The 72,089-nt window shown below is 37.4% G+C and overlaps 4 protein-coding genes and 1 long non-coding RNA gene across 11 annotated transcripts in view; 2 read left to right on the top strand and 3 right to left on the bottom strand.

Annotated features, from left to right (window-relative positions):
• Positions 1-702: 702 nt before the first annotated feature.
• LOC110881309 lies at positions 703-3,795 on the bottom strand. The gene is made up of 2 exons (XM_022129607.1): positions 2,136-3,795; positions 703-929 (listed from the first exon to the last, which is right to left on the bottom strand). Exons 1-2 carry the CDS (start codon positions 3,793-3,795, stop codon positions 703-705), a joined length of 1,887 nt encoding a protein of 628 aa, XP_021985299.1.
• A 15,034-nt stretch (positions 3,796-18,829) lies between these two features.
• Positions 18,830-20,415, bottom strand: LOC110881307 (protein NYNRIN-like). Its single transcript, XM_022129604.1, has 2 exons — positions 20,039-20,415; positions 18,830-19,919 (listed from the first exon to the last, which is right to left on the bottom strand). The coding sequence occupies exons 1-2, from the start codon at positions 20,413-20,415 to the stop codon at positions 18,830-18,832; spliced, it is 1,467 nt and encodes a 488-aa protein (XP_021985296.1).
• Positions 20,416-39,334: 18,919 nt separating this feature from the next.
• On the top strand, positions 39,335-46,767 carry LOC110884703 (glutathione S-transferase U19). The gene is made up of 3 exons (XM_022132419.2): positions 39,335-39,805; positions 39,880-40,015; positions 46,299-46,767. Exons 1-3 carry the CDS (start codon positions 39,473-39,475, stop codon positions 46,508-46,510), a joined length of 681 nt encoding a protein of 226 aa, XP_021988111.1. The 5' UTR covers positions 39,335-39,472; the 3' UTR covers positions 46,511-46,767.
• On the top strand, positions 42,541-45,798 carry LOC110884704. 3 transcript variants are annotated; one of them, XR_004869154.1, is made up of 9 exons: positions 42,549-42,781; positions 43,116-43,152; positions 43,791-43,860; positions 43,971-44,080; positions 44,152-44,250; positions 44,508-44,891; positions 44,974-45,365; positions 45,431-45,526; positions 45,615-45,798. It is a non-coding gene; the product is annotated as an uncharacterized LOC110884704 (long non-coding RNA). The 3 variants fall into 3 exon arrangements; XR_004869153.1 differs by having other exon boundaries at positions 42,543-42,781; positions 44,152-44,891; XR_004869152.1 differs by having other exon boundaries at positions 42,541-42,781; positions 44,152-45,365.
• A 23,648-nt stretch (positions 46,768-70,415) lies between the features above and the next one.
• The window catches only part of LOC110884702, a 2,374-nt gene continuing 700 nt past the window's right edge, over positions 70,416-72,089 (bottom strand). The window contains exons 2-4 of one of the 5 annotated variants that reach the window (XR_004869150.1): positions 71,815-72,001; positions 71,048-71,122; positions 70,416-70,608 (exon numbers count right to left, since the gene is read on the bottom strand). Coding sequence is in view for 1 of the 5 variants with exons in the window: in XM_035978521.1 (XP_035834414.1) it covers positions 71,068-71,187; positions 71,838-72,001 (284 nt within the window). In the remaining 4 variants the exon portion in view is untranslated. Of the gene's footprint in view, positions 70,609-70,983; positions 72,002-72,089 lie in introns of those variants that run through there. The other 4 variants (XR_004869149.1, XR_002561487.2, XM_035978521.1 and 1 more) reach the window with 4 other exon arrangements.

The following is a 72,089-nucleotide window of genomic DNA, read 5'->3' as shown; positions in this document are numbered from 1 at the left end:
CAGCACCTTCTTCCGTATAAAGCTTCATAAGGTGCAGCTTTGATGCTGGCGTGATAGCTATTATTGTAGGCGAATTCGATGAGTGGTAGATGAGTGTCCCAACTTCCACCAAAATCAATTACACAAGCCCGAAGCATATCTTCTAATGTCTGAATAGTCCGTTCACTCTTCCCATCCATCTGAGGATGATATGCAGTGCTTAGATTAAGCTTGGTTCCCAACTCTTGTTGGAAACTTTGCCAGAATTTAGATGTGAAACGACTATCTCTGTCTGATATGATCGATACAGGCACCCCATGTTGTGAGACTATTTCTTTGATGTAAATTTGAGCTAGCTTATTCATCTTATAGTCCTCACAAATTGGCACGAAGTGTGCAGTCTTGGTCAGCCTGTCCACTATTACCCAAATAGTATCATAACCATGACTTGACCTTGGGAGCTTCGTGATAAAATCCATGGTGATTTTCTCCCATTTCCATTCTGGGATCTCTGGTTGTTGCAAGTATCCAGAGGGTTTTTGATGTTCTGCCTTCACCTTAAGGCATGTAAGGCATTTTTCCACATAATGGGCAACAGATCGCTTCATTCCTGGCCACCAATAATCTCTCCTTAAATCCTTATACATCTTGTCACTGCCAGGGTGAATGGAATACTTAGACTTATGAGCTTCCTCTAAGATTGTATCCTACAGTCCTCCAAAATTAGGAACCCATGTTGAACCTAAGGATATTATCATTTCCCATTGTCAGTAGCTTCAGTCTCCCAATCATTCTTTCTTTTACAATATGATTCTCTTTTAAGGCTTCTTGTTGTATATTCTTAACTTGATCTAAGAGACTAGTTTTAACTTCTATTCTGGTTGCACGAATTCTTATTGGTTGAGGTTTCTCTTTTCTACTTAGAGCATCTGCTACTATGTTTGCCTTACCTGGATGGTATTGGATCTCACAGTCGTAATCACTTAATAACTCCATCCATCGTCTCTGATGCATATTGAGCTCCTTCTGCTCAAATATGTGTTTTAAACTTTTATGGTCACTATAGATAGTGCACTTTGTATCGTAAAGATAGTGCCTCCAAATTTTCAATGCGAACACTATGGCACCAAGTTCTAAATCATGGGTTGTGTAGTTCCGTTCATGAATCTTCAACTGTCTAGAGGCGTAGGCAATCACTGTGCCTCTTTGCATGAGTACACATCCCATACCATAGTGAGATGCATCACAGTAGACGGCAAAATCTTTTATTCCCTCAGGAAGTGACAGTATTGGGGCGCTACATAACTTATGCTTTAACGTGTTAAAGGCTTCTTCTTGTTTAGGTCCCCAATTAAACTTAGAGGCTTTCTGGGTTAGTGTGGTTAATGGTGTTGCAATCTTTGAGAAGTCTTGAATAAACCTTCTATAGTATCCTGCTAACCCCAGAAATCTTCTGATTTCAGTGGGATTCTTCGGTACTTCCCATTTCTTGATGGCCTCGATCTTTGCAGGGTCAACTTGTATTCCACATTCATTTATCACGTGGCCTAGGAATTGCACCTCACGTATCCAAAATTCACACTTAGAGAACTTTGCATAGAGTTTCTCTTTCTTGAGCAATTCAAGGACTGCTCTCAGGTGTTGTTCATGTTCTACCTCGTTCTTAGAGTAGATAAGGATATCATCAATGAAAACGATCACAAACTTATCGAGGTAAGGTTTACAAACCCTGTTCATGAGGTCCATGAACACTGCAGGTGCGTTTGTCAATCCAAATGGCATTACCAAAAATTCATAATGACCATACCTAGTCCTGAAGGCAGTCTTAGGTATGTCTTCTGGTGCAACTTTCACTTGGTGGTATCCAGACCTCAAGTCTATTTTAGAGAAATAGCTTGCCCCTTGTAATTGATCAAACAAGTCGTCGATCCTGGGCAAAGGGTATTTATTCTTTATAGTGGCTTTATTCAAGTCTCTATAATCGATGCACATGCGCATCGTCCCATCTTTCTTCTTGACATACAAGATGGGTGCTCCCCATGGTGACGAACTAGGTTGGATAAACCCCTTGTCAAGCAACTCTTGTAGTTGCTTCTTGAGTTCTTGCATTTCTGTCGGGGCTAGTCTGTACGGCGACTTAGCAATCGGTGATGTACCTGGAACTAGGTCAATGCGAAACTCAACCTGTCTATCCGATGGTAGTCCCGGGAGCTCATCGGGAAACACTTCGGGGTATTCTCGTACTACTGGCACGTCCTCGACCTTCTGTTTTTCTGTAGTGTTTACGACATATGCTAAAAAGGCAACATACCCTTTCCTTAGGCATTTATGTGCTTGTGCTATCGTGATGAGGTTCTTAGTCTTGTCAGTGCGGTCTCCCGATACAGTTAGTTGTTTACCGTTGGGTAATCGGAGTCGGACGATCCTTTTGTCACATATAACTTCCGCATGATATGGTGTCAACCAGTCCATTCCTATGACTATGTCGAATTCTCCAAGTTCCATAGGCATTAGGTTTATAGGGATAACATGGTTGTTTAAGCTTATTTTACAATTCTTAATTATGTCAACTATCTCTCTTTGACTTCCATCAGCCTTTTCTACTGTAAAGGCATGATCTAGGGTTTGGGACGCCTGGTTCAAGTAAGGTCTAAAGGTAGTCGACACTAGACTTCTATTTGCACCGGTATCAAATAACACACGCGCATATACATCATTTATGAGATACGTACCCGTGATAACGTCTGTATTGGTCTTGGCTTCTTCTGTGGTGAGTACAAATGCCCGCCCTTTTGGCTGATTTGGTTGTGTCCTATCATTTCTTTTAAGTTCGGTACATTCAGATCTCATGTGGTTAGGGTCTCCACATTTGAAACACTTCTTCTTTTCCTTGCATTCTTGAAGAGCATGACCCGTCTTTTTACAATTTGGACAAGGAAAACGACATTCCCCCGTATGAAAACGTTTGCAAATTTGACATTGAGGAAATGTTTTAGGCCTTTTAAAGTTGTTATTCCGGGTGTCCCCCTTTCTTTCTTCCCACTTTCTTTTTGGTGCGGGAGATTCAGCCTGCCGCATAATCATCTCGGCAGCCATGACGGCGCCAGCCTCAACAGTTTCTGCAAAAGTCTTGGGGGATTTGGATTTGATAAACACCCTCATTTCAGAGGGTAGACCCCAAATAAACCTATTGATCAGTTGTTCCTCGGTCAATGCTAAATAAGAAACCAGTCGAGATATGTCGTTGAAACGAGAAACATATTCTCGATAGGTTTTATTTCCCATTTTTAACTGAAAGAATTCTACTTCCAGTTGCTCGGTCTCACTAGGAGGACAATACTTAGCAAGAAACTTATGAATAAACTCCTCCCACTTCATCTCCTTAACCTTTTCTTTTCCCTCTGTTCGGACCACAATGTTCCACCAGTGAAGGGCTTCAGGTTCAAACATATGTACGGCGAACCGTACTTTGTTGCGGTCATCATACTCACATATGTCTAAGACTGACTCCATTCTATTGAGCCAGTCTTGAGCTTCTAGTGCTCCCTTTCTTTCGTCAAAGGATTGAGGTTTACAGGACATGAAGTGCTTATAAGTACATTCCTTTGCTTTGGAATATTCACCTTTTCCTTCTAGTGGCGTGGTTGCAATAGTGTTTTTCCTTTCGCCCATTCCTTCCCTTTGTACTGGCGTGGAGGTTGCTGAGCTTTCTTCATGTTGTTCTCCAGATTGGTTAACATTACCGGTTTGTGCATTCTTCATTACCTTAGCCACTTCCACAGCTATATTGTGGATATCCTCAGTATTCAGACGCATGCTTGTACTAGACCGGGACCTGACACTATGAGAGGGAGTTCGAGTCCTATAAGAATCTTCCTCTCTCCTTCTGTTATTCTGATTATTTCTAGTGTCACACCCCAACCAATGGCGGAAACATCGGGATGAGACGAAGTGTGAAGATTGCTAGAGTCATCATAACGCTATTTGTGACAATATTTAATAAACCGATTTCATTTCATAATTCTTTTGTCAGCATTACAAAGAAATCAAATAACATCAAGTTCAAAGGAAATACAATACAACATAATCAACATTGATACAACGATTAAACCTAAACGTCTATATGTGTATCTAGGCATCAACGCTACTTCATTTCATAGCATCATCGTCCTCAACCTGTAACATGTTTAAAATAAAGTTCAATGCAAAAGCAAAGGCGAGTATACAAGTTTGATACGTACATAGCAAAAGATAAGTTTGAACAATTCCTCATAGCAAGCATGTGATTCAAGATAAACATTTAAACATGGCATGTGTCTAACATATCAAACCAAGAAAACGCAATATGCTCATGACATAACCGATGATAAAGGGCGGGTCGTTAATCCTATAGCGCTACATATGTCACGGTTTGGCTCGTATGAAGTTAATGATAAGTTCAACAGATAAGAATCACCCAAGTTTAGAGTATCAAGCCATCACGTATACAAGCATGTTATAGGAATGTTCATGTGTTTAAGCAAAATGTTCATGTGTAAGTTTGTTGATAGATAAAACATGTTACACCCCAAAAGTGATAAAAGTAAAAGGGGAATACGAGTATACTCACAAAGTTTGCATATGTTTTCCGATTATCCAATGTGACAAAGTTGCCGAGGTTGGAAGGTTGAATGCGTAAGGGTTTAAGTTCAAGCATGTTTAGAGTCGAGATTTGGAATGAAAGTGACATGAAAATATTATATCAAAATATTCATCTTCACACATAACACTTGTATGACACTTGGTAACCTCATGGGTTATAATGATTTTATGAGTTGAACACCCATAAGAATCATAACAAGGTTTAGGTCCTTAGATGATAACCTACTACTTTGACAAATGAATATGATTTCAACATCAAAGATTCGAGTGTACATAGATAGTATGTAGGTCGTATATTATACACATATTATTAAGTCCAAATGTTCAAGTATTCAAGTAAGAGGTAGAAGATTACATCTTCATTTAGGTACCTCAAGTTGAGTCATGGGTGTCATGGATGGGGTAGGAAGACAAGGCTTCCATTTAGGTACCCCTTTGATGTTCACCACTACACTTGATGTAAAAACAACCAAGGAGGGTCATGAACTAAGGTCTTTACATGTATGTAAAGTAAACTAACTAATAGAAATCATCAAATCATGTGAGGATTGTATGTTTGGACAACCCAAGTTGTTCCATAATCACTCATGTATCAAAGACTATGTTTGACATGATTTGTGGGTTGAAACCCTAGACAAAACACCAAGTTTATGAGGTTTAATCCTCTGATTTCAAATGTCTCAACCTTGTTTTAAGCTTAACCAACCATGGGATAAGTTGTAAACATTAGGACATAGGCATGAGATGTGTTAGACAGAAGTTGCATAGGTTTAAACAAGTTTTGAAGAACATAAAAATCAAACAGAAAGTTTATGGACTATTTCGGGGCATTTCCAGGTCTGATTTCTCTAAGGAGAAGTCTAGGAATGGAACCCCATGATTATCCAAGCAAGTAGGAAAAAGAATCAAGTGAATCGGATAAGAATTGAGTGAGTTATGCTCATTTTCGTGAAGGGGTGTCAATCTGCTCGAACCTTTGCTTTCAGCTACGGTTTCGAGGATGTTTTGAGAGTTTTTAGTGTTGCAAAAGTGGTAGGGAGGCTGGTTATAAGTGGTATTTATAGGGGGAACGATTAGGGTTTCAATGGGTTGGGCTTTGGAAGTGTTTAGAAGGGGTTACACCTTGAAACTAGCCCACAAAACCCAACTATATGGGGCTGAATTTTGCTGAATTGGGGCTGCCATATTTCTTTATTTTTTTTTTATTTTTTTAAAACATTATAATGAGTAATTTTGTTAATTAAGTTGTGTAATAATATGCAACAATGTTTCCCCTAACTTGTAACAAGGTGAAATATGAAATAAAACATGATTTAACTAGGTAAAAAGTGTAATGTACAAGTATGTAACATGTTTGTAAGTGACAAGTATATGTCACATATTAGATGATTAACCGTTGTATAAATAAGCATATTATTAGGGGTTTTTAGGTATCAACAATATAAGGACAAGCATGGACATGCATCGTGAATAAGTATAAGTATGAATTACAAATAAGGATTCGATGTACAATGAATTCGAACGTATGAACATGTATGAATATGTAGATGGTGAATTTAAAGAAATACGAATTTTATTTATGATCCAAGTCTCGGATTTTACAACGAAAAGACGACTACAATAATACAAGATTTCCAAAAATAGCATTACAAGGCGAGCTTTCTAATTATGGAAAGTATGAAAAAGCAGGGCGTTACATCTAGACCCTTGTTCATCTCTATGTTCAGACATTGTCTCCTACCTATAGGAATATGAGTATAAAGAGTTTCTAGTATGTATGATACATCATTATAATATAACAACTATATACATCACATATATATATATATATACGTGTATATATATATAGCACATAGAAAGGCACAACATAGTTTACTTCTTCTAGCGTCACTCAACTGACTATGCAAGTACTTTTCCTGAGAACATGTTATTTGGCCTAGTATGAGTGTGCTATTTAATCTTTAGAGAACTACTGGTTAAAGCTTAGGCATTCCTGCAATACCTAATTCGCTAAAACCTCGGGCTCTGATACCAACTGTGACACCCACCCCGTAACCCTGGTGATTGTGCACAATTGATACACTTACAGCGGAAACAAACTAAACTTTCATTAAAACTTATAATAGTCTGAGTAAAACACTTTATTTATTTACAAACTTTTGGCAACTAAGAACTCCTTGATCTTCTAAAACTCCACAACTGTCAAGTAGTTCCTATAGCTTTCCTCATGACTCACCTGAGATAAGTATACTCAAAACGACGTCAGATATATACTGGTGAGCTCATACTATACAATTTTTATAAAGACAGACCCCAGTTTACATTATATGCATACACAATATGGGCATGTGACCACATTATAGTCAGGTTGGGCCTCATTGAACCTTATAGGTCACATTTGACTTGTCACAAACCACCGTACAAGAGACATACTGGTCCTCCAGCTGTGTCCCCATACGGCCGTCACATAGGTATGAGTGTGTGTCGCTGGACCTTATAAGCACGAAGTGCCTGTGGGTACAACACCTTATTACCCTTCCCAGAGTGACACACCTCATTAAGCATAATAGGATCCCATATACCCCTACTGACACATGCATACTGCAGCATTCTCATTATTACCAGTTATGGACGAGTATACTATCACAGTTTAAAAGACAAGTATGATGACTCACCTGATTAGCAATTGCTTAACAGCCGCTAGAAATACTGGGTTATGTCTCAAGGTCCTGACACAATTACATAATCCTAGGTTAGGTAATGGTACACCTAACTAGTCATTATAATGGTTGGATATTGGTTAACCCTACCTTGTTTAAGCATGGGTGATCAGTCCATGTCTAACTAAGGCTAGGCTACCCAATACCCGCCCCTGACAGTAACCCTAGTACCTAAAAATAATACTAACACTACTACTACTAATATATTATTACTAATAATAAAACTAATATTAACTACTAAAAATAAATAATAAATAACTAAACATAAACTTAAACGAGAGTATACCTCAAAACTATCTACGGCACGTTGATATAGAGTTTCCCTACTCCTGCTCCTACTCGCGCTCCAAAAACGACTATTAACAACACCCAACGGGGTATCGTATACTCAGGATTCTCTATACTAGAGCATTTCCGTTAAAAAAACTGGTACCTAAACAAACTACTGAGACTCTTATTTAAAGCAAGCAAGCAGGCACCTCAAATCCTTTTCTGGCCGATGTGGGTTTTAATTGACGTGCCTACCTACCTGTTTGACCTGCTAGCTTGCTTGCTTATATATATTAATTCAGCTGCTTAACTCGTTTTTCTTGTATAACTTTTAAAATATGACGTTTTATAAAACGACGAATATGTCATTAGAACGAGCATATTTTTATCTACGTTTTAACCTAAGTTTCATTAAAAACGGAGTAAGGTAAATAAAATAATATATTTAATTATTAATATTAACGGTCTCCTATATTAGCCAAGGTTTGTCAAGATATTTCACCTTTCACACAATTATCTTACTCGTTTAACAATATATGAAATATAAATTACATATTTCACACGTTTATAACCAGCACATTAAGATTCGGGGTATTACACCTACACACCTCATAATTTATCCTACACTTTAAATTAATTTTTTTCTTCTTTGAAAAAATATATATATTTTTTTTTAAATAAGCTACAAATTTAATTTAGTGAGCTATTAAAAAGGAAGACTAAGAATTAATGATTTATCTAATTTTACCAATATACCCTTACACCCATATTAAATACAAATATTAAATGAAGTAAAATGAAGCATTATTATTGGTTGAAGTTTGTTCTTTTTTATTCTTACAAAAAAATTAGGTACTTTGAAAAATATTTACCTATTTGGGTACTTTTCTATATCTCTTTAATTTTTTACCTAATTTATACATTTCTTTTTATTTTTCTACCCAAAGTAAAATTAGATTACTCACAGAATTAGAATCAATATGATTAGTTATTTTTTGAAAAAAAATAAAAAATTATGCAAATATTAAAAAAAAATCTGCAAAAATTCTACAAAAAAATCTGCGAAAAATCCACCAAAAATATGCAAAAATATATTAAAAAAAATTCTACAATAAAAAATTATGCAAAGTTAAAAAAAATCTGCAAAAAATTATTATAAAAAAACCATATAATCTATAGGGTAATAGTTGGTGGATTTGATGGTCCACATTGTGTAGTTCGTTTGGGGTTAATATATATAAAAAAAAACAAACAAACTACTTATACGTACAAAATATTGAAGAAATAATCACTATTAATAAAATTGAAATAATTAAAATACTTAGGATCTTTTCTCAAAACTCAAATTTCAAGAAACTCGAAATTTGTAACTTTATTTTATAAATTGCTTGAATTTAAATAAACTTGTTTGAAATATCAAGGTTTCCACCAGATTACTATCACTTAATCAATATAACTTAGGGGAGTAAATTTGTGAATTTATTGTTTTATTTTTTTTATGAGCTTAGTTAAAGTGGGGCCTAGACAAATTCAGGTTATGAAAATAAAATAAAACGGAAAAAGAAATCGAGTTTTTTCCCAAACTAGTGTAGATTATATGGTTTTTTTATAATATTTTTTGCAGATTTTTTTTAACTTTGCAGAATTATTGTAGAATTTTTAATATATTTTTGCAGATTTGTAGATTTTTTATGGATTTTTCGCAGATTTTTTTGTAGAATTTTTGTAGATTTTTTTTGAATATTTGCAGAATTTTTTATTTTATTACAAAAAATAATTACTCATATTTTTGTTAATTCTAATTCTGTGAGTAATCTAATTTAACTTTGGGTAGAAAAATAAAAGAAATGTATAAATTAGGTAAAAAATTAAAGGGATATAGAAAAGTACCCAAATAGGTAAATATTTTTCAAAGTACCCAAATAGGTAAATATTTTTTGTATTTACACTAGTTTGGGAAAAAACTACAAAAAAATTCTTCTCATTTGAACCCTCCACTATAGTATTATATTAATTATCTTATAAGTAATATAATTATCCCTTTTATATATTGTTTATCTAATAAATAATATACATTAATATTATTTACCTTTTATTTAATTAGTTTATTTATTTAATTCACATTTAATTAGATTAACAAATAAATAATAATTAATCATTTTGCAAAGGAATATTGGGTTTTAATAATATCAACTATCCATTGTTGGCCGCTAACAGTCAACTTCAAAAATAACCATTGGCAGTCCCAACTTTTAATATGTTGGCCTCCAATGGACCCTAACTAACAGAACCCTAACGCCATCGGTCTCTGGTCGCAAGAAAAACGTTTTGGGCCGAAAAACACCTTATTGGCCGGAAAACTCAACCTTTTTGTCCAAAACCTCTTTGTAACTTTATCACGGACCTTTAGGAACATTTTTCTAGTAAAAACCACAATTATTGAGGTTGCCGGGAAACTTTTTTTAGCTAGAAAACTTCTTTTCCTAGAAAACTCAACTCTTTGTCGAAAAACTCAACATTTTCGTAACCAACCTCTTTGTAACATTAGATCGGACCTTTAGAAACCTTTTTCTGGCCAAAACTTTTTTCGGCGACCGGAGACTGACGGCATTAGGGTTCTGCTAGTCATGGTCCATTGGAGGCCAATATGTTAATAGTTGGGATTTCTAGTGGTTATTTTTTAAGTTGGAACTATTTACGGCCAACGCCGAATAGTTAAAATTATTAAAATCCAATATTTCTTTTGCAAACAATTAATTTACTAAACGTTCTAACCGCATTACCGTTGCAAAATGCGCACATGTGAACAATAATATTTATCTTATAAATAATATTCCTGGTTCGTTATACAAAGTGTGACTTTTTGAATCGTACCTTGTTAGTAACATTAAAAAATCGTGAGTCGAACATCTTATATCCAACAGAAACGTACGAAAGCTATGATACCACTTATTAGGTATCAAGCAGCGTAACGGAACCAACACACACGCACAAACCCTATAAACACGCGATGAACATAAAATAATCCCAAAACTTTTACGTGATTTAGTCGCAGGAGGAACCTATGTCCAGGAGATGCAACTAGATTATTTCATTAAGCTTAAACAAATTAAATTTTGCAATATAGAACATGATATATACACAGGACGATTAGGGTTTATGCTTGGTGAAGAAAAACCTAAATTGGGCCTTCTAAACATTCATTTAGAACAAGCTAATAACAAGGACTTCAACCAAAAAGGAGGTCCAATAGGCAACACATTAATGCTAGATTAAGTATCGTGCATTGGCCCATATTACTCTTTAGGTTCGATCCATGCATTGATCTTCTGTGTTACATGAGTTACGTATAGCTCATATTTTCAATATCACACATATTACTCAAATAGGAGAAAAATTTACATCGAAATAGTTGGTAAACGGGCAACAAGCTGCGCCGCTACCCCTTTTTAAATAGCAAAACTAAGCCTTTTAAAAACTACGTTCATAGATCTCGGGGTCATAACATTAATGTATCACAACATTTTATCTACATTTCTTACAACAAATTTTCGTGTTTCATGAACACATGAAACATGTGGAATTAATAATATCACTTAGACTAAGACATTGTGTTGCATCAGATTCTTTGGGTTTGTTTTGCTTCTACGGTTGATTAAATTTATCTTCTCTTGTGAAACAAATTGGTTTTGATCATTTTTGGTTATGGTAGTTCAAGCTTCATGTCGCTTCGTTAGTCTTATTTGCAAGGGATTCGGAAGTGTTTACCTAAGCTAGGCTTGTCATAACCATCCCTTTAACCAACACCAACTCATGGTTATGAGTTCTGATTACAACTTTGAGAACTATTATTTACATTATCTTAACCCATGTTTCCATGCATAAAAGTCCTAAATTCTTGAGTGAGCGATATTTACATTATATTTTTATTTTGATACAAGAACTTTTATGTGTTGAAAGAGCTAGGAAATTGTTATTGTACTTTCCCAATAACGGTGACTAGCAATATCACGAGTGACAATGTGACATATGTTGTAAAAGCAAAACAAATGAAATGGAGAAGTGGGGACTAATTTTATGGACCATACCCTTCTTATCTCTAAATAAAAAGGAATTAATGCCTTTTGAATAGATACTTCTAAGATGTGGATTTGATAATGAGATGAATATAAAATGACAAAAACTGGTAAAAAAACAGGTTCATATATTTGTACAAATAAATAGTGAAAACGAGTGGTTACGTGTTTAACATGTTAATGATTAGTGGGAGTAAAATTATAAGAATTTGATATATTCTTTAAAATAAAAAAAATCCTTTAGATGATATGTAAAATACGTACCTTATCGCTTTTTTCCTGATTAATCGATTGGCTCAAGATCTAAATAAAGAAATGTACTATAACTAGTTTTTTCCCCGGTCCGTATTGTCGGGCACTAAGCCGAATATTTCTCTCTCATAATAATATGTACGTTTGTGTTTCGATTACTTATACATACTACTCATAACATAATCTTAAAAGAAATTATATCGAGTCAACCAATAAAAACAAAAACTATCATATTTTTGCTAAAAAAAACTAAAACGATGGAAAGAATACAATTGTTAACTTGGGCAAAATTATAACTTTTCAGGAGAAGCCTGACACGAAAAAAAATGAAAATTAGTCAACCAATTAAAACAAAACATTACCATAGTTTTGTCAAAAAAAAAAAAAAAAAAAAAAAAAAAAAAAACTAAAACGATGGCATGACTGCAATTTTACACAGGGGCAAAACCGTAATTTGACAGTGAAAAAGAAACAAAAACGATGGCAAAACTGTAAATTTGAAACGAGGCAAAATCGTAATTTGGCTAGGAGAGAAAAAACAAAATCAATGGTAAAACTGTAAATTTAAACAGGGCCAATGGAAAAGTGTCAAGCAGCTGTCCGGCACTAGTCCCCTCCATGACTATTGTATATATATATATAATATATTATTTACACAAAAAGATTAAAGATATTAGAGCATTCATATCCACGTTCTTATCCATACCCATATAATTTAACAAAAAAACGAATATATATATATATATATATATATATATATATATATATATATATATATATATATATATATATATATATATGGTAGAGTTCATTTGAGAACCACTCTTATTACGATAACCAATGTGAACACAACAAAATAAACTCATTCCACTACCACCCAAAACCTAAGCACTCACCCCCACCCCCTAAAAAAAGAACTATACCTCACAAAAAAACCTACCCCCCCCCCCCAAGAGGTGATTACGAAAGGACATTGAGAGATCCTTTAGGGTTCTTCACTAGCATTGGCATTATTTGAGAAATCCTTATTGTGCATGGACCAAAGAAAAAAATGAGAGATACTATGTATGCTTGTATAATCATGCATTATATGATATTAAAAGACGAAGGAAAAGCAATATGTGAAAATTATATACCGATCGTTGTTAACGAATATTCGCAAGCAACAATGGCTAAAAGAGTGAATGATGCGAATCAAATGCGTTTCGAAATAGCACATTGCACGTTAGCATATTCCAAATGAGGGTGAAAAGAGGGAGATGAAGACGAACGCAAAGATGACGAGGAAGGATAAGATGAAGACGAGTATGGCGAAAGCAAAGATGAAAATTAAGACGAATAGTATTGGTTGTGTGTTTTTTTTAATATTAATGTACTTTTTATTTAATATAATATTATTTGATGTATTTTACTAAAAAGAAGAAAAAATAAAAAATCTATAATTGGGTAATCATTGCAAAAGATATTATGGGACATTATACTACTAAATCACTTTTAGACTTCATCTCCCATAATGTCCCATATGCCACATATCTTGTCATGCTTAAGGGAGGGGTATTATGATAACGCCCCACTATACATGATCTTACAATTAAACTTTAAATATCAAATTCTTAACAATTCACTAAGACGAGACGTTATGGGCTAATGGTCCTGTCCGTGTCGGCTATAACGCCGTAGAACACCACAACACAGGCGTTAAAATGCCTCATGGACTATTCCTAAACAACTTGGAAAATGAAATGAATGGAAGCATAGCGGTCACAGTCTCCGGGTAGGTTTATTTCATGAAATGAATTCTGATAAGAGTTTTAGAGCTATGTTTCATAGCGCGACACTATGGGATAAGAAGGCGAAACCATTGAAAATTAACCAACACACAAATCTGAAAGAAGAAGCTCACAAATCTAGAAGAAAAAAAAGGGTAGGGAGAAGGAGAGGCACTGGCTTGAGACAAAGGTGCTAGGGCATGGAGTGCAACGTCAATGGTGGTGCCATGTGTTGGTTGATTGACTCATCGTTCATGCCTTCTTGTGATTTTTTGGGAGTACAAACTGCAAAGTTAAATTCTCCAGTTAGTTTGTTTGAAATGGTAGACAAAGAGTTACACTGTGTTCCTGAGTTTAATAAACGGAAGACAAGAAGAGAAAATGAATTAATGAGAGAAAAGAAAATTAGTGGTGAAGAAACATTGACCTGAACGGTAGGCTCCGACTAGGACTTCAACTCTTGGCGATCCGAATAGCTGACTGCAAAACAGAACACCGTTAAGACTTGTTACAGGAATGGGGTTATTCCTGTAACCACCCTCCGGCGTGAGAATAAGTCTCGGTTTGGGAGTAAAAGAATATGTGTAGAGAGAGAGAGAGAGTAAACGAGAGTAGAATGTCCATACCTTTGATGTTTACCCGTATTTATAGTTTACCATTAGGGTTTCCTCTAACTTAGGATGGGCTCCGATAAGTTAAGGATTTTGCATTATCTTCCCAAAAGATTGGGGATTTGGTTACGTGGTTATCCATGCAGAATGCAACATTCTAGAATAAACATGTGTAATTATATATTTATAATAAAATATGTAATGACCGGGTCGGGTTAGCCGTTCTGGGTCATACCTCGTCATATCCCCCCAGTCCGAAGTTATGAAATGAATTTCATGGGATCGGACTAAAAAAGGAAAAAGTCAAAATACCCCCTTTGAGTGCAAGTTCCTCGAGTGGGAGTACCGTTACTTTTTTTGAAAAATGGTGGCGATGTGAAAGGGTGTGACAATTAGGTCATCATTAGGATGACAGTTGTAGCTCCCCTGTCTTGACATGCGTTCCCATCTGTTTGCCTTTTTGAATTCGAAAGGTTGTTATCCCTTTCTTACAAATAGGTTTCCCGTTTAGGGTTTTCCCATTTCGATCTTTGCTCTTAACTTCTTCACTTTCTTGATTGCAAAAATGGCCACCAAAACTTGCGAATCTTCTTCTGCCCAAACAAGCTCCGATGCATTGCTTTGCAAATGGGGGGGGGGGTGATATCGTTCAACAATCTCGTGCAAGAGTATGATATCAAACCGGAATAGAATCCGGTGTTGCCCTCGAAGACAGACACGACCTTCCCATTGAAAAAGGGAAAAATCACTTTGTTCAGTGATTTTTTCAAATTCTGCTATTTCCGGTTGCCAATTACCAAGTTTTGTAAATCCGTTCTTGACGAATATCCCATTCACATCTCCCAACCGCATCCTTTAGGGTTAGTTAAACTTCGTCACTTTGAGTTTGCTTGCATAGCCCTGGGTCATATCCCTGAAATTACAGTGGTTAGGGCTTTTTTCATCCTTGTGTGGAAATCCCCCTTCTTTACTTTTGATCGACGGGACATTGGTGTATCTTGTCTGAGGGATATCCCTGCTAGTTCCAGGGATAAGGACTGGAAGAAAAAGTTTTTCTATGTTGACGCTGGTGTTATCCTCGGGGAGATGCACTGGAAGGAAATGGGGGCCAAGGAGAAATTCAAGGATGACGGTACCCCTGCTGATGCCTATGTTGAGAATGCTCTTTTTAAGAAATTAAGCCAACACCCCTCCGAGTGCACAGTGATCCCGGAGGGGGCCTTGGTGATGGCGGGGATGAGTCTGCTATGGCGTGATAGCCGGTTATACCCTTCCTTTCAAAGGCTCGATGAAGGTATGTGTCCGTTTGCTTTTAAGTTGATTTGCGAATTGTGCATATTTTAATGTGTCTGGACTTCAAATAGGTAAATGGAGTCAGTTCGATTTTGTTGATCCCCCCCGTAACGCTGCTTTGATACCTGCAGATCGTGTGATTGGGGAGCAAGAGCCTGGTGTGTTGGGGATCCACCTTGAACAATTTATACTTCCCGCTGTACCAGCGGATCTAAGTGCTTACGTGTCTCAGCCTCACCCCGGCGGGGGGAGCAGTGTTTCTGTTGCAGAAACAAAGAAGCCAACCAGGGTGAAGATCATCGGGTGGAAAGTTATGACCGCGGGGGCAACTACTTCACCTGTGGCGGTTAGCATTTCTGTGGCCCCAGGGGGTGCTACTGCTGTTTCTTCCCTTACTAGTTTGGTGAGTCCACAACGCGCGCAGAAAAAACGTAGGATAATGCCTCCGTTGACTTCTTTTCAAGCAATTAAGGCTGCTCATGCCTTACCCCTTGGTGAGTGATTTTACTTGTCCATGTAGGCGTTAAATTTCTATATTCTTGTTCTGAATATCTGATTTGATGCAGATTCCTTTGCTGAGGCCCAAGTTGAGGATTAGTCCTCTATGCCTTTATCTTCTAGTGGAATTGTTCCTTCCACAGCTGGCAGGGCCAAGCCTTTCAGACCTTATATCCCAAGCGAGTGCTGTCGCTGTTAGTTCTTGAATGCTACCGCCTGTGTTTACAACTACTGTGGTTGTGACACCCAGCCCTGTTTCTACACCGCTTTCTTCCAGCACTACCCCCGTATCCCTGCTCGACTCTCCTACAACTTTTGTTGCTGGTGAGTCAACAAGTACCAGGGATGCTACTGTAAGTGACGTTGGGGGATCTAGCAGTGGTTTTGTTGACGATGGGGCGCGTTTGGGCGATGATCTTTATCTGCCCAACATTTGCTGGGATTCGAATGCTCAGGACAAACGCTATTCAGTGGAAGATAGTGGAGTCTTCCAGGTTGGTTTCCCCCCCCCCCAGTGGTACATCACTGGGTTGAACGAGTGAACCCCCCTGCTGAATCAGCCTATGTATAAGGGTTGGATAATGAGAACTTGATGACTGCCACGATGGTGGATGCTGTCAGTCAACCTCGGAGGTTGGCAGAAATCCGGCGCCGGTGGACGCATGATAACAATGAGCTCCACCAGGCGCGGATTGCCATTCAGGAGCTGATGGATGAAAAGTATCGCTTGGAAAGCCAACTCCAAGCTGCTGGTCTCAGGGAAAGTCGGTTTGTCTCCGAGAAAAACAAAGCAGAGGAGGATCTGAAGCGTGTAACAGCCAACCTTGCTGAGGAAAGGATATTATGGGTCCGCGATATAGCGGAAAAGGATCGGGTCCTTTCTCACGCCAAGGCTGTTCAGGAAGAGCTGGAAGGTTAAGTCGTCACTGAGGCTCAAAAGGTGAGGTCTGAGCTATCTGCTGAAATGGAAAAGTTCCGTATTGACACCGATTTTGTGTCTCACGTGCAGGAGAGGTACCAAGGTCTCGACGTGGAGTTGGAGGCGTCTAATGCCAAAGCTCAAGCCAAACAGGTTGAGTTGGAAGAGCCGGAGGAGCAGCTTAGGAAACTGCAGCAGGTGTGTGACTCTCTTGTTTCAGAGAAAAATCAACTGTTTCAAACTTCAACCGCCCAACAGGCATGCCTTAAAGAGGCGGAGAGTGCCTTGGATCAATCCAATGCCGAAATCGATAGCCTGACCAACCGCCTGGCTGGTTTACAGGGTGATAGGAACTGGTTGATAACCAATGGCTTCGTTGGGGCTTTTGAGTATCTCCATCAATCGGAGTCCTTTGTTACTCTTCTGGACCGCATGTCTACTGCCGCTTATAAGTCAGGGCACCATGATGGCCTCTACGAGGGTTATTTTAGGTGCCAACAAACGGACAGGATCATTCCCGAGTTCCAGGAGAATAGAGGCAAACTGACAGCAGAGATGGTGGATGCTCTTGAGGCAGCTTACAAGGTGGCCGAAGATGGCGTGGACTCCCTACGCCAGATGCTGGATGTGGCGGAGGAGTCTGGAGAGGAATTAGTGTTTTTTATTTGTTATTTCCACTGTTCCTTTAGATATTTTCTAAAAACAATATTTGGTTTTGTTTGGAGTGCGTGTAGGCACTCTATTTTTGTTAGACAATTAATACAAATATCATCATGATAACGCCGCCGTTTTACTTAAGTGTGGCGATTTGACATGAAATGATGTCTTGTTATTAATTTTGCTGTCGTCACGGTTGTCAGCCTTCTTAATCTTCTATAAATTATGCCATGCTTTTTCCAAATTTGGTAAATGAAAAAATGGAGCGAAAATGCCGTAATCGGAAAATGTCTAACATACTTTGAAATTTGGACGCAGCGGACGCTTTGGTCCGTCTCCAGGATCCGGTGACGGAGAAGATGATCCGGGGTAAGGAGGCTAACTCCGGTGATACCATGCCCTAGATAAACAGGTCTTGCAAGAGCATCGGAGATGACGGCCCTTCTAAGGCCGAAGCAGGTGTGGTTCTCTCGGCCGACACCTTGATGCAAGCATTTCCTTCCGAGTATGTCCAACGTTGTAGAGCGGTATATGAATGACACTGGATTGGCCATCGATGTGCAGGCTCAGTTGGTGATCGGAGGACGTAAGCTTCTCCGGTTGACGAGGTGAATATTAATGACCTAATCGTCGATCCTCATCCATTGGAGTATTATGGTGAGGCATTGCATACCCCTGCAGAGGTGTTAGCAATGTTCCCCGATATGTAGATAAGTAGAACATGTTCGATTTTTGGTATTCCCATATGTTGGTGTTTAACAACAGACACGAGTACTTGGTTTTGTAAGATAGTTGTATATATTTATTACCAAAATACCTATCTTTTGTAGTGGTTAATGCATCTATTACCAAGATACCCACTCTTAGCGCTGTATAGTTTTGGTCATCTGACTTATGTATGAAAAATATTTCGTGTCAGAGACGTTTTTTACCGTTATATGCAGTTTGAATGCGATGGTAATTTTTTGTACCGTAATATGCAGTAAAATGCGATAGTAATTGTTATTGTATATGTAGGTAAAAAAGAGAATAAAGAATAACTTTTATTAACTTAATAACTGAAGAGAAAAAGAGACATGGTTCCTCATGAATTACACTTGTTCATAAAAAGAAAACAGTCAAACCCGCCGTTAGGGGCGGGAGTCTACATGTAACATTTCTTCAACTGAGCAACGTTCCAGCTACGTGGAATCGCTGTGCCATCGAGCTTGGATAGGCGGTACGCCCATTTACCTAAGTCTTCTTGGATTATGTAAGGGCCTTCCCAGTTGGGTCCCAGCTTGCTTGAAGGTTCGACTCTACTGGACTCGTTATCTCGCATGACATACTCTCCCTCCTTGAAAGTTTGCTGAGCCACGCGTTGGTTATAGTACCTTTCTAAGGTTTTCTTGTATTTTGCCTCGCTGATGGCGGCTGCTTCGCGTCGTTCTTCAAGGAGGTCCAGGCCTTCCCATAGGAGCCTGTCATTATCATCCTCAGTTGTTAGGCGTCTTAGCGAAGGTAGCCCAACTTCCGTTAGTATCGTGGCCTCTGTGCCATAGGTTAGGCTGAAGGGGGTTTCATTGTTGCTTGTCTTGGGCATGGTTCGATGTGCCCAAAGGACGTTTGGCCATTCTTCTACCCAAGAGCTTCCCTCGTAGCCTAACCTTCTTTTGATTCCATCCAGCAGACTCCTATTTGCACGCTCCACTTGGCCGTTTCCTTGGGGATGCGCGACCGATGTAAAGATTTGTTGAATCTGAAGTTCTGCACACCAATCTTGTAGGACCCTCTCTATGAATTGTGTTCCATTGTCGCTCACAAGATACAGCGGCAATCCAAATCGGCATTCTATGTGTTCCCACAGGAATTTCTTGGCATTTTCAGCAGTTATCTTGGCAAGAGGCTTTGCTTCGACCCACTTGGTGAAATAGTCGATTGCCACAATTAAGTACTTTAGCTTCCCTGGGGCTAGCGAGATTGGTCCCACAATATCAACTGCCCATTTTTGAAAAGGCCAGGCCGCCGTAACGGGAATCAAGTTGTTTTTAGGGCGGAGTGGTTGTGGGGCAAATTTTTGAAAGCTGCGGCACTTTCTGAGTTCGTCTACCGCGTCTTCATGCATCCCAGGCCAATAGTATCCAGCGTTTTGGATTTTGTCGACAATTGCCCGGGGTCCGGCGTGTATTTCTTGGATTAAGTACATGGCTTCCGCGGGGGATACACACCGTAATAGTGGTCCCAAATATGACTTCCTGTATAAGACGTCGTTGTTTACCTCATATTGTAACGCCTTTTTTTTTGTATTTTCTGAGCGTCTCCTCTGGCGGAAGGTAATTCCCCTTGTGTGAGGAATTTTAAGATGTGAGTGTACCAGTAGGGTTCTTCCGCTGTAACAGCGAATACTTCCCGGAACTCTATGGAAGGTGACTGGAGCGTTTCCACCTTCACCTCTTTTTCCATGCCAGAAGTAGCTAGCTTGCTTAGGGCATCAGCTATTTGGTTTCTTCCCCGATGGATGTGATTGAGTGTAACGTTGTCGAATGAAGCAATGAGTTCCTTGGTTTTAGCCAAGTATTTTGCCATTGTCTCGTCCTTGGCTTCACAGGTCTCATTCACCTGATTATTGACCAGCAGAGAGTCAACGTATGCGTCGACCCGTGTTGCTCCCATGGACTGGGCCATTCTCAGGCCCGCTAATAGCGCTTCGTACTCTGCTTCATTGTTGGAGCACTCAAAATCAAACCGCATGGCGTACATCAATTTTATTTCATCCGGGCTTATTAGCATGAGGCCCGCCCTGGATCCTTTTCCACTAGAAGACCCGTCTGTGTATAACTTCCATGTCTGCCTGGCTGTGCTAGATTCGGGTATGTCATTAACCACGGGGTCTTGTATCACTTCTCCATCAGGAATTTCGGCTAAGAAATCGGCGATGATTTGCCCTTTGATTGCTGTTCATTTTCGATACTCGATGTCTAGGGCTCCCAGCTCGATCACCCATTTAGCCAATCTCCTAGAGATTTTAGGTTTGTGTAAGATTTGCTGCAGGGGATAGTTTGTTAAGATTTGCACGCGGTGCCCTTGGAAGTATCTTCGAAGACGCCGGGTAGCGTGGACTAATGCAAGTACCGGTTTTTCAAGTGTTGGATACCACGTTTCAAGTCCCGCTAGCACACGGCTAATGTAGAATATGGGCGTTTGTTTGCCATCCCTTCAACCATGAGTATCGCGCTTACAGCGTTGTGGGCTGCCGCCAGGTACATCTTCAAAAGTTCCTCTGGGTATGGCACCGTCAATATAGGTAGCTTTTCAATGAACCGCTTCATGTCTTGCAAAGCTTCTTTTGCTTCACTGGTCCATTTGAAGTTTTTCTTGTTGAGACAGTCTTTCAACGTCTTTATAAATGGCAAAGATCTCTCGGCGTGTCTTGCCAAGAACCTGTTTATGGCCACTAAACGCTCATTCAGTGCTTGTGCCTCTTTTAAAGTTCTGGGGGAGGGCATTCGCGTTATAGCGGCTATCTTTTCCGAATTGGCTTTAAAGCCGTCCCGGGTGACCACCACCCCCAAGAACTTACCTTCTTCTACCCCGAATAAACACTTCTTGGGGTTGAGTTTAATGTTGTATTCTCTCGGCTTTTGAAAGGTTTCCTCGATGTCTTCGAGCATTTGTTTTTCCTCCCTGCTCTTGATCACTAGGTCATCGACATATACCTCCAAATTTCTGCCGATTTGCTTCTCAAAGGCCTTGTCCATGAGGCGTTGATAAATAGCCCCGGCATTGCGTAGACCAAAAAGCATTTTGGTGTAGCAACAGATTCCTATATCGGTATGAAACGCCGTTTTTTCTTCATCTTCTATTGACATCTTGATCTGGTGGTAACCCTTATAGGCGTCTAAGAAACATTTGTACCTAAAAGGGACCAAAGAGTCAACCTTGAAATCCATCTCGGGCAGTGGATAAGCGTCTTTAGGGTAGGCCTTGTTTAAATCTTTAAAGTCAATGCACATCCACCATGTGCCATCTGGTTTTTTTGACCATAACGGGGTTTGATACACATGTGTGATATTTAGTCTCCCAGAGAATTCCAACTTTGACCAATTTTCGTACTTCTTATATCACTGCGTCTTTTCGATCAGGGGCCATGCTACGCTTTCCATGGGCTACTGGCTTGATGCCTGGGAGCATAGCTAACCTGTGTTCTGCCTTATCCCGGGGTATCCCAGTCATATCAGAGTGTTCAAAAGCAAAGATATCTGCGTTCCTCCTTAGCAGTTGTTTCAAGTTGTTTTTAACTTCAGGAGAGAGGCCGTCTCCTATTGTAACTGTTTGCTCGGGGTGGCGTGTACTCAGAACACATCTTTCTGGACCGGTTGCACCCATAGGTCCTTGCCGACATCTTTTGGTATCCAATACTTCCCCGATCTTGTCCCGGAAGACTGTTGCAATCCCCCGCGGTGTGGGGAACTTCATGAATCCGCGTGCCGTGGAGACAATCGCGTCTAGTTTTCCCAGGGTAAACCTTCCAATTATTACATTGTGGTATGATTCAGCACGTACCACAAGAAATGTGAGGAGTATGGTCCTTTCACGAGGGGCAAGCCCGAATGTTACCAGAAAGGTGGATATGATAAGGGGGTCAGTGGTGAGGTGTAAATCCTCAACATGTGGTTCGACCTTCATGGTTGCCAGCATCCAGGGCTCGAGCGTGTAGAAACTCCGTTTTGGGGTCCCTTTCCTTTATCGGCGTAAACCATATTCAACTCCCACTGTCTCTTGCCCGCCCCTTTGTCAGCATCTTCCTTGTTAGGGAGCGGACCCTGCTTTATATCTCGAACCAGGTGAGCCAAATTACCCGTCTTCACGTAGTATTCGATTTGCTTCTTCAACTGATAGCAATCGTTAGTATCATGACCACTGCCCTTGTGAGATTCACAGTACTTGCTGGTGTCTTTGTTGGGCGCGTCTTTCAATGGCTTGGGAAGGTTGAGTTTCAGGTTCTTAGAAGCCAGGATTTCTGCCGGCGTTTTACTTAGGTTAGGGTATTCAGACCTTGACTTGGAGGAGGATTCGTTTCTTGAATATGAGCTCCTGGACCTGTCGTATCGTGAGTCTGACCTTGTCACTTTTCTGGAACCTATCTCCTCTGTTTTTGCCCTTAGAGTTTCGCTGCTCTCCGTCATCTTGGCTTTTTTGTGCTTCCTTTTTCCTGTTAGCAGTGTGACTGGCCGCCACAGTCTTTTCTTGTATGACATAAACTTTAGCTATTCTCAGGATTTCATCTATGGTGGAGGGCACGCCATCCCTTCCGTATAGTGTACTTAATAGCTCGTCATCGTTCACTCCTTGTAGGAAAGCACCGCAGGCCAGATCATTTGTTATACCTGGGATCGCCAGGCTTTCTTTGTTGAATCAGACGATGAAACTCTCCACCGTCTCATTGTCTCGCCGACGAATGTGGAGGAGTTTGTTTCGATCTTTTGTGTGTCGCCTTTGTTCACTGAATTGTAGCTGGAACTTGGCCACCAAATCTTCAAAACTGTCAATTTCCCCTACGGGCAGACTATCCTACCATACTCGCGCCGTACCAGCGTTTGAACAAACATCTTGCACTAGAGAGGCATGGGCCAGCAGGCTACCTCCCCCGCGCTTTTGAACAAGTTGAGGTTGTCACACCCCCAAAATCCACACGCGGAGTACTACCGCTTGGAGGCGTGACATGACCAAGATCAAGCCATCAATCATATTGAACATAGTATATAACAATCAAAGAAGTTCGTAAAACCCAATTCAATACAATTGATGTTCAAACCAAACATAGTTAAGTAGCGGAAGCGTAATAACGAAAACCCAATGTATAACATAAGTGCAAATGTTTAAGTGATTAACATAGCATTCACGATCCATTGCCCACAAGGACCCGCTCCTCCTTGTGCAAGCTCCATAAGTACCTAAGGTCCTGCAAGGCATGCAGTAGAGAGCGAGTTCACAGTTAATAGTTCAGTAACAATATAGTGTGAGTAGTAGTATGTTCGTTTGTTATGTCAGGTATCGTATCAGTTTCCATCGCGGCCTCCCAGGCAGGTATGCGAAGATATTAAGGGAATGTTTTTCCCAAGTGTTCTAGACTAGGTTTATTTGTATCGCGGCCTCCCAGGCAGGTGTGCGAAGTTTAGTAAATTTAGTTCGCGGCCTTCCTAAGGCAGGTATGCGAAGTCAGTCATAATATCGCGGCCAACCCTTGGCAGGTGTGCAAAGATCAGTTCAATAAGTGTTACTAGTCTAGTCGTATCTTGTCGTTAGGTTCTATCATCCGAGTATATACAATAAGTCATCTAATCCCATTCCCACCCGGGAACCCCATGCCTTGGCTGTGTGAACTCACCTTGGTTTGCTCGGTATGCTAAGTATGTGCTCGAGGTAACTCAATCACGTCCTAGAGTATGCACGTATACACAATCAGTTTGTATCCATTTTGTTCACGTATAAACATATCACTGAGTAGCACATTGCACGTATTCAAGATTATCCAAGTCATGTTCAACAATTAACAGCAGTTAGTCAATACAGTTAACTTCTAACAGAGTCTAACTAGGTTACTGTGTAAGTTATCCAATTCGGCGAAACACAACATTGGCGAATCACAGGTTTGGCGAAACACATTCTGTTTCGTCAAACATCCTTTGGCGAAACACATTCTAATTCGTCGATGATCCTTGGCGAAACACAAATCCTGTTTCGTCGATTACTCTTGGCGAAACACAATCTTGTTTCGTCAAGAATTCCATTTCGTCAACATTCAAATTCACCAAACATTCTATTTCGTCAAGGCATCAGTTACGTCAACATGTCAGTTACAAAAATCATGCAGTCGATTATGGAAACCCTAATCATTCTAGCAGCCGCCTAGAACACCATCAAGAACAATCATCATACTATCATCATCAGATCAACGTACAACTATCGTAACCCAGAAATCGTAATCAACAAAGTTTAACAACATTAAACCGACATGAGCATCGTTAGTTCTAGATCTACCCATCACGTAATCACATCAATCCGGTCAGTTTATTGATATCCCTAAATCAACACCATATTTCACATTGCATACCGAAAACAAGATCACAACATTCATAATCAACCCTAGTTCATCCTAACGGTTAACAATAAATCATACAATTCATGCATTCACAGATCAACATGATATTCATCAACAATACGTAGACCAATAAACATTAGCAATGACTAACCGGAGAATTAAACGATTAATACGAACGGAACGGGTGAATTCTCGGATAACAGGGGCTGCCGACGTGCACAGGAAAGCTTCTAGGGTTTCAGTTTTGTCAAAGTTGTGAAACAGGAGGTCGTTTCATGTTTTAAACACATTCAGACGGTTTGGGCCCGTAACGGGCTTGGCGAATTAGTGGGCCGGCGAATCACATTGTGTTTCGTCGAGATTGGGTTGACGAAACAGGCTTCTGTTTCGTTGAGTGGTCCTTGGCGAATCACAACTCTGATTCGTCGAGATGGTTTGATGGTGAATAAATCTAAGTGTTTTATAATAATCCATGTTACGTATTTACAACAACCATAGCCACATAAGTGTACGTATCACGTTTCATCAAAACATAACATGTATGGTTCCAAGTCAAACAGTCAAACAATTACACAGTCAAAGTCAACGTGCATTAAATGCGAAAGTGAAAGTCGAAAGTTCGAGTTGTTACATTATCCCCAACTTGAAAGAAATTCCGTCCCGAAATTTAGCATGCGTTTACTGAGGAAGCTAGGTAAATTGTATCGTTCACTAGTTTTCCTGGGGTGTCACATCCTCCCCCCGTTGATCTGGAATTTCATCCCGAAATTCCGTGGTAGTAGCTTCAGCCTCAGTAGTGGTTGCATTGGTTCCGAATAACTGGGGATACTTTTCTGTCATCTGGTCTTCGCGTTCCCAGGTGTACTCTGGGCCACGACGGGAGTTCCAACGAACTCGAACAAGAGGGATTCTCTTGTTTTTGAGGACCTTTACATCCCGGTCTGTGATTTCAACTGGTTCCTCGACGAACTGCAACCGCTCATCGATAGTGAGTTCCTTAAAAGGAACTATGAGGGTCTCATCTGACAGGCACTTCTTCAGATTCGACACGTGAAATACATTGTGAACTGCACCGAGTTCAGCTGGTAGGTTTAGCTTGTAGGCCACTTTGCCTATTTTCTCAATGATCTCGAACGGTCCGACATACCGCGGATTTAGTTTGCCCCGTTTGCCAAAACGTACCACACCCTTCCATGGTGAGACTTTTAGTAAAACCCGGTCCCCGACCTGAAATTCCAACGGTTTCCTACGCTTATCCGCGTAGGCTTTCTGACGGTCGCGTGCTGCCGCCATGCGTTGTCGTATTTGTGCAATCTTTTCTGTGGCGTCCACCACAATTTCTGGCCCCGTGATCTGACTATCCCCCGCCTCTGCCCAACAGAGAGGTGACCGACATTTACGCCCGTACAATGCCTCGAATGGTGCGGCTTGTATGCTGGTGTGATAGCTGTTATTGTATGAGAACTCCACCAAAGGGAGATGTTTTTTCTCAGCCGTTGCCGAAATCAATGACACATGCCCGAAGCATGTCTTCAAGAGTTTGGATCGTTCGCTCAGACTGCCCATCCGTCTGAGGATGATACGCTGTGCTCATGTCTAACCGTGAGCCGAAAGATTTATGCATCGCTTGCCATAGCTCTGACGTGAATCGTGCATCCCGATCCGAAATGATGGAGGTGGGCACCCCGTGCCTCGAAACAACTTCCTTAAGATAGACGTCTGCGAGAGTGGAGAACTTATACGTTTCCTTAATAGCCAGGAAGTGTGCAGACTTGGTGAGTCGATCCACAATCACCCATATAGTGTCATTCCCATGCTGGGATCTGGGTAGGCCTGTAACGAAATCCATGGAAATTTCTTCCCATTTCCTTTGCGGTATCTTGGGTTGCTGAAGTAGACCCGCTGGTTTCTGATATTCCACTTTGACTTTTGCACATGTCAAACACTTGCCGACGTAAGTAGCGATGTGGGCCTTCATGCTAGGCCACCAGTATGTTGTTTTGAGATCGTGGTACATTTTATCCGACCCTGGATGTACCGAGTAGCGAGACTTGTGAGCTTCGTCCATTACCAGCTCGCGTAGACCGCCAAAAAGTGGGACCCAAATACGCCCCGTTACATAGTAGGCGCCGTCTTCCTTTTGTTCCATTCGTTGCCGTGAGCCGCGTAAGGCTTCAGCCTTGACGTTTTCGGGCTTTAATGCTTCCATCTAAGCAGTTCGTATCTGTGCAGGAAGACTGGACTGAATAGTGAGCTGCAAAGCTCGTACGCGCCTAGGTAGAGTGTCTTTCCGACTGAGAGCGTCAGCCACAACATTGGCTTTGCCTGGATGATACTTGATGGCGCATTCGTAATCGTTCAGTAGTTCGACCCATCTTCGTTGACGCATGTTCAAATCCTTTTGCTTAAGGATATGCTCGAGACTCCTGTGATCGGTGTAAATCGTGCACCTGGTACCGTACAGGTAGTGTCGCCATATCTTAAGCGCGAAAACAACAGCTCCCAGCTCTAGATCGTGCGTCGTGTAGTTCCGTTCATGAATCTTGAGTTGCCGCAAAGCGTAAGCAATAACTTTATCCCGTTGCATCAATACACACCCAAGACCCTGTATCGACGCGTCACAATAAACCACAAAGTCGTCCGTGCCCTCTGGCAATGAGAGAATAGGTGCGCTGCAAAGCCTATCCTTTAGGTACTGAAAAGCGGTTTCCTGGGGACCTCCCCATCGGTAGGTGACACCCTTCTGTGTTAGTAGTGTGAGCGGCTGCGCGATCTTCGAAAAGTCTTTGATAAATCGTCTGTAAGACCCCGCCAAACCCAAGAATTGGCGTATTTCCGTTGGTGTACGCGGTGCAGGCCAGTTCCTGATCGAATCTACCTTGGATGGATCAACATGAATCCCATCCTTGTTCACCACGTGGCCTAGAAAGTGGACTTCACGAAGCCAGAAGTCGCATTTTGATAACTTGGCATACAGTTGTTCCTTTCGAAGAAGTTCCAAAATCAATCGTAGGTGATGTTCGTGCTCCTCTTGACTCTTCGAGTAAATCAGAATGTCGTCGATGAAAACGATGACGAACTTGTCTAGATAGGGTTTGCACACCCTGTTCATAAGATCCATGAAGACTGCAGGCGCGTTCGTAAGCCCAAATGGCATAACTAGAAACTCGTAATGACCGTAGCGAGTTCTGAAAGCGGCCTTAGAGACGTCCTCATCCCGGACTCTCAGCTGATGATACCCTGACCTCAAGTCTATCTTGGAGTAGTAACTCGACCCTTGCAACTGGTCGAATAAGTCGTCTATGCACGGAAGAGGATAACGGTTCTTCACCGTCACCTTGTTCAGTTCACGGTAGTCGATGCACATCCTGAAAGTGCCATCCTTCTTTTTCACGAAAAGTACTGGAGCTCCCCAAGGCGATGAGCTCGGACGAATAAAGCCCTTTTCCAAGAGCTCTTGTAGCTGCTTCGACAGTTCTTCCAGTTCAGTTGGAGCTAAACGATACGGTGCGTGGGCTATCGGTGCTGCTCCAGGAGCTAACTCAATCTGAAACTCGACTTGGCGGTGAGGCGGTAAACCGGGTAAATCTTCAGGAAACTCCTGAGGAAAGTCACGTACAACTGGAATATCCTCCAGCTTCTTTTCCTTTGCTGATGCGTCAGTGACAAGTGCCAAAATTACAGTGTGCCCCTTTCGTAAACATTTCTGCGCCTTTAAGAAAGAGATGATGCCAACCACAGCACCACTCTTGTCGCCTTGAACTTCGAGAGGTTCCTGACTAGAACGAGGAATACGAATGATCTTTTCCTTGCATAAAATCCCTGCGTGATGTTGGGATAACCAATCCATACCGATGACGACATCGAAACTACCCAAAACTATGGGTATAAGATCAATCGAGAAGGTCTGACCAGCTAAGCCGATGCTACAACCCTTGATTACATGTGCGGCTTCTACACTTTTACCATTTGCTAACTCTACGACATGTTTGGTGTTTAGGGGTGTTGGTGTACGTTTCAATAATTTACTCATTTTCAAGGACATATAACTTGTATCAGCACCCGAATCAAATAAGACAGTAACATAAATATCGTCGAGAAGAAACTTACCCATAACCACATTGGGATCATTCATTGCGTCGCCCCGACCCAGCACAAAAGCACGACCCCGAGCTTCGTTGCCATTGTTGTTGTTGTTGTTTCCCCCGTTATTGTTGTTCCCGTTGCCCTGGTTATTGTTGTTGTTGCGATTCTGGTTCTGGTTCAATTGAGGGCAATCACGTTTGTAGTGGCCTTCAGCCCTACACTGGAAACATCCCCGGTTTCCACGCTGTGGCTGCTGCTGCTGGTTCTGTGGAGCTGGCGGTGGGAGTTGCTGGTTCTGGTTTGCTGGCCGTGAGCTTCTACAATCCTTAGCCTCATGACCCATCTTGAGGCATCTTTGACAACGTTCCCTGCGACATCTTCCACTGTGGTGTTTGTTGCACCTGCTACACCATGGGTGAGTTCCCCAATATCCACTCTGCCCCTAACTGCCTGATGATTGCTGATTCGGACTCTGGTAGTCATTAGTCTTGCGCTGCTGTGCTTGAGACTGAACAGAAACTGATCCCTTGCTGGAATCCCCCTCCCATTTTCTCTTGTTGTCACTGGGAGTAGCAGAAGTAGTGACAGCAGTAGTGGTAGCACTGATGCGTTTTGGCAACTTGTTCTGTTCCACTGCCTGATCGGTGAGTCGATGAGCAAGACGTTGAATGTCTTGGATGTTGTTGAGGTTAGCCGACGTCACGTGGCTCTGAATCTCTGGCGCAAGCCCCTTGAGATACAACTCAATGCGCTTAACTGGAGGGTCCACCATCGTTGGACACAAGATGGCCAGTTCGTTTGATCGTTTCGTGTAAGCCTCAATCTCTGACCCCGTCATCTTCAAGTGGTATAACTCATCCTCCAACTTGTGGATGTCGTCTCGCGTGCAGTATTCTCGTTTGATCAGTTCTTTGAAATCTTCCCAGGGTGTGGCGTTAGCAGCTGCCAACCCTAGGATCTGAACCTGCGCGTTCCACCAGGTTAGCGCAATCCCTTCCAACGTGCCAGTGGCGTACTTAACCCTGCGAGCCCCAGGGCATTCACACATCTCAAATACCGACTCGAGCTTTTCAAACCAATGGAGGAGTCCCACTGCCCCCTCGGTGCCACTGAAAGTGCTTGGACGACAGTCAATGAAGTTCTTGAAAGTGCAGACAGGTTGCGGAGCGTTTTGACCTATTGTGCATAGAATAGGACAATGTTAAATACAAGGGTTGATTTAGGAATGTAGGATTCAAAGATCCTAGTGTGTACCCCAACTGCAGGGTATACTACCTGCTGGTGCAGCTGCAAGTGCTGCAGCTACTCGTTCATTGATAAGTGCCGTCAACTGGGCTTGAGTCATGTTCACACGTCCAGACATGATCTTCATAGTAAAAGTAGAGTAAGTAAGAAAGGTTCGCGAGTAGTGCGATGACAGAAGAGTGTAAGCACATAGGTATTCTCATGTAGTGACGTATAGTAGGCAATGAAATCTAGGCATACTACGAGCAAAGTTCTATATAGTTCTAGCAAGCAGGTAATAAACATAAACCTTATTACCTAGGATGTCGAGTCTTGCACGTGGAGCGAAGCGTCGTTGTGGATCGTTGAGAGCACTGTTCTGGTTATAGTCTGGTTTTAATAAAAACGTTTTTCCCATATTAAAACCAAGTTCTCTATAACCAATGGCTCTGATACCAATCTGTCACACCCCCAAAATCCACACGCGGAGTACTACCGCTTGGAGGCGTGACATGACCAGGATCAAGCCATCAATCATATTGAACATAGTATATAACAATCAAAGAAGTTCGTAAAACCCAATTCAATACAATTGATGTTCAAACCAAACATAGTTAAGTAGCGGAAGCGTAATAACGAAAACCCAATGTATAACATAAGTGCAAATGTTTAAGTGATTAACATAGCATTCACGATCCATTGCCCACAACGACCCGCTCCTCCTTGTGCAAGCTCCATAAGTACCTAAGGTCCTGCAAGGCATGCAACAGAGAGTCAACAACTAGTTGAGCGAGTTCACAGTTAATAGTTCAGTAATAATATAGTGTGAGTAGTAGTATGTTCGTTTGTTATGTCAGGTATCGTATCAGTTTCCATCGCGGCCTCCCAGGCAGGTATGCAAAGATATTAGGGGAATGTTTTTCCCAAGTGTTCTAGACTAGGTTTATTTGTATCGCGGCCTCCCAGGCAGGTGTGCGAAGTTTAGTAAATTTAGTTCGCGGCCTTCCTAAGGCAGGTATGCGAAGTCAGTCATAATATCGCGGCCAACCCTTGGCAGGTGTGCGAAGATCAGTTCAATAAGTGTTACTAGTCTAGTCGTATCTTGTCGTTAGGTTCTATCATCCGAGTATATACAATAAGTCATCTAATCCCATTCCCACCCGGGAACCCCATGCCTTGGCTGTGTGAACTCACCTTGGTTTGCTCGGTATGCTAAGTATGTGCTCGAGGTAACTCAATCACGTCTTAGAGTATGCACGTATACACAATCAGTTTGTATCCATTTTGTTCACGTATAAACATATCACTGAGTAGCACATTGCACGTATTCAAGATTATCCAAGTCATGTTCAACAATTAACAGCAGTTAGTCAATACAGTTAACTTCTAACAGAGTCTAACTAGGTTACTTTGTAAGTTATCCAATTCGGCGAAACACAACATTGGCGAATCACAGGTTTGGCGAAACACATTCTGTTTCGTCAAACATCCTTTGGCGAAACACATTCTAATTCGTCGATGATCCTTGGCGAAACACAAATCCTGTTTCGTCGATTACTCTTGGCGAAACACAATCTTGTTTCGTCAAGAATTCCATTTCGTCAACATTCAAATTCACCAAACATTCTATTTCGTCAAGGCATCAGTTACGTCAACATGTCAGTTACAAAAATCATGCAGTCGATTATGGAAACCCTAATCATTCTAGCAGCCGCCTAGAACACCATCAAGAACAATCATCATACTATCATCATCAGATCAACGTACAACTATCGTAACCCAGAAATCATAATCAACAAAGTTTAACAACATTAAACCGACATGAGCATCGTTAGTTCTAGATCTACCCATCACGTAATCACATCAATCCGGTCAGTTTATTGATATCCCTAAATCAACACCATATTTCACATTGCATACCGAAAACAAGATCACAACATTCATAATCAACCCTAGTTCATCCTAACGGTTAACAATAAATCATACAATTCATGCATTCACAGATCAACATGATATTCATCAACAATACGTAGACCAATAAACATTAGCAATGACTAACCGGAGAATTAAACGATTAATACGAACGGAACGGGTGAATTCTCGGATAACAGGGGCTGCCGACGTGCACAGGAAAGCTTCTAGGGTTTCAGTTTTGTCAAAGTTGTGAAACAGGAGGTCGTTTCACGTTTTAAACACATTCAGACGGTTTGGGCCCGTAACGGGCTTGGCGAATTAATGGGCCGGCGAATCACATTGTGTTTCGTCGAGATTGGGTTGACGAAACAGGCTTCTGTTTCGTTGAGTGGTCCTTGGCGAATCACAACTCTGATTCGTCGAGATGGTTTGATGGTGAATAAATCTAAGTGTTTTATAATAATCCATGTTACGTATTTACAACAACCATAGCCGCATAAGTGTACGTATCACGTTTCATCAAAACATAACATGTATGGTTCCAAGTCAAACAGTCAAACAATTACACAGTCAAAGTCAACGTGCATTAAATGCGAAAGTCGAAAGTCGAAAGTCGAAATCTTGGTCATCGGGGTCGCTCAAACCATCATATTTGCCCACTGTCTGGGCATCTTAGGTTTCTCCTTGATTGGGGCTTCAGCGATTCTCCTTGTAAATTTGGACCTAAAAGTAGCGTCCACAGGCTTGTAAGGCCTGGTAAGGTTGTCATCTTCCACGTTGGTGGGCTCTACTTGTTGAGTCGCCCCGCCCTGGCTTGTTCCCTGGGTGACAGGGGGTTGGGGTATGGTGATGTTGAGCGTGGAGCTAGGACCCCCGTTTGGAGTGATACGAGGTCTTGATGTGTTTCCCCTTTCGTAAACAGGCTCCGTCGTAGGCGGGGATTGGCCGTAAGTTGGTTGTGACATTGGAAAAGACCACCAGGGTGGCATGTAGGCCGCGTATTGCGGCTGCTAAGCATAACTCTACGCTGTCATCTGAGGTGAATACGCCTGGTTGTTGTACGGGGGTAGGTACCCGTAAGGAGGTGCATAGTAATATCCTGGGAAATAAGCTTGATTCCCAGGTGTGACTTGAGCATTCATAATTCCAGCAGGCATGATTACTGGCAGATGGGGTGGCGTGGACAACGCTGCTGTAAGCGCCGCTGTATAAAGCGGTGGCATAGCGTGCGTGATAGGCGGCTGATAATACTGAGCCATACTCATCTGCTGTGTAATGTTTCCTGGACCCGCGGATGTAATAACGGGCATGGTGCTATGACGTATAGTCTATGCACTTGTCGTCAATGCTGGGGTAGAAACAATGGTGGTTGTGGTGGTTGGAGCCACTAGTCGTAACTGCCATGAGGTGTATGCAAGGGGGTCCACCACTGCCGTCCCATAGGGAGTAACTGAGGCGTTCGCAAACCCCGATGGTGCTTCTGCTTCAAACTCCTGGTCCAAATACCTGGTTACGGCGGGTGAAGACGGCATGGTGGTAACCACCGAACTCGTTACCAGCAACGGATTACTGGTTATCGCTGCTTGGTTTGGTGTTGTTGTCGTGTTCTGATCGCTTGCCATTGGGTCTAAGTTCACAGATGTTACCGAATGGTCCCATGGATGGCGCTAATGAAGAAACACTGACCTGAACGGTAGGCTCCGACTAGGACTTCAACTCTTGGCAATCCGAACAGCTGACTACAAAACAGAACACCGTTAGGATTCGTTACAGGAATGAGGTTATTCCTATAACCACCCTCCGGCGTGAGAATAAGTCCCGGTTTGGGAGTAAAAGAATATGTGTTGAGAAAGACAGTAAACGAGAGCAGAATGTCCATACCTTTGATGTTTACCTCTATTTATAGTTTACCATTAGGGTTTCCTCTAACTTAGGATGGGCTCTGATAACTTTGGGATTTTGCATGATCTTCCGAAAAGATTGGGGATTTGGTTACGTGGTTTATCGATGCAGAATGGAACATTCTAGAATAAACATGTGTAATTATATATTTATAATAAAATAATAGGTAATGACCGGGTCGGGTTAGCCGTTCCGGGTCATACCTCGTCAAGTGGAAAGAAAAGATTTAACTAAATACTGTGTTCCCTAGTTCGAGAGAAATTAAAAGAAAGCTAAAGATTTTATGTGTTAAAAATGTTTCCTTTCTAAATCTTTCCAATGGAAGGATTTAAAATGAAAGAAAATTACTAAAGTTTTCCTTTTATTTCTCTTCGTTTCCTTTCTTAAAAAAACTATGGAACCCGATTTTTTTTAAATCCCTCCAATTCCTTTCTTTTCCTTTGTCAAATGAAACTCGGGAACACAACGTTATAGATGTGTTCGTTTTTTTTAAATATGGCACAATATAAAAATTTATCGGTTACAACTGCTTTATAAATAAGGCTATTCACTATGGATTTTTTCCACTCTACGTCACAACCACATTATAAAATATGTATCACATCACTACACTACTTTCACTCATTTTTATGAATCTGATGAACAAAAGTGAAAAAAAAAACAAAGAAATCATTTGATTGGTTGATGGGCATGTGCCCCATCAACTCCTCTCGTGCTTCCACCAACGTCGGCTATCCTCACGCTGGTTTTGAGGCCGCCTCCTACGGTGTACCACGCCGCCGAATCTGCCACTTAGGCAAAGCGTGAGTCGGTAGTGAACGGCCTAACTAATATAAATTATAAATTCAATTTCAAATTCTGTAAATAATAGTAATAAATTTTTAAAAGATTATATTTATCTATTAAAAGTTAACACAAATATAATAATTTAGACATCACTAACATAATGAATATCAAGATGATCTTTATTGGTGATAATTAACGAATAAAGTGAATTAGTCAAGTAGATTTAGGGGGTGATTGTTTTCTGTCAAAAGCACTTCAGAACCTCTTATGTCTGTCTCACGCAGACCACGCGCAGATATTTGAGTCTGTAGTGTGTTTGTTTTCTGGAAGTGCTTCCATTAAAAAAGGTCTTCAAGACCTCTTCCTCAAGCAGATGTGGACTCACATCTTCAAGGGTCTTCCTCTTCTTTTCTTCTTCTGCTCTTCAAAACAAAATCCAAACCCTAGCAACTCCTCCCAGCCGACACCTCCTCCGCCACCACCTCCACTTCCTCCGCCACCACAATAAGCCGTCGTCTTCGGCGCCACCGTTCTCTGCGGGTACCGGCAGTAAATTCCGAAAACATCCAGTATCAAGGAACCGTCCATTGTCACTCCTGCTTGAAGCTTGTTGTGACTGTAATTTATAAATCGAACGACGATGACGGTGGCGGTTGGTTGTCGAAGTTTGTTGTCACTCCTGCTCGTCGTTTCTTTGGCAGTAGCACCACCCGAATACTTCCGGCCTTGTTTTTTAAATCGGAACCTTCAGCTGCCGACGAGTATGACTATGATTCGTCTGGTGAGTCACATTGATTGTTAATTTTGTATTTTGAGTTGAATTAGGGTTTAGATTCTAGTTGATGAATATTATAGATTTAGGTGCTGTTTGTTTGAAATTAAGGTGCTGTTTGCTTGAATTTAAGGTGTTGTTTGCTTGAATTTAAGGTGTTGTTTGCTTGAAATTAAGGTGTTGTTTACTTGAAATTAAGGTGTTGTTTGCATGAGGTGGTTAATTTGTGACTGTAATTTTGCAAAAGAAACTAACAATGTTGTTCTTGCAGACTGCAGGGGTTTGGTCCACCTCCTCAGCTGCAGATGTCTGCAGATGTGGTCCGCAGACTGCAGACATTTTACCTCTGAAAAAGCAAACAACACCTTAGTTTGTATGTAGCTTATTTATTTTTTTATTGATATAGTGTGAGGTTGAATGAGAAACCATAAAAAATAGGAATCCATGTAAAAAAACCCATAAATAATTTATTTTTATGTGTCATAGATAATTTACCTTATCTTTTCCGGAGTTTTGCATATAAACACATGTAAAAGCCGTTTTAATAAAAATAATTTGAAAATTTAAAAATATGTAATAAAAAGTTTATAATAGTTCAAAAAAAGTAGAAAAAAACCTATTTTTTAGAAAAATATATATTTATATTTGAACGGCTTCTACATATGTTTATATAAAAAAACTCTAAAAAAATTATGTAAAATTGTTTTTTTCTAAGTAAAAAGGATTTTTTTAATGACCTTTAACATGTAAAATTAGTGGTTCTCCACTTTTTTGGTATTCCTATTGAATCCACCCCTATTGTTATATTTATAAACTAGGTTAAAACCCCGTGTATTACACGGATTGAATAAATGTAATTTTATATACCAAATAATATAAAAATATATATATCTTTAAAAATTTCGTTTATTACACGGGTCGAATAAATATAAATTTATATATCAAATAATAAAACAATATATATTTAAAAATCTCGTTTATTACATGGGTTGAATAAATGTAATTTTTATATTAAATAATAAAAAATGTTGTATTTTTAAGAACCTTGTGTATTATACGGGTAGAGTAAATTTAATTTTATATATTAAATAATGAAAAACATTACATTTTTAAGAATCTCATGTGTTATACGGGTTGAGCACATGTAATTTTATATACCAATTAAAAAAACTTATATCTTTATAAACCCTATGTATTATATGGATTGAATAAATCTAATTTTATATACTACATAATAAAAAAATTATATTTTTAAAAACCCTGTGTATTACACGAGTTGCATAAATATAATTTTGTATGGTAAAAAATAAAAACGTTATATCTTTAAAAAAACCTTGTTTATTACACGGATTGAATGAATCTAATAAAAATTTATATCTTTAAAAAACTAATGGATATACTCGATATACGATGGATAGGGTGATTGCGATGATGGTTCTTATAAATGTCACGTAAACATAGTGATTACCGTATTTGAGTTGAGAGTTGAACACGAAAATAAAAGTATAGAACCAATAAACATTGATTAATATTTTTGTTTACTCCTTATAAATACTTTTGAAATAGGTTATACCCTTAACTACTTTAGTTTAATAAAATAAATAAATCGTTTACATTATATTAATTTATATTTAGCGTACATCTTTTGTTAATTTCCGGATCAATAATTTTGAAATCTGATAAATATTTTAAAATATTAGATTATCTGTTATACGAATTGTTTCAATTGATATTAATTATCTATAAAAAATAGATGGTTTCAATGAATAACATGTGTCTGTTCTAAGAATTGTTTAAATTTATATTAATTTTAATTTTATAATTATCTTCTAATTAATATTAATTATCTATAAAAAATAGATGGTTTCAATAAATGACATGTGTCCTCTCATTGATTTCTTTTATAATATAGTACTAGGTTAGAACCCCGTGTAATACACGGGTTGAATAAATGTAAGTTTATATACCAAAAAATAAAAAAAAATATTTCTTTAAAAACCCCGTTTATTACACGGGTTGAATAAATGTAATTTTATATACCAAATAATAAAACAATATATATTTAAAAACTCGTTTATTACATGGGTTAATAAATGTAATTTTATATATTAAATAATAGAAATGTCATATCTTTAAAAACCCGTGTATTGTATGGGTTGAGTAAATTTAGTTTTATATATTTAATAATAAAAAAAGTTATATTTTTAAGAACCTCATATGTTGTATGGGTTGAGCACATGTAATTTTATATACCGATCAATAAAAAGTTATATCTTGTTATATCTTTATAAACCTTATGTATTATAAAACCTTTATACTAAACTAGCAAAATAACGCAAACCACAGGGACTAAAATGACATTTAACTCTTTACATTATATTAATTTATATTTAATGTACGTTTTTTGTTAATTTCACGATAAATAATTTTGAAATCTAATAAATATTTCAAAAGAGTATATTATCTCCTATACGAATTGTTGAAATGTATATTAACTTTTATTTTATTATTATCTTTTAATTAATATTAATTATAATTAAGTAGGAGATGGAGATGAGAAAACGAAAAAATAGATGGCTCCAATGAATGATATGTGTCCTCTCATTCATGGGCGTAGCTTATTAAGTGCTCGGGGGTGCGCCCGCCCCCTCCAATGTTTCGTTTAGAAGTGTATAATTTCCGATTTTTCGTCCGAAATTTTAAAAATTATATAGGATCGTCCCTCCAACTATTTTGCCTAAATATTTATACAATATATAAATCAAAGTAAAGTTTGTTACCACTTTAAATTTTAAAGATCGTCGGGCTAAGTTGTAATTATTCTTCAGTTTTTATTTATCTCGTACCATTATATATATATATATATATATATATATATATATATATATATATATATATATATATATATATATATATATATATATATATATATATATATAGGATAGGAGTTGGCCAGAAAGTCCAAATTTCCTAAAAAGTGTAAAAAGTCATAAAACACCATAATGTCAACCATAAAACACACCAAAAACCCACAAATAATATGATGAAGATTACTAAAACATCATGTATGTGGGTTTTGTGTTGTGTTTTAGATGTTAAGGCTCTGATTGTGGAATGACAAATATTATTGTGTTTTATGTTGTTTAGCATTGTGTGTTTTATATTCATAGTTCTACGATGGTGTGTTTGAAGTTTTTATGGACTATTATAGTTTGAATATGGTGTTTTAGTAATATTCATTCTATTATTTGTGAGTTTTAGGTGTGTTTTACGCCTGTAATTATTGTGTTTTATGACTTTTTACATTTTTAGGAAAAACACACTTTCCGTAGGATCCCCACTCTATATATATATATATATATATATATATATATATATATATATATATATATATATATATATATATATATATATTGGTCTTTTGTTTTGTTAAACAATATTTAGTTTTTTTATATGTAAAAACGGGTCCTTTGAATAAATGAATTCTTTTAGTTTTATTTGGAACTATTATTATTTGACCCAACCCGAATCGAATAGCCGGCCCGACCCGAAACATAACGATAGGAAAAAAAATTTGGGTCTCATGACTTTACGCCCCCTCGAAACTTTTGCTAAAGCTCTGCCACTGCTCCCATTAGTTTCTTTTATTATATAGTATAGATAGATAGATGTGAAAATATTTTATTTAAACTTTAACAATTATAAAAAAAATCTATTTGTAAATAGTTCCCAATTTTCTCAACATTCATGTTATAAATAACAAAAAAATATATATATTTTAAATTAAATCCAACTGTGAAAATTTATAAACCACGTGCATCTTTAAAGCTCAATTTTTCTCTATCGTTCAAATAAACGCTAACGTAACTAAACTTGTGTAGGGACACCGGAATAAATTTGTCTACATATGCGCTATCTTGATCACCACTTGCTTATACACAATTGTGTTTCACCTTACACCGATATATTCAAAATACAAAGGAGTTCAATTCAATCCTGATCTCTATAGCTAAAGTTGATCAATGTCGTCGACTGAAGAATCGGAGTTGGTGCTGCTAGGAGCGTGGGCAAGCATGTTCAGTTCGAGGGTAGAAATCGCATTGGCTGAAAAGGGCATCAACTACAAGTACATAGAAGAGGAGCATGTGCTGGACAACAAAAGCCCTCTTCTTCTCAAACACAACCCCGTTTATAAGAAGATCCCAGTTTTGATTCACAAAGGCAAACCCATATGTGAATCCTTAATCATCGTCCAATACATCGATGACACATGGAAGGAAGGATATCCTTTGTTACCTTCTGATCCTTATCTCAAATCTCAAGCTGCTTTCTGGGCGGATTACGTGGATAAGCATGTATGTATGTGCGTAGTTATAGATCATTTGTCGTATTGTTTATTACTCATCAAATTTTGTTCAAAAAAATGCAGATTTATCAAGGTGCGAAGTTGATTTGGGATTCTAAAGGTGAAGGGATGCAGAAAGGAGTTGAAGAATTCGTAGGTTACCTCAAGGTGTTGGAAAGGGAACTTGGTGAGAAGCCATATTTCAATGGCGAGTCCTTTGGATTCACTAGTACAAAACCAATTTTTTGGTGGTGTAAATTTCATGTTTTTGGTGCTATCTTATAATAGAAAGCACCAAATAACAAAACACACCATTTAAAAATAGATTACACACCACTATTAAATGCTTACAAGTTATACACCACCAAAAAATTAATTATTTGAGGCTTACAAGTTATACACCACCAAAAAATTAATTATTTGATGCTAAGGTTGCTAATAGCACCAAAATACACAATAAAATTGATTTTTTAGGCGTAAATACAAAATAAAGTTGATTTTTTGAGGCTTAAACTTTTAAATATCACCAAAACACCAAAATATACAAAATAAAGTTGTATATGTGGACATTTGTATATATGATATGTCATGAGTATACGCATACTTAGAGAGTTAAGGGGAAATGCTACCCATTTTTTCTTATATAGTCAACCCGTTAAGATGTATACATATGAGATAGAATATTCAAAAAGTGGGTTAGGATCCACCATCTTAAAGCGTTGGTTTACATAAGTTTATATCATTTGTTTGTTTATTTTAATTTTTAGATGGCGCGTGCTTATTGGATGTACGAAATTTCGCATGATTCATCAATATATATAGTGGGTGTTAAAAGTTTTCTTAAGGCTGTCGAATCTAATCGGGTGAATAAAGGAAGTGGGATGATTTATTGTCCTTGTCAAGTTTGTAATAATTTTATGAGCTTTAATGATATCACAGTCACAGAGTTTCATTTGGTGAAAAATGGTTTTATGCCTAAATACACTTGTTGGTCAATGCATGGAGAGTCACTACTTGATCATAGCACGTCGTCGATCAACTCACGCATTAATGATAACAGAGAGAACAACGATACATACCTTGATGCCGATAATAACCATTCAGATTCAAATGAACCCGATGGCAATTTAAATGGTTACTAATGGTGATCATTTTTTTATATTATGAATTTATTTATCTATTGTTATGGTGTGCGATATAAGGATGAGCATTTGGTACTGGGTACGGATACCGAATTATTTTCAACCCCTATTCGGTACCCACTTTTGACGTTTTCTGTAACGATACTTTTGGATCGGTACCTGTTTGGTACAGTACCGAGTATTTTCGATTCTGGTACCCATATTTGACAGTATTGAATACTGGTACCTAGCTCATCCCTATTGCGATACGTCCCGACATAACGTATGGGTTTACCACTCCCCTAGTTATAATATTAATATAATATTTTGATACAAATAAAAATAAAATAATTAATATTAACAATTAATGCCCATGACTTTATATCCTAGTGGCATCTTTGGGGTGGGATAAAGCTTTGGGACCAATAGGTCCTAGGTTCGATTCCCACAAGGGTGTTTCCCACATTTATTGGGTTTCCTCCTGAATTGGTGTATAGGCATTATGCCTAGTGGAGATGGATATGATCGGGTTGTTCCGCAGGTGGCACGATGATACTCCAGTGGTCCGTCAGTGATCTAAATTTGCCGTTCAAAAAAATATATATATATTAACAATTAATATAGCTCTTAAAGCATTCACATCCCTTCCCCTATCTTCATCTCTATAATTATACTAAAAATCACTACATTTTTCTTTCTCCTTCAATTAAATAAGATTTTTTTTCTACATTTATCATTACATTTTTTACCTCTCCACTCACAACTACTTTTAAAAAATATTAAAAATTTTATAGAGTTGAGCAGTGTCCCCCCAAATTTACAGATGAACAGTAACATCCTCTCTCTCCTTCACTCATAACCCCTCATAACAACTTTTCATAATATTCACATAAAAACAGGGGAAGGGATGTAAGACCACCCGTAGTCGTTCGTTTTTGGAACTTTTTTATAAGCCCCACCATGCTAATTCCTCCACCCCATTGGGCGTTGATTTGCAATTTTTTGCATGAGGCGTTCTTAAAACAACGCCGGAGAAGAAATTATTTGACCAATGATGCTTAATCTACTTTTTATTGTCCAATAGTATTTTTTGTTAGTTTTTTTAATTTTATTTAATTTTTACACCCCTTTTAACATAATGCCCAACAATGCCCACATCCTCACTACACTCATTTTAGAAAACGCCCCATTACTACTGATTGTACTGTCTCATGACGCAAAACGCCCAAATGTGAGGGGTTAACCAGTACGCATGGTCTAATGCGAGCATTCACATCTAACCCACTAAAATATGTGAGTGGAGTTTTTATAATATAAAGAGTATAAAAAGTAGTTGTGAGTGGAGGAAAGAGAAAATGCTACTGTTCATCTGTATATTTGAGGGGACACTGTTCACCCTTATAAATTTTTAATTATATTTTGAAAGTGATTGTGAGTGGATAAAAGAGAAAAGATAATGATAAAGGTATAAAAATATTATTTAATTAAAAAGAAGAGAGAAGATGTAGTGTTTTTAGTGTACTTTAGGGTGAAAAATTGATAAAATGGATGTGAATACTCTTATACTATAACTTTCTTCTTTCCTTGAAAAAATTTGGATGATCCCGCCCTCTTTCCCCAATATTCATCCTTTCCCCCCAAATGCCATTTAACTCCCCCCCAATCTCCATTATCTCAAAACATTCCACCCTCTCCATCCATTCCCTGAAGACGTCAAGTCGAGATCCCCTTCTCTCCGCTCTCTTTCATCTCCACCTATGATGACAAGTCCGCTCTCCAAGTCGCCACAAATGTTCTCCTCACCGGTGCCATTTCCGTCTTCCTCTTCTTCTCCTCCCGTCTCTGAGCAAAATGCATAAGAACTGGTTTGATTTCTAACCAATGCTTCTCATTAGTTTGTTTTATTTTTATATCTAGGGTTTAGTTTGTGATATGTGAAGAGTATTAGAGCTTATGTGCCGGTATTAGTGATGACTGAATTAGGGATTTTGTATATTCAATAGAAGATGAGATCTGTTCGCTTTTTGCCCTGTCACGAACACCTCTCTCGCAGGCGTTGATAAATAGAACTATATTCGTTTGTTACTAGTATAGTGAACTTGTTTTCGTGATTAATATTGAATTAGATCTTTAAATGTTTACGTTTAATCTATTATTGATGATGGTATTGATATTTTTTTTTCTCATTCATGTCTGCAGAAGTGAAGTTTAAAGAAGGAAAACCTAACAAAATGAGGTATGTCTTTTAGATTCAGCCATGTTATCATTCTTGTCTACAGATATGTTATCAACATTTTGTTTCTGATTTTAAGCAGTTTTGTTTGAGCTTTTAATGGTCATTTTTTGTTATGAACAAGAGTTTGTACAATTCCATACTTGAAGACCTTTGTAATTGTGTACAATTAAGCAAATCAACACTTCCACCAGTTTGTTTCTACACTTTGTTTACAGCCATAATAATTATTTATGTGCCCTCTTGCAAAATTTCATTTTGCACTAAGGCTGGAGGGTGTGGTTGGAGCCCCCTAGGGGCTTTATCAGGCCATGTTAGCGCCACCTAGGATCCACCTCAACCATGGAGCTCCTTTAATTTGCATGGTGTGGATGGAGCCCCCTATTAAAGAAAATTCAAAAAAAAAAAAAAATTCATTGGTTTAAATCAAGTGGGCCCCTCCTATAGCGCCCCTTCTCCATCTTTACCATGATGAAACCCCTCCTATAGCGCCCCTCTTTAAACCCGAGGGTGTAGAGGTATAGCTCCCCGGGGCGCTATAGATGATGAGTTGGCGGGGGTGGTGCCCCCACACCCTCCAGCCTTATATTTTAGGTCTGCTTTGAGCTCATAAGTCTTTGATCTTTGTCTGCTTGCTTTAGATTAGACGGTTCATCAATATCCCATCATGGATCGCTGGTTGCTGGTGGATTCTCTTATTCATCACTCAAGGTCTTTTTTATCTAATATTTATTGATTATGCAAATGCAGTTTATTTATTTATTTTTCTTGATTTCTTAGTTAACTATTTGACGCTAGAATTGGGATATTGCAAAACTTAGGTGTATGGCAGTTGTAAGTTGTTTTGAACCGGTTCGGGGCTGCTATGATATGAAGGTTGCACGCTTTTGATTTGGGTTGTTTTGGTGGATGAATCGACCCGTCATCGATGGTAAACGATTTGTTTTCATTATGTTTAATGTTTACCAAGATTGTAAGTGATTTTGGTATCTATTATTGAAGGTAAATAAGTTAAGGGGCTGCTGCGTTTGGTTCCTGTTTACTGCAAGATAAAGGGTTTAAACTACTTGTTTTGGTGGAAAATTGGACCTACAATCTTCGGTAAGAAGTTCTGGTTTGTTAAGTTTCATGTTAATTTAAGTTTTAAAGGTTCTAATGATGTTTTTGGGGGCTGTATGTCATGTTTGGTTTTAATGAGTTTATTAACTCATTAAAATAAACATTAATTATATTTAATATATTGGTATATTCCTATATTAATTCTTATTTGTTTACTGTTTTAGCTTTAAAGTTTGATTATATCCCCAAATTACTTTTGGTAACATGGAGTTCACTTCTTTACAATTGAACATGTATAGCTTCTGTGGAGTACAACTCTGGCTGTCAAGAAACTTTCATTATAAAAACACCACATTCATAGATCATCACGACTATCATACACAATACAATACAGAATCGTGGAACTTCATGTAAATTGGTTTGATGAGCTATGGTTGGAAGCAAAAGTATTATATATTTTTTTTATAGATTATGAAAAATATGAGATACTTGCTAATTAATTATTTTGTTTAACTTATTGTTTTGTACACTCTAGTTACAATGGAATATTACCGATGAATTGAATTTATTTACTTTGTCACATTTTTTAGGCATTTCTTGTATGTAACAATCTTGTATTCCGAATTGTTAAACATGCTTTTGGAGGGTCAGCTTGATGTCACAATATTACATTGGTTTGCCATGTAAGTTGCTATTATTGTTATTATATGGTACCATAACATGTTTAGATAGAATTGAATTTACTAACTTTGTCACAATTTTTAGGCATTTCTTTGAGTCGCTCAATTCTAGGTGTGCTTTTTTCAATCCACAAAAAAATCACTGGATCACGGTGTAAAACACTTCTTGAAGACGTTAAAAAAACGTAAAAGAAATATGTGAGCTTCATTCTAAAAAAGTGTTCTATCTTGCATCCTACTTAGCCGGGTAATATAAAGTCCACACCATAGATACACACATGCATACAATACATACTTAATATGTTCTATAATTTTTATTTTTGTAGTAAACATTGGTCGCTTATAATTGTTTGCCCAGATTTCAAATTCGGCAATATTGTTGATTCTATAAACGAAGGGAAGACCCAGAAAAATTACAAGCTCGTCAAGATCACTGAAGAAGTTGTTGAGATTAATTTTAAGTGGCACATGGCACAGGTATGTGAATACTTTATTTGTTTAAAATAGTATAGTCAAAGTAATTCATTGTGAATATGATGCAGTGCAAACAACAGAAAGGCAGTTGTGAATGTGGGTATATGGTAATCAAACATATGAAAGAGTTTATCGACTCTATACAACATGATTTGGTTAACCGAGTGAGTTCTCGTAAATATTCATAAACTTTGTTTATTGCATTAAATTATATATATTTGAAATCTAACTTTTGTATTTATTTGTTTTTAGCTTTGGAATGAAGAAGGGTATTTTGAAGAATCTCAAATTGAGAATTTAGTGGTAGATTTAATGTCGGGATTTATTAAAAAGATGTTTTGATCTTGTAAGCATTAGTTTGTGTTTCATACTTTTGTAATTCCGTATACTTGAACCTGTTGTTGGGTTGTTTAATACTAGTTAACTTTTGTCGTGAGCATGTGCATTTGTGTGTAATTGGAATTATATTAGGAAATATTACCAAAAATTTTGGAATTTTGCAAAAAATATTAAAAATTTATATTTTTTTTCTTGTCTTATTTTTTGGTGCTATGGAGATTTGTTTTTTGGTGATATGTAGATTTGTTATTATTTGACACGTGTTAGTTCTATATTTAATTTTTTGGTGGTGTGTTTAAAGATTTTAATGGTGCAGTGACTTGTTTTTTATCATTGATTTTTTGGTGGTGTGTTTGAAGATTTAATGGTGGTGTTGTTTTTTATCATTGATTTTTTGGTGGTGTGTTTGAAGATTTAATGGTGGTGGGACATGTATTTCATCATTGATTTTTTGGTGGTGTGTTTGGAGATTTAATGGTGCTATTATTGAAGAGCACCAACAAATCCTATTATTTGGTGGTATATTTGTTGGTGCTCTATGGTACAACATAAAATAAAGCATAAAATACAGCACCAAAAAAGTTATTTTGTACTAGTGATTTGTTGATATAGCACTTATATCCTACTACAGTCATATTATTGCGGATGAGAGGATAGGGAATTTTAGTATTGAGAAAGACTGTCCAAAGTTGTTTGTTTGGGCCACACAATGCATGAAAAGGGAGAGTGTTTCCAAGACTCTTGCTGATCCAACCAAGATATGTGAGTTGCTTATCGAGATTCGAAAGAAAAATGGTCTAGAAGATTGATCAGCTTCGTTAACATTCTGAACATCTGGTTTGAGCTTTGTTGGTAGATTATAACTAAAGTATGGTTTTAATTTAAATAGATTCATATTGTATGTTTAGATATCTTGAAAATCGAGTCTCTAATGTTCATAAAGTCAATTCATGTCGCTTGAATTGATAATAATTTGTTTCTCACGTACTGAAATATGTAAATTATAGTCTTTTGTCTACTGTTTGTATACTTTGTATTAGAACCTGTGATGACTTTAGTCATGTCACTCTAGTTTTGGGTCTGGGGGTATCGTTCATGTATTTTAACCTGTGATGACTTTACTAGATGCAAACAAAATAGAAAACAAACATATCTTTCGCGTGTAAACAACTAGGCATGTTCAGACACTACGGTATCAAGGCATGGTTTGATTCCTCTTTTTAGAAATGCCATTATGTTGTGATGTTCCTGATGAAGTGAGTTGGGAAATGATTGCACATTTCTGTAGATGTCCGTCAAATTCGTAACTTAGATATTTGCCACCTTAATTGTACTTCATTCGTTTAGATATTAAACACTTAAAGTAGTTACTGATCATGTTTCAGTAGGAAAACATAACCATATTCACTGAAGTCATCATTGAATATAATAAGGTACACCAAATCTAGATTGCATGTTACATACATCGGTATGTTTGAGACATAACAAATCTTTAAGGTGTATATTGAGTTATCATTGCATGAAGTGTTGACATTAATATCAAATTTTCTGTTGTGAGGTTTGGCTTCAAAATAAAATTTATTATTCATGTAAGCTAAAATATCATTACTATGATATACGGGGAAAAAGAATAGAGTTGTATCTAAGGCTTTGTTCGTCTTCAGCTCAACAAGATATCTAGAACAAGTCCTCTGATAGTGCCCAGTTTTATCGCAATAATATATAACATTTGGCATCCTTTGGAGGTTTTCTCGTTGGTTTCTTTGTAACAAGTTCCTTGCTTCGAGCCAAAGCCCTTTTTATTTTTTTTGCCTCGGCTCTTTGATTTGGCAAATGGTTTTCCTTAGTCTCCTTTTTGATCATAGCAGTTATGATTATATCATGAAATTCTGTTATTGTTCCACCAATTACCCTCTAGTCTATTGTAGTTCCCCACGAAATGTTTGTATGGAGCAAGCAATGAGACAACGATAAAATCGACAACCATCTCTCTGGGTTTTTGGGAAAGCCTAACTCTTCAACCCAATCTACATCATTCTCCATCTTGTAGATGTGTGAGCTAATTACCGTATATTCCTCCATCTGATACGTTGTGAGTGCTTGAAAGATTGCAAAACGGTCACAACGAGTTTGTTGAATCATCAATATGTTGCATCAATGCATCTTTTGATGTACTAGACATTGTAGATAACACGAGGAATGACCCCCATCATTTGAACCATCAATATGTTGTATACATGTATGGTTTGATTTTATGTACTAAAGATAGATACTTGGAGCCAATGATCTCTAAATCAAGTGGTGGAAAACTTACATTTCTCTTGAGAGATGCAAGTTTAAGTCTCACATGGTGCAGAGTGAGGCTGGCAATGATAAGAGACCCAGGGAAACCTGGGTTCGATCCTTGAGCCAAACGGGTTTTAACGGTAATTTCACCGTTGTGCCTACGGGCGGGTGGGTTACCGGGTTTTCCCCAGAATTGGTGGTGGACTCGGGTTACTCTCGGAGTACTCCGTTTGATCCAGTGGTTGCTCCGAGAGTGCAATTCTGTTGACTGTTAAAAAAAGATAGATACTTCGAAAAGGAGTTTCTAGAACATAATACTATGTTTCTTCCTTGAGAACCACTCTCGATTGCGGAACTATTTTTTATCGATATATTTTTCTTTGGTACGATATATTTGTTTTGGTACATAATGGACTTTGTTTTGGTACATAATGATTAGTAATATACGGATTTTTTTGTTTGAAGACATCTACAAAACAAAATATATATTTTACTTATTTCTAAGTTTGTAGAAGGCCCTAACTATCTGCATACCCAGTTTGCCTATCTGCACACTTAGGGTTTACCTACGCTGCGGATTGACCTATACGCAGCGTATAGGGTTACCTCTATACGCTGCGTATAAAGCTATACTCAGCGTATATAAACCATGGATTTAAGAGCCTTATCAGCAATAATTGCACAGAAAACAAGGGTTATATACGCTGCGTATAGACCTCTAAGGAGCGTATATAAAGGTTTGAAAATGTTTTTTATACCCTTATGTTGAGGCTATACGAAGCCAAATACAAGGGTAGTTGTGTCATTTTTGTCTCATACGTTGCGTAAGGACCTCTAAGGAGCGTATATAAAGCTCCATTTTTGTATTTTTTTTATTGTGTATTTCTTTGTTTATTTATAAAAAAAAGTAAATTAATTGTGTGTATTTTGAGGTATTTCCATGTTTATTTATAAAAAAACAATATTATTAAAAATAATACAAATATTATGAATTATAAGAATTAAAAATAATACAAATATTAGGTCCCGTATTGACCTCGTATAAGCCTATAAGTGTGATATCGTATCGTATAGGTGTGGTTTAGGTCCCGTATTAACCTCGTATAAGCCTATAAGTGAGATATCGTGTCGTATAGGTGTAGTATAGGTCATGTATTGACGTCGTATAAGCCTATAAGTGTGATATTGTATCGTATAACATAATATATGTCACGTATTGACTTCGTATAAGTCTATAAGTGTGATATCGTATCGTATAGCGTCGTATAGGTCACGTATTGACCTCGTATAAGCCTATAAGTGTGATATTATATCGTATAGGAGTAGTATAGGTCACGTATTGACCTCGTATAAGCCTATAAGTGTGATATCGTATCGTATAACGTAGTATAGGTCACGTATTGACCTCGTATAAGCCTATAAGTGTGATATCGTATCGTATAGCGTCGTATAGGTCACGTATTGACCTCGTATAAGCCTATAAGGGTGATATTGTATCGTATAGGGGTAGTATATGTCACACCCCAACCAATGGCGGAAACATCGGGATGAGACGAAGTGTGAAGATTGCTAGAGACATCATAACGCTATTTGTGACAATATTTAATAAACCGATTTCATTTCATAATTCATTTGTCAACATTACAAGTAAGTCAAATAACATCAAGTTCAAGGGAAATACAATACAACATAATCAAAATTGATATAACGATTAAACGTAAACGTCTAAATGAGTATCTAGGCATCGACGCTACTTCATTTCATAACACCATCATCCTCAACCTGTAACATGTTTAAAATAAAGTTCAATGCAAAAGCAAAGGCGAGTATACAAGTTTGGTACATACGTATCAAAGATAAGTTTAAACAATTCCATGTGGCAAGCTCTTGATACGAGATAAACAATAAAATTGGCATGTGTCAAACATATCAAACCAATAATGAAACGAAATATGCTCTTGACATAACCACAAGTCTACGGGCGGGTCGTTAATCCTATAGCGCTACATATGTCATGGTTTGGCTCGTACGAAGTTAATGATATGTCTAACACATAATGTCCTCAACCCAAGTTTAAAGTATTAAGTAATCAAATAAGCATGCGTGTAATAGGAATGTTTATGTATTATGATAAAGTTTGTGTGTAAGTTTATAAACAACATGTTACACCCCAAAAAGTGGTAAACGAAAAAGGGGTTCAAGTATACTCACATTGGTTGCGTTGCGATTTCTTGAATTATCGCACGAGTAAAGATTGAGAAAAATCCAAGATAACGAACAAGAGCGATTATGCTAAGTGTTTAGAATAACACATACGAACTCATTATTTATTAGTTAAAGATAAATAATCCTAATATTTATTGTTTACAAGTATAACGACATGTTTAATTAGAATATTTATACTCATCCTCTTTCGAATATTTTTGAATTATAAAAAGATTAGTTTAATCCTTAAATGTTATGATTAATTGAAAAAGTTACATGTTTTAGGTATTTCTTTGTACTTAAAGTTTGCATGATTAATCGAATAGTTAAAGTAAACAGTAAAAGTAACCTGAGTTAAATTGATAATGTCAGTTTGACTTCTTCATATATATATTAAAGTATTTGAAGAAAAAAAATAGAGTAAAGAAAGATTTTGAATCTTTATTTGAAAAGAATTTTGTTGAATTTTTCTAATGCTACTAGCACTAGTGTATTTTAGAAAACAAAAGGAATTAAAGTTCATCTTCTTCAACTTAAAACAAAACAACAGAAACATAAAATCACCATTTATTTATAGTTTTCATCATTTTACTTTCTTAAAAACAAACCAACAGAACCAGAACTCTTAATATTTATGTTCTTATTTGAAAGTCATCCAATCATCATATTCATAAAAAGATAGAATATTTATGTCATAAATTGAATCGGCAAAGAAAGAAAAGAAAAGAATGTATACCGAGCGAAAAGGGAACCCGTTAGTTGACCGGGTTTAGCCAGTTGACTACCGTTGGCCGAACCGGAAATGAACCAAGACCCGAATCTCGTGACCCGATCGGTTCAAAGGAACACCGAAATTGACAAAACCCCAACTGAAACAAAGCAAATCCAAACCAAATTCTGACTTGAACCAGCCGTGTTGCGAGACCCGAACTGGAGTCGGAACCAAACAACTCCAAAGCTGATATCAAGCCCGAAACTTGACCCGTAAAAACCGAGCACGAACCTGAGCCAAGCAAGGCCCAAAACGAACTCAAATCAGGAACTGAAACAAATCAGAATCGAAACTTAAACGAACGAAAACTGAACCAGATTCTAACCTTTTTTAACCCAAATGTGAACCCGAACTTCGAACCCATCTGGAGCCAGACACGAGACCTGAACCTGCGATTGAACCTGAGACTTGAATCACCACCACCGCCGTCATCGGCGCATCTGGCCGCCGTCCGCCACTTCGACGTCGTCGACGGAAAACAGTGTCGCCACCATAAGTGGCGTTTGGCGCCGGCAGTGATGGTCCTCACCATCTAGCGTCGCCACCACTGTTAATGGCCGGCTGGTCATCTTCGAGTGAGGAAGAAAGAGATCGAGGGGGTGGGGGTGCGACTGTTGTCGGAGAAGGAGGGAGTCAGAGGTGTGTAGGTGTTTCGTCGGCCAGTTAACCACCGCCGACTTCACTCCGGTCGCCAGTCAATCTATCAAGAGAAGGGGGATGGAAGGGTAGAAGGGGATGTAGTTAGCATTTGAGGAGAAGGTGAAGTCTTAGGTTGTTTTATGTGAGTGAGTAGAAGATAATTCTGCAGATAAAGAAACAAAAGGGTTTGGGAGGGAAAGATTTGTGGGTGTCGGCTGGACAAGAAGTTAGGGTTTTAGTTTTTTTTTATACAAACAATTATATACATAAATAGTCCCTGAAGTTTAAAATATAGTAAATTCTCATAAACAACCCCTTGACATCAATTAACCGAGTTATGTTATGTTTTGAAAGAAACTATCCGTACAACTAAATTAAATAGGTTAGTTTGTATTTGCTAACAAAAAAAAAATCTAACGAGGCTAACCGGACAAAACTTTTAAATTGCAAAATTAATTAATTTAATTAATTAAAAAAAGAATAAAAAACTCTATATATAATGAATTAAATTAAAGATAAAAGATTTTTCGCCGATACAACGGATTATAACTTTGAAAGAGACAAGCTTCTAAAAAACATAGGTTTTTAAGTCTCGATTGCTAAATTAGGAAAGTTATGGAAACGCGGAGCGTTAAAGTCTCCTCTCCTTTAGGAAATTTCATCCCGAAATTTATTCAAGAGAAAGGCCCGAAAGGATTCTGGCAAACAGAAGGGGTTTGTTTAAAGTTAAGGCTTGTATGAAGGGCAACGAAGAATAATGGAGATATAAGGGTGAACGATTGATTTAATAGATGATTAAGGGTATAATGATAGCATAAGTATCGGATAGACGAAAGTGATGTGCTAAGAATGAAGTTTCGCCGTGAATAATCGGATATCGTGCGCTTAGCAATGCGTTTGTGAGTTGTTAAAGTTCACGTATTAGGTCTAAGTAGGTCTGCAAAACATCGAATTTCTCGTGGCACGTTTTACGAAAGTTTGGTAACATGGTGAAATCACTTATATATAGGAGGTACCAGCGGCGTATCCACCATGTTTCCGACCATGTAACGTCCGTTTCGTTATTCGGTGTCATGTTACGTTCCGTGTCTTACCATACACAATAGTACACTCCAGGGTTCTCATGCGCTTATCACTATAATCACGTGTGCACCCGCGATTATATTGATCATCACATGATTCGCATAGCTTGTACTAGTTATGTATGAATTAGGGTATACATAATTTAAAAATTAAGAATGTGTACGTGTAAGAATGTAGTATGTAAGCAAGTCCATGCTTAAGTATGTAAGGGACCCACGTAAGCAATTCCCTCGGATTACGCTTGCGTACGGGTATGAATGTATGAATCATGTGTATGAATGAAAGTATGATCATAAGTTTAAGTTTAGGTATGAATATGCACATAAGTATGAGTATCAACATAAAACGTATGAGTAGTATGAGTATATGTATAAGCATGAAAAGTATAAATATATGTATAAGCATAAAACGTAATGTTATGAATGTGAGTGTGAGTATGAGTGTGAGCATGAATACTAACGATTGCGTATATAGTATTAATCGAAAACATAACAAATTTAAGCATGTAACAGTGCTCAAAAGGTTGATCATGTAAATACGAATGATATAAATGAAATTGTCGCGATGCGACGTCTAAAACGTGTATGATGATATGCATGTATAGTTGTTTAAACGAAACGTTGAGTTTATCGAATCAAAATTAGGTTGAGCTTGGTTTGAAAGGTAGAATATAGTTTGCATGTGTAAGTGAACATAAAGTACTCATTGGTTAAGCATAATGTATTTTGTAATAAATGGAAATGCTACTTTTGTGTAAAAGGGGTTTATGTAATTCGAAGATGGTCGGTCCCCATGAAGTCTTCTTGTCCACGCGTTTTGTAAATTGGTGTAGGAAAAGGTTTTTGATAAAAAGTAGGTTCGTTTCATCAAACAAGAAATTATGAATTTAGGAGGTTCTTGTGAAAACGGGGATCTTCAGAAAAGAAATTTAGCAAAGGGACGTAGTGATTGTTAAAAGTTTTATCAAATGATTCATTGATGTTGAAAAGAGTATTTGGTAAAACGACCTTATAACATCTATGAGATCTTATAAGTAATTGGGAAAGGTTAGTTTGATTTCGATTAAGAATGGAAGTCTCTAGTATGGTGATATAATGTAAACGTGTTTTAGTTAATAAATCGGATGTGAAGTTCATGGGCAAGAGATTCATTAGACCGATTAAATTGATAGGTAGCATTTTGTAAGGTTTGGAAATTCGTGTAGTAAAACGTTTAAGACATGATCAAGAATCTGGTGTATATGATTTATGTGAAATATATAATGGAATAAAGAATACGTTTGATAAAATAATAAATTTTGAAAATCGCATATGTAGGGATTTGATTAATGATAAGCAATTTAGGTATAAAATATAATCGAGTTTGGATAATAAGACACTTTAAAAGGATGTTTTGGTAACGATCACCTAGGTAAGGGAATCACCCCTAATTCGTTGGTGAGGTCGTTTTAAGGAAAAGGGAGTGGAGGTACTCGTCAAGGTAAGGAAATCACTCCTATCTTGATGATATGTCTCCACTTGTCGTTACAAGGAATATGAATTTAAATTATATGAAATCATTCATATGTATAAATGTATAGAAAAGATTCAATATGTTGTGCGTGAAAAGAGAATATCGAAGGTAAATTCGAATTTGAAAGATTGCATCGTATAAAATAAATAGTAGAACACATGCTTGCTTAAAATTTAGGATGGTTCCAAAATGAAACTTTGACTAACCAAAGTGGTCGAAAAGTCTTTCGAATTTGAGGAGCATGCTTTGGCCTAATAGGTGAAATACTCTTGCCGACAAGTCGGTTAACGGTATTTACCCTTCCACTTACTACATGTCCCCAAATCAATTGAAATTTCGAGACTTGGCGGGATTAGTGAAAATCAAGGAGTGGAACTAGTCGACAAGGTGCGGGTTTCACCCCTAACTTGATGATTTTGTATCCTAAGTGTGGTTGGTACTCGTCGGGTCAAAATTTAATTTCAACACTATGACGAGGGTCCACTAGAATTTAAAATTTGAATTTGTCCATCAAGGTGAGGATTTCACTACTAACTTGATGGTGAATTTCGTGTAAGAAAAGAAAGTAGAAAGATTGAGAGTCATTCGCCAAATTGTGGGTTTCACGCCTATTTTGGTGAAGTCATCTCGTTCGTGTATTATAAGTGGTTTTGATTCTTAGTATGAACAAGTAAAAGACATATGTTCAAAACGACATCAACAAGTAGAAGCATACTAAGTATTGCAAGAAATAATATGAAAAGGCATTTCGAGTATAGCACATAAGGATGGGATAATGCAATACGTATTAACAAACAAGCAAGTATTAACACAAATGTGGCATATATGTTTAAAAGGCCAAAAGCAAGTAAACAAGGAATAAATAATGTATCATGCAAGTGGTTCAAGCAAAACATAAGAATAAGGCTCCAAAACTATAGACTAGGTTAAAGCATTCCTACTTTTCCTAATTCCCTATAGTTATGGCTCTGATACCAATCTGTCACACCCCAAGCAATGGCGGAAACATCGGGATGAGACGAAGTGTGAAGATTGCTAGAGACATCATAACGCTATTTGTGACTATATTTAATAAACCGATTTCATTTCATAATTCATTTGTCAACATTACAAGTAAGTCAAATAACATCAAGTTCAAGGGAAATACAATACAACATAATCAAAATTGATACAACGATTAAACCTAAACGTCTAAATGTGTATCTAGGCATCGACGTTACTTCATTTCATAACACCATCATCCTCAACCTGTAACATTTTGGTACATACGTATCAAAGATAAGTTTAAACAATTCCATGTGGCAAGCTCTTGATACGAGATAAACAATAAAATTGGCATGTGTCAAACATATCAAACCAATAATGAAACGAAATATGCTCATGACAAAACCACAAGTCTACGGGCGAGTCGTTAATCCTATAGCGCTACATATGTCATGGTTTGGCTCGTACGAAGTTAATGATAAGTCTAACACATAATGTCCTCAACCCAAATTTAAAGTATCAAGTAATCAAATAAGCATGCGTGTAATAGGAATGTTTATGTATTATGATAAAGTTTGCGTGCAAGTTTACAAACAACATGTTACACCCCAAAAAGTGATAAGCGAAAAAGGGGTTCAAGTATACTCACATTGGTTGCATTGCGATTTCTTGAATTATCGCACGAGTAAAGATTGAGAAAAATCCAAGATAACGAACAAGAGCGATTATCCTAAGTGTTTAGAATAACACATACGAACTCATTATTTATTAGTTAAAGATAAATAATCCTAATATTTATTGTTTACAAGTATAACGACATTTTTAATTAGAATATTTATACTCATCCTCTTTCTAATATTTTTGAATTATAAAAAGATTAGTTTAATCCTTAAATGTTATGATTAATTGAAAAAGTTACATGTTTTAGGTATTTCTTTGTACTTAAAGTTTGCATGATTAATCGAATAGTAAAAGTAAACAGTAAAAGTAACCTGAGTTAAATTGATAATGTCAGTTTGACTTGTTCATATATATATTAAAGTTTTTGTAAAAAAAAATAGAGTAAAGAAAGATTTTGAATCTTTATTTGAAAAGAATTTTGTTGAATTTTTCTAATACTACTAGCAGTAGTGTATTTTAGAAAACAAAAGGAATTAAAGTCCATCTTCTTCAACTTAAAACAAAACGACAGAAACATAAAATCACCATTTATTTATAGTTTTCATCATTTTACTTTTTTAAAAACAAACCGACAGAAATATTTATGTTCATGCTTGAAATCCATCCATTCATCATATTCATAAAAAGATAGAATATTTATGTCATAAATTGAATCATCAAAGAAAGAAAAGAAAAGAATGTATACCGAGCGAAAAGGGAACCCGTTAGTTGACCGGGTTTAGCCAGTTGACTACCGTTGGCCGAACCGGAACTGAACCAAGACCCGAATCTCGTGACTCGATCGGTTCAAAGGAACACCGAAATTGACAAAACCCCAACTGAAACAAAGCAAATCCAAACCAAATTCTGACTTGAACCAGCCGTGTTGCGAGACCCGAACTGGAGTCGGAACCAAACAACTCCAAAGCTGATATCAAGCCAGAAACTTGACCCGTAAAAACCGAGCACGAACCTGAGCCGAGCTAGACCCGAAACGAACTCAAATCAGGAACTAAAACAAATCAGAATCGAAACTAAAACGAACAAAAACTGAACCAGATTCTAACCTTTTTTAACCCAAATCTGAACCCAAACTTCGAACCCATCTGGAGCCAGACATGAGACCTGAACCTGCGATTGAACCTGAGACTTGAATCACCACCACCGCCGTCATTGGCGCTTCTGGCCGCCGTCCGCCACTTCAACGTCGTCAACGGAAAACAGTGTCGCCGCCGTAAGTGGCGTTTGTCGCCGGCAGTGTTGGTCGTCACCATCTAGCGTCGCCACCACTGTTAATGGCCGGCTGGTCATCTTCGAGTGAGGAAGAAGGAGATCGAGGGGGGTGGGGGTGCGACTGTCGTCGGAGAAGGAGGGAGTCGGAGGGTTGTAGGTGTTTCGTCGGCCAGTTAACCACCGTCGGCTTCACTCCGGTCGCCAGTCAATCCATCAAGAGAAGGGGGATGGAAGGGTAGCAGGGGATGTAGTGAGCATTTGAGGAGAAGGTGAAGTCTTAGGTTGTTTTATGTGAGTGAGTAGAAGATAATTCTGCAGATAAAGAAACAAAAGGGTTTGGGAGGGAAAGATTTGTGGGTGTCGGCTGGACAAGAAGTTAGGGTTTAGGTTTTTTTTTATACAAACAATTATATACACAAATAGTCCCTGAAGTTTAAAATATAGTAAATTCTCATAAACAACCCCTTGACATCAATTAACCGAGTTATGTTATGTTTTGAAAGAAACTATCCATACAACTAAATTAAATAGGTTAGTTTGTATTTGCTAACAAAAAAAAATCTAACGAGGCTAACCGGCCAAAACTTTTAAATTGCAAAATTAATTAATTTAATTAATTAAAAAAAGAATAAACAACTATATATATAATGAATTAAGTTAAAGATAAAAGATTTTTCGCCGATACAACGGATTATAACTTTGAAAGAGACAAGCTTCTAAAAAAATAGGTTTTTAAGTCTCGATTGCTAAATTAGGAAAGTTATGGAAACGCGGAGCGTTACAGTCTCCTCTCCTTTAGGAAATTTCGTCTCGAAATTTATTCAAGAGGAAGGCCCGAAAGGATTCTGGCAAACAGAAGGGGTTTGTTTAAAGTTGAGGCTTGTATGAAGGGCAACGAAGAATAATGGAGATATAAGGGTGAACGATTGATTTAATAGATGATTAAGGGTATAAGGATAGCATAAGTATCGGATAGACGAAAGTTGTGACACCTGTGTCACTTCAACCATCAAACAAACGCCAAACCAATGAAATATTGTATTTCATACTCTGGACATATATAAATATATGTATCGTTTGCACATATCAACTCTTGTTCGATTTCAAGCTCTAAATCGCTTTCTGGAGAATTATACGCAAACTGGTGCATAAAACGTACTCAGTTTAATGTGACAAATACTCCGGAACATCAACATATACTCAACATACCTTAAATAACCCTTACATAACTTAGAAATAAGTTTTGAAGGCTTTGGTATGGCAAAAACAAGTTAATTCGCTTACAGGGACTAAACTTGACAAACTGCGAAAGTATGCCAATTTGAACTGTAACAAACATTCCGGAACATGTCCATAAGTTAAACATACCATAAATATCCTTTACATAGCTTAGAAATAGGCTTTGAGGGGTTTGGTATGCTAAAACAAACTTTTGGATCATTCAGGGGCTAAAAGTGTCAAAAAGTGCACAAGTTTGCACTTTTGCGCATAACTTACGTTCTGAATACATCCGGACATCCAAAAATTTATGTAAGCATCCTTATATTATGCCTTAGTGCATGGCATGAGAAAAATCCATTCGTCGCGCAATTTGGATCGTCTTTCGCGCTTATGCGCATTCCGTCGTAATTACCCGCACATCGCGACCGTACGGCCAAACGAACCGACATCCGGGATATTTTTGAGCACATTTTAAGTTCCCTATACTTTAACGTCATTTTAGAGCTTTGAAATGGGGTTAACGGGGCTTAAACGTGTTAAAAATGCATCAAATACCAAGTTTTGGAGCTGCAGGGACCAAAACTGTAAATCTGCCAAACTAAGGGCTTACGGACCGTAAGCCAAAACCCATACGGTCCGTAAGGAGTCCCCAGTACAGCAGATTCATTGAATCCACTTGCAGTTGGCCTTTCGTTCGTTCAAGGGGCAATGCCCTTTCACCCAATCAAGAGCCAAGGGCCATTTTCAGTAACCACAACATTTTGACAAGTGGACGCTTAGGATCGTGGCACGAAAATCAAGAAACGATCCTAACGGCTTTGCCTTTCCTATAAATACCCCCCCCCCCATTTTGCTAAAAACTCACACAATCTGATCTAAAGGCTCTAAGTTGGAACCATTGTTTCATACCTGAGCCATTTTGATCTAGATTAGCATTCGGGGACCCTCCGTAAGTATTCTTTCGTTCTTTTATTCGCTTTTCGAGTCCGAAAGTCAACGTTTTGTTGACTTTCTGCATTGACCAGCCTATGGTCAACCCAAAGTTCATGGAACTTCATAACGTGAGTGTGATCACGATGGTTATAGTCCGTAGTGACTATACCTACTGATTACCACGTTATCTAGGCTCAGTGACGAGTCGTAGTTTCGGCCAAAATGTGCATTCTTGCATATTTTGTAACCAAACTACTCGTGAGCATCAAAGCCGTTTGTTATGATGCCCAACCTGTTTTCTAATCATAGTTAAGCATGTTCTAACATGCTTAGCTCGTCACTTTTAGTTTAGTGCTTATATAGGGTCGTAAGGTAAGCGATCTAAACCATCGCTTATACTTTTGAACCCGACCCATTTGGTCGATCATTAGGATCCGACCAAACACATTAGGTGACCATAGCTATAACCTTCCGAGGTTATACCTTGTGGTCACGATGTTAGGCGTTCCAGACGCGTTCTACGCGAACGACGCGTAAGGTAGCATAAGCTACCTAAACGGGTCGTGATGGGTCGCAAGCACTTAGGTTAGGTTTCATTTTAGTATGTAGGCTTTGTTAAACCATATTACACGAGTCTCCATACTCGTTTGGTTTACGAACCCGCATATTATCCGATCCTTCCGATTTGGTCCGGTATTTTAACATAGCTACCTATTAGGTGCCGTTTGATATCCCGTGATCTTTAGCATTATCTGGTTATTATACAAGAACTTCAAAGCAATCTCAGGTGAGTACATTGAACCCCTCTTTTACTGTTTTCCAAACTGTTTTGGGGTGAAACACATGTGCCTATCTGTTACTTTCATGCTTTCCATGTTTTCACATCATATGCCTGCTATGTTGTTAGTACATTATAGTACACGATTTCATTACATTTCATGCTATGTATGCCCATTGTGTGCGTACTTAGTACATTGATTTACATTACATTTCTGTTGCATATGTTTACTCAGCATATGGACACATTGATTTACATGAACATTTCTGCTTCGTATGTTTACTTAGCATACTTAGTACAATTGTTTACATCACATGCCTTCATTTTGTTATGACATTTGGTTTGTTTAACATGGGACAATACATTCATTAACATTAGCTACGCCGTTCGTTAGTAGGTAGTGGTACCATAGGAATTGACAACTCCCGTTCCTGAAGTCCTGGGTTTAATAGGATTGTAAGGAATGACCGAATTCGATATACATAACTTAGATAAACCTTTAATTTGTTTAAGGGTTTATCGCCACAGTCTCAAGGCTTGGATGTATGCATATTTCACAATACCGCATAAATGTTAATATCAATAGAGCATGCATTTTTCCACAGAACATAACGTTGATTTAAACCACGTTTTACTTCAACAACTTGTTTTGTGCATTTTACATATGGTTTAAGTTGATACATTTCGCTTACCATACATGATACATTTTGGGATACACATTACATGATTTACATTGAACATAAACACGTTGACATTGACATACACATTTGGTGATTTACATTGAACATAGACATTTGACATGGTTTACACAATAAACAATTGAGTTATACAAGAACAATCTTACATGGTGGATGGTTTGGGTAAATGGTTTGAGTAACGTGGAGTATGTAATATGATGCAAACATGGTGGATACGCCGCTGGTACTTCCTATATATAAATGTTTGTATAATATTACATATCTTAGCGTTATCTAAATCATTTCAGTTTAGACAGATGACATTTTATACAAATAACACACTTTTCATGAGACATTGTTTTACAAACGACTTATCTTATACAAACACATTTTACATGGTTATCCGTTTAACCATACAGTGTCTTCTTATTTATACATATCATCTGATTTTATCGTTTTTCAAATGATTTACAAGACAAAGCAAATTACAAGGTTCATGACTAAACATTTTCTCAAACATAAGTCATGAATTCCGTTTTCATAAAACCAATGTATCTCACAGGCATTTTTATGCTGACGTACCTATTTTCACATGTGTTTTCAGGAAATGATGCATAGGACTTATCAAGACATACTTAGGCGGACCTGTGCCTTAGTGACCTAAAACGAGACAAGAACTAGTTAATTAATGTTATGTAATCTTTAGTTCTTGTTTAAACAATGTATACTTTCATATTTGATTAATAAAACGAAACTTCATTTGCCATGGATTTGAAACAATTGATTCTGTTACAACACCCCCCGACGTTTCCGCCACGTTTTGTATGTTCTACGTGGTCGGGGTGTGACAAAAGTGATGTGCTAAGAATGAAGTTTCGTCGTGAATAATCGGATATAGTGCGCTTAGCAATGCGTTTGTGAGTTGTTAAAGTTCATGTATTAGGTCTAAGTAGGTCTGCAAAACATCGAATTTCTCATGGCTCGTTTTACGAAAGTTTGGTAACATGGTGAAATCACTTATATATAGGAAGTACCAGCGGCGTATCCACCATGTTTCCGACCATGTAACGTCTGTTTCGTTATTCGGTGTCATGTTACGTTCTGTGTCTTACCATACACAATAGTACACTCTAGGGTTCTCATGCGCTTATCACTATAATCACGTGTGCACCCGCGATTATATTGATCATCGCATGATTCGCATAGCTTGTACTAGTTATGTATGAATTAGGGTATACATAATTTAAAAATTAAGAATGTGTACGTGTAAGAATGTAGTATGTAAGCAAGTCCATGCTTAAGTATGTAAGGGACCCACGTAAGCAATTCCCTCGGATTACGCTTGCGTACGGGTATGAATGTATGAATCATGTGTATGAATGAAAGTATGAGCATAAGTTTAAGTGTAGGTATGAATATGCACATAAGTATGAGTATCAACATAAAACGTATGAGTAGTATGAGTATATGTATAAGCATGAAACGTATAAATATATGTATAAGCGTAAAACGTAATGTTATGAATGTGAGTGTGAGTATGAGTGTGAGTATGAGTGTGAGTATGAATACTAACGATTGCATATATAGTATTTATCGAAAACATAACAAATTTAAGTATGTAACAGTTCTCAAAAGGTTGAGCATGTAAATACGAATGATATAAATGAAATTGTCGCGATGCGACGTCTAAAACGTGTATGATGATATGCATGTATAGTTGTTTAAACGAAACGTTGAGTTTATCGAATCAAAATTAGGTTGAGCTTGGTTGGAAAGGTAGAATATAGTTTGCATGTGTAAGTGAACATAAAGTACTCATTGGTTAAGTATAATGTATTTTGTAATAAATGGAAATGCTACTTTTGTGTAAAAGGGGTTTATGTAATTCGAAGATGGTCGGTCCCCATGAAGTCTTCTTGTCCACGCGTTTTGTAAATTGGTGTAGGAAAAGGTTTTTGATAAAAAGTAGGTTCGTTTCATCAAACAAGAAATTATGAATTTAGGAGGTTCTGGTGAAAACGAGGATCTTCAGAAAAGAAATTTAGTAAAGGGACGTAGTGATTGTTTAAAGTTTTATCAAATGATTCGTTGATGTTGAAAAGAGTATTTGGTAAAACGACCATATAACATCTATGAGATCTTATAAGTAATTGGGAAAGGTTAGTTTGATTTCGATTAAGAATGTAAGTCTCTAGTATGGTGATATAATGTGAACGTGTTTTAGTTAATAAATCGGATGTGAAGTTCATGGGCAAGAGATTCATTAGACTGATTAAATTGATAGGTAGCATTTTGTAAGGTTTGGAAATTCGTGTAGTAAAATGTTTAAGACATGATCAAGAATCTGGTGTATATGATTTATGTGAAATATATAATGGAGTAAAGAATACGTTTGATAAAATAATAAATTTTGAAAAAAGCATAAGTACGGATTTGATTAATGATAAGCAATTTAGGTATAAAATATAATCGAGTTTGGATAATAAGACATTTTAAAAGGACGTTTTGGTAACGATCACCTAGGTAAGGGAATCACCCCTAATTCGTTGGTGAGGTCGTTTTAAGGAAAAGGGAGTGGAGGTAATCGTCAAGGTAAGGAAATCACTCCTATCTCGATGATATGTCTCCACTTGTTGTTACAAGGAATATGAATTTAAATTATATGAAATCATTCATATGTATAAATGTATAGAAAAGATTCAATATGTTGTGCGTGAAAAGAGAATATCGAAGGTAAATTCGAATTTGAAAGATTGCATCGTATAAAATAAATAGTAGAACACATGCTTGCTTAGAATTTAGGATGGTTCCAAAACGGAACTTTGACTAACCAAAGTGGTCGAAAAGTCATTCGAATTTGAGGAGCATGCTTTGGCCTAATAGGTGAAATACTCTTGCCGACAAGTCGGTTAACGCTATTTACCTTTCCGGTTACTACATGTCCCCAAATCAATTGAAATTTCGAGACTTGGCGGGATTAGTGAAAATCAAGGAGTGGAACTAGTCGACAAGGTGCGGATTTCACCCCTAACTTGATAATTTCGTATCCTAAGTGTGGTTGGTACTCGTCGGGTCAAAATTTAATTTCAACACTATGACAAGGGTCCACTAGAATTTAAAATTTGAATTTCTCCATCAAGGTGAGGATTTCACTCCTAACTTGATGGTAAATTTCGTGTAAGAAAAGAAAGTAGAAAGATTGAGAGTCATTCGCCAAATTGTGGGTTTCACGCCTATTTTGGTGAAGTCATCTCGTTCGTGTATTATGATTGGTTTCGATTCTTAGTATGAACAAGTAAAAGACATATGTTCAAAACGACATCAACAAGTAGAAGCATACTAAGTATTGGAAGAAATAATATGAAAAGGCATTTCGAGTATAGCACATAAGGATGGGATAATGCAATAAGTATTAACAAACAAGCAAGTATTAACACAAATGTGGCATATATGTTTAAAAGGCCAAAAGCAAGTAAACAAGGAATAAATAATGTATCATGCAAGTGGTTCAAGCAAAACATAAGAATAAGGCTCTAGAACAATAGACTAGGTTAAAGCATTCCTACTTTTCCTAATTCCCTATAGTTATGGCTCTGATACCAATCTGTCACACCCCAACCAATGGCGGAAACATCGGGATGAGACGAAGTGTGAAGATTGCTAGAGACAGCATAACGCTATTTGTGACAATATTTAATAAACCGATTTCATTTCATAATTCATTTGTCAACATTACAAGTAAGTCAAATAACATCAAGTTCAAGGGAAATACAATACAACATAATCAAAATTGATACAACGATTAAACCTAAACGTCTAAATGTGTATCTAGGCATCGACGCTACTTCATTTCATAACACCATCATCCTCAACCTGTAACATGTTTAAAATAAAGTTCAATGCAAAAGCAAAGGCGAGTATACAAGTTTGGTACATACGTATCAAAGATAAGTTTAAACAATTCCATGTGGCAAGCTCTTGATACGAGATAAACAATAAAATTGGCATGTGTCAAACATATCAAACCAATAACGAAACGAAATATGCTCATGACATAACCACAAGTCTACGCGCGGGTCGTTAATCCTATAGCGCTACATATGTCATTGTTTGGCTCGTACGAAGTTAATGATAAGTCTAACACATAATGTGCTCAACCCAAGTTTAAAGTATCAAGTAATCAAATAAGCATGCGTGTAATAGGAACCTGAGTTAAATTGATAATGTCAGTTTGACTTGTTCATATATATATTAAAGTATTTAAAGAAAAAAAATAGAGTAAAGAAAGATTTTGAATCTTTATTTGAAAAGAATTTTGTTGAATTTTTCTAATACTACTAGCAATAGTGTATTTTAGAAAACAAAAGGAATTAAAGTCCATCTTCTTCAACTTAAAACAAAATGACAGAAACATAAAATCCCCATTTATTTATAGTTTTCATCATTTTACTTTCTTAAAAACAAACCAACAGAACCAGAACTCTTAATATTTATGTTCTTGTTTGAAATCCATCCATTCATCATATTCATAAAAAGATAGAATATTTATGTCAAAAATTGAATCGGCAAAGAAAGAAAAGAAAAGAATGTATATCGAGCGAAAAGGGAACCCGTTAGTTGACCGGGTTTAGCCAGTTGACTACCGTTGGCCGAACCGGAACTGAACCAAGACCCGAATCTCGTGACTCGATCGGTTCAAAGGAACATCGAAATTGACAAAACCCCAACTGAAACAAAGCAAATTCAAACCAAATTCTGACTTGAACTAGCTGTGTTGCGAGACCCGAACTGGAGTCAGAACCAAACAACTCCAAAGCTGATATCAAGCCCGAAACTTGACCCGTAAAAACCAGCACGAACCTGAGCCGAGCAAGACCCGAAACGAACTCAAATCAGGAACTGAAACAAATCAGAATCGAAACTTAAACGAACAAAAATGAACCAGATTCTAACCTTTTTTAACCCAAATCTGAACCCGAACTTCGAACCCATCTGGAGCGAGACACAAGACCTGAACCTGCGATTGAACCTGAGACTTGAATCACCACCACCGCCGTCATCGGCGCTTCTGGCCGCCGTCCGCCACTTCGACGTCGTCGACGGAAAACAGTGTCGCCGCCGTAAGTGGCGTTTGTCGCCGGCAGTGATGGTCGTCACCATCTAGCGTCGCCACCACTTTTAATGGCCGGCTGGTCATCTTCGAGTGAGGAAGAAGGAGATCGAGGGGGTGGGGTGCGACTGTCGTCGGAGAAGGAGGGAGTCGGAGGGGTGTAGGTGTTTCGTCGGCCAGTTATCCACCGCCGGCTTCACTCCGGTCGACGGTCAATCCATCAAGAGAAGGGGGAAGGAAGGGTAGCAGGGGATGTAGTGAGCATTTGAGGAGAAGGTGAAGTCTTAGGTTGTTTTATGTGAGTGAGTAGAAGATAATTCTGCAGATAAAGAAACAAAAGGGTTTGGGAGGGAAAGATTTGTGGGTGTCGGCTGGACAAGAAGTTAGGGTTTAGGTTTTTTTTTTATACAAACAATTATATACACAAATAGTCCCTGAAGTTTAAAATATAGTAAATTCTCATAAACAACCCCTTGACATCAATTAACCGAGTTATGTTATGTATTGAAAGAAACTATCCGTACAACTAAATTAAATAGGTTAGTTTGTATTTGCTAACAAAAAAAAATCTAACGAGGCTAACCGGCCAAAACTTTTAAATTGCAAAATTAATTAATTTAATTAATTAAAAAAAAGAATAAACAACTATATATATATAATGAATTAAATTAAAGATAGAAGATTTTTCGCCGATACAACGGATTATAACTTTGAAAGAGACAAGCTTCTAAAAAAAATAGGTTTTTAAGTCTCGATTGCTAAATTAGGAAAGTTATGGAAACGCGGAGCGTTACAGTATAGGTCACGTATTGACCTCGTATAAGCCTATAAGTGTGATATCTTATCGTATAACGTAGTATAGGTCAAGTATTGACCTCGTATAAGCCTATAAGTGTGATATCGTATCGTATAGGTGTAGTTTAGGTCACGTATTGACCTCGTATAAGCCTATAAGTGTGATATCGTATCGTATAGGTGTGGTTTAGGTCACGTATTAACATCGTATAAGCCTATAAGTGTGATATCGTTTCGTATAGGTGGTTTAGGTCCCGTCTAATCCTATATGCATATACAAGACCTATAGGAAACCTATACGAGACTTATACTACACTATATGATACGATACGATACGATACGATACTATACAATAACACCCGTATAGGCCTCTATACGAGACTTATATACTATACACTATACGATACGATTTGATGCAATACGATACGATACGATGCAATACGATAAGATAATTTAATTTAAACGATAACAATATAATATATTTGTATTATTTACGAATAATATTGTTTTTTAATAAATAATTTTCTTTTTTTTATAAATAAACAAAGGAATACGATAATATAATTTAAACGATAACAACACAATATATTTGTATTATTTACCAATAATATTGTTTTTTATAAATAATTTTCTTTTTTAATTTTTATAATTCATAATATTTACATTATTTTTTATTTTTATAATTTATATTTGTATTATTTACCAATAATATTGTTTTTTTATAAATAATTTTCTTTTTTTTATAAATAAACAAAGGAATACACAATAAAAAAAAATACAAAAATGGAGCTTTATATACGCTCCTTAGAGGTCCCTACGCAGCGTATGAGACAAAAATGACACAACTACCCTTGTATTTGGCTTCGTATAGCCTCAACACAAGGGTATAAAAGACATTTTCAAACCTTTATATACGCTGCGTATAGGTCTATACGCAGCGTATCTAAAGGGTAGTTTTTATTTTTAACCCCAAACATGTGGTTAAATTATCTTTTTAACCCTTATTGTATATATACCCTGCGTATAGACCTCTAAGGAGCGTATATAAAGGTCTGAAAATGTCTTTTATACCCTTGTGTTGAGGCTTTACGAAGCCAAATACAAGGGTAGTTGTGTCATTTTTGTCTCATACGCTGCGTAGGGACCTCTAAGGAGCATATATAAAGCTCCATTTTTGTATTTTTTTATTGTGTATTCATTTGTTTATTTATAAAAAAAAAAGTAAATTAATTGTGTGTATTTTGGGGTATTTCCATGTTTATTTATAAAAAAACAATATTATTAAAAATAATACAAATATTATGAATTATAAGAATTAAAAATAATACAAATATTAGCTCCCGTATTGACCTCGTATAAGCCTATAAGTGTGATATCGTATCGTATAGGTGTGGTTTAGGTCTCGTATTGACCTCGTATAAGCCTATAAGTGAGATATCGTGTCGTATAGGTGTAGTATAGGTCACGTATTGACGTCGTATAAGCCTATAAGTGTGATATCGTATCGTATAACGTAGTATAGGTCACGTATTGACTTCGTATAAGCCTATAAGTGTGATATCGTATCGTATAGCGTCGTATAGGTCACGTATTGACCTCGTATAAGCCTATAAGTGTGATATCGTATCGTATAGGTGTAGTATAGGTCATGTATTGACCTCGTATAAGCCTATAAGTGTGATATCGTGTCGTATAACGTAGTATAGGTCACGTATTGACCTCGTATAAGCCTATAAATGTGATATCGTATCGTATAACGTAGTATAGGTCACGTATTGACCTCGTATAAGCCTATAAGTGTGATATCGTATCATATAGCGTCGTATAGGTCACGTATTGACCTTCTATAAGCCTATAAGTGTGATATCGTATCGTATAGCGGCGTATAGGTCAGGTATTGACCTCGTATAAGCCTATAAGTGTGATATCATTTCATATAACGTAGTATAGGTCACGTATTGACCTCGTATAAGCCTATAAGTGTGATATCATATCGTATAGGTGTAGTTTAGGTCACGTATTAACTTCGTATAAGCCTATAAGTGTGATATCGTATGGTATAGGTGTGGTTTAGGTCACGTAATTAACCTCGTATAAGCCTATAAGTGTGATATCGTATCGTATAGGTGTGGTTTAGGTCCCGTCTAATCCTATATGCATATACAAGACCTATGGGAAACCTATACGAGACTTATACTACACTATACGATACGATACGATACGATACGATACTATACAATAACACCCGTATAGGCCTCTATACGAGACTTATATACTATACACTATACGATACAATTTGATGCAATACCATACGATACGATGCAATACGATATGATAATTTAATTTAAACGATAACAATATAATATATTTGTATTATTTACGAATAATATTGTTTTTTATAAATAATTTTCTTTTTTTATAAATAAACAAAGGATTACCATAATTTAATTTAAAAGATAACAAAACAATATATTTGTATTATTTATCAATAATATTGTTTTTTTATAAATAATTTTCTTTTTTATTTTTTATAATTCATAATATTTATATTATTTTTTATTTTTATAATTTATATTTGTATTATTTACCAAGAATATTGTTTTTTTATAAATAATTTTCTTTTTTTATAAATAAACAAAGGAATACACAATAAAAAAAATACAAAAATGGAGCTTTATATACACTCCTTAGAGGTCCCTACGCAGCGTATGAGACAAAAATGACACAACTACCCTTGTATTTGGCTTCGTATAGCCTCAACACAAGGGTATAAAAGACATTTTCAGACCTTTATATACGCTGCTTAGAGGTCAATACGCAGCGTATTTAAACTTTGTGAAAAAATGATCCCTCAAACCTACCAAAATGACCAAAAAAATCTAATGGTTTATATACGCTGCGTATAGACCTATACGCAGCGTATATGACCCTTGTTTTCTGTGCAATGATTGGTTATCAGGCACTGAGATCCATGGTTTATCTACGCAGCATATTGGTCAATACGCAGCGTAGAGGGTTAACCCTATACGCTGCGTATTAACCAATACGTTGCGTAGATAAACCCTAATTTTGCTAGGGTTTGGTGTGCCAATAGGCACTTTAGTGTTCCAATAGGCACACCCTTGTAGAAACTTAATAAATAATTACCCGTTCAGAAAAAAAAAACATTATTTTTTTAAAGAATTGGGATCATCCGTTCATGACATCCTATGAATGACCAAGCACTCTCCACAAAACATGACTAAGTAGATAACAATTACCAATTGTGTCATCTACACAACTATCAGATAATATTATATGGGGTCGAAGAGACAAGAATTATGTAACACACGGTATGTTTAACCTTATCTATGCCTAATCACTACAAAGAATTTGCATAATAGCGGCGACTTTTGTCGCCGTTAATACTCCAAAATGTCGCCGCTAAAAGTTTTAGCAGCGACTTGTCAAACACACATTCCTATTTCCCACGTATAAAACACACATTCCTAATTCTACTTCCAACATAGAAATCACATATGCACATAAAAAATTACAGAGGCACATGACTGAATCAATCTTTTTCATACGCAGTTCATAAGCTGCTCTCCTTTGGGCTACTATCTTTATTTGTCTTCCTCTTTCAAATCAAAGCATTCTAGGGTTTCGTTGTTAGTTAAAAACAACACAGATCTACTCAAATTATCAACATAACCACTGAAATTAAAATACGTATCGTTTCTTGAATGGCGTTGAAGATTGAGGCGGATGGTGTCACACCCCAACCAATGGCGGAAACATCGGGATGAGACGAAGTGTGAAGATTGCTCGAGACATCATAACGCTATTTGTGACAAAAATTTAATAATCCAAATTTCATTTCCAAACTTCAAGTAGTCATTAATACAAGATCCAAATAACAACAAGTTTAATCAAAATAACAAATCAACATAACCAAAATTCGATACAACATATTAAACCTAACGTCTAAAGTGTGTATCTAGGCATCGTGCTACCTCTTTCATTTCATCATCATCAACCTGTAACATGTTTAAAATACAATTCAATGCAAAAGCAAAGGCGAGTATACAAGTTTGGTACATACATAGCATAAGATAAAAGTGTGAACAATCCCTCATAGCAAGCATGCGATTCAAGATCAACATTAAATATGGCATGTGTCTAACATATCAAACCAAGAAAACGCAACTTGCTCATGACATAACCAAAGTTTCAGTAGAGGCGGGTCGTTAATCCTATAGCGCTACATATGTCACGGTTTGGCTCGTACGAAGTTAATGATAAATTCAACACATAAGTTTCACCCAAGTTTAAAGTATCAAGCCATCACGTATACAAGCATGTTATAGGAATGTTCATGTGTTTAAGCAAAATGTTCATGTGTAAGTTTTTGATAAGTAAACATGTTACACCCCAAAAGTGTTAAAAGTAAAAAGAGGGGAATACAAGTATACTCACAAAATTGCTAAGTCTTCCGATTATCCATGTGTTGACGAGCGTAAGAGATTAGGAGGATGGAACACCGAGGTCACCCTATATGGGCAAACGATGGTGCATGAGTAAACGGAATTCCAAAAGAACGAACGAGGGTGTTTATCCTAGATATTTAAAATAACACATTATGATCTCGTTAAAAGTTGTAGATTAAAATTTTAATTCTAACATTTAAAGTTTACAATTTGTTTAATTAGATATTTTATTTATATAATTACTTCCTTTTATCACATTATAACATCAATGATAAAAAAGGGTTAACATAAGTTAAAGGGTTTTAGATAAGTTAGTCAGTTATTATTTAACAAGTTTAAGTTGTAATCATAAAATAAAGAGAAAAAAAATATAACAAAAAAATATATAAAAAAATATAACTAAAGTGGTTTTTATGGTTATAACAAAAGGAAAAGTTTGATTTAAAAAAATAATATAAGAACAAGGTTTCAGTTCATCTTCTTCATTATATAAAAAAAAGTCTGAACCTAACTGTTTGTACAACTCAGGTTCCATTACTTGGAATGATGGAAATGTTTGAATAAATTACCCAAATATCAATTGTTACCTTCCTTTGCTAAATAATTCAATTCGTGAGCCTCCTGTTAGTATAATTTACTTTTTGTTTAAGTTTGAATTTTTGAATGTTATAAAGGTTCAACAAATAATAAATAATAATAAATGAAGGAATGAAATATGAAGAACAGAAAAAGAATCAAAAGGTTATATAAGTGTACAGAACGAGACTAAATCGGCTGACCCGAGGTCGAAACAAATCAACATATCCCGAACACAAACTGCACCAGTTTGACCGGTGCGGACTGGACCGAAATAACCCGAGCCGTGAACCACCACTCCTGCCACCGTCGTCCACCGCCGCAGACGGCGGCGACGCAGCCACCGTTGTCACCACCATCTTCATCTCTTATCATTATCCGCATCAAAATCATCATCCTTATCAGATTTTTAAAACAAACAAAACAAAAATCAAAATTAAAGAAAGATGTGATGG

This window comes from Helianthus annuus, chromosome 10 (assembly GCF_002127325.2).
Source record: "Helianthus annuus cultivar XRQ/B chromosome 10, HanXRQr2.0-SUNRISE, whole genome shotgun sequence".
Classification (NCBI taxonomy): domain Eukaryota; kingdom Viridiplantae; phylum Streptophyta; class Magnoliopsida; order Asterales; family Asteraceae; genus Helianthus; species Helianthus annuus.
Note: the sequence above shows the minus strand (reverse complement) of the source record. Positions and strands in the feature narration are given on the sequence as shown.

Bases quoted from the DNA above. Each gene is read 5' to 3' on its own strand.
- LOC110881307 (XM_022129604.1), bottom strand. From the start codon at position 20,415: ATGCGGTTTGATTTTGAGTGCTCCAACAATGAAGCAGAGTACGAAGCG. The intron at 19,920-20,038 runs GTACACTCACAT...CGTCTTATACAG, and splicing joins ACAGCGGAAGAACCCTACTG to GAAGTCATATTTGGGACCAC.
- LOC110884703 (XM_022132419.2), top strand. From the start codon at position 39,473: ATGTCGTCGACTGAAGAATCGGAGTTGGTGCTGCTAGGAGCGTGGGCA. The intron at 39,806-39,879 runs GTATGTATGTGC...AAAAAAATGCAG, and splicing joins CGGATTACGTGGATAAGCAT to ATTTATCAAGGTGCGAAGTT. The intron at 40,016-46,298 runs GATTCACTAGTA...TTTTGTACTAGT, and splicing joins TTTCAATGGCGAGTCCTTTG to GATTTGTTGATATAGCACTT.
- LOC110881309 (XM_022129607.1), bottom strand. From the start codon at position 3,795: ATGCGTCTGAATACTGAGGATATCCACAATATAGCTGTGGAAGTGGCT. The intron at 930-2,135 runs GTACATCACCGA...AATACCATCCAG, and splicing joins TCGCATTGACCTAGTTCCAG to GTAAGGCAAACATAGTAGCA.